Source organism: Notamacropus eugenii, chromosome X (assembly GCF_028372415.1).
Source record: "Notamacropus eugenii isolate mMacEug1 chromosome X, mMacEug1.pri_v2, whole genome shotgun sequence".
NCBI lineage: Eukaryota > Metazoa > Chordata > Mammalia > Diprotodontia > Macropodidae > Notamacropus > Notamacropus eugenii.
The window spans coordinates 30961419-31033507 of record NC_092879.1 but is presented as its reverse complement, the minus strand read 5'-3'; the positions used below and the strand labels follow the sequence as shown (position 1 = coordinate 31033507).

General features: G+C 39.3%; 1 protein-coding gene across 2 annotated transcripts; it reads right to left on the bottom strand.

Moving 5' to 3' along the window:
- Nucleotides 1-31408: 31408 nt before the first annotated feature.
- LOC140516476 (lipoprotein lipase-like) lies at nucleotides 31409-62852 on the bottom strand. Of its 2 annotated transcripts, XM_072627452.1 has the most exons (10): nucleotides 62626-62852; nucleotides 49740-49909; nucleotides 45132-45311; nucleotides 43681-43792; nucleotides 42275-42508; nucleotides 40489-40731; nucleotides 39448-39568; nucleotides 38704-38886; nucleotides 36788-36892; nucleotides 31409-33506 (listed from the first exon to the last, which is right to left on the bottom strand). In XM_072627452.1, coding segments are annotated over exons 1-10 (1443 nt in total). In that variant the 5' UTR covers nucleotides 62720-62852; the 3' UTR covers nucleotides 31409-33505. The 2 variants fall into 2 exon arrangements, with proteins under 2 accessions (XP_072483553.1, XP_072483552.1); XM_072627451.1 differs by lacking the exon at nucleotides 31409-33506 and having other exon boundaries at nucleotides 36784-36892; nucleotides 62626-62810.
- Between the last annotated feature and the right edge of the window lie 9237 nt (nucleotides 62853-72089).

Sequence of the window (72089 nt, the reverse complement as noted above, 5' to 3'; positions counted from 1 at the left end):
TAATATGCTCTTACCTTCTGCGGGAAGAAATGCCTCAGTTCCCTCAGTTCTTTCAAGGTTGTCAATGGGCACACCTATGTATACCATTAGAAAAATGCAATTAAAATCCTCGACAAAAGACCATCACTTGTAAGTCAGCTCAGCAAGTTGATGTAATAACTCCCATGATCCACCTCCTATATTTACCTATATGTCCATTTTTCCTTCCCCTCCAAGTAGTATGCAAGTTTCTTGAAGGCAGGGACAGTTTTATTCTTTTTTTGTATTTATATCACTAGTATCTGGCACAATGCCTTGCATAGTTGCTGGTTAATAAATATATGTTGAATTTTTAAATAAGTAGCCTGGATTATATTTCACCTAAGTGATTTTAGGCAGAATTCCATTTCTGGGCCTCAATTTTTCATTTGTATATAAAGAGAGAGACAGAAACAGAGACAGTTACAGAGAGATTAAGAGACAGAGAGAATGAGAGAACATGAGAGAGACAGAGAAAATGAGACAGATCGAAACAGAGAGAGAAAATGGGCTGTGTGGTATGTTGCTTGAGAAAGGTGAGAGTTCTCTAGTTGACGTGGATGTTGCATTTTGCATAAAAACGAAGGGCCAACTGCCAAAAGATTAAAAGCCTCCCTACCACTGTATCTTTCAATGTCTTTTTAAGCCTTTAGGAGATTTATCCTAGCCAAGGAGTCATTAGATAAGGCCAAAAAATTAAAATGGATTTTTGATCATAAACTTTGGCAGTACCAAACCAGAAAAGATTAAGGGAAAAGAATAAAGCAGTTTAAAGAAGCCTGTAGGAGCAGTTAACAGATGAGTTTTAGGAGTTCAAATAACTTATCTGAACATAGGCTCTTATCCTTTTGGTGTAGCCTAGCTCAGGAAAAAAATGCCTTGTAGTCACCAGATCTGAAGTATAGCTGATATATGGCACATTGTCTTTTCAAGCTATTTTTTATTTAGTTCAGGGATGGAGAACATGTGGCCTCAAGGCTACATGTGGCCCTCTAGGTCCTCAAGTGTGGAGTTTTGACTGAATCTAAACTTCATAGAACAGATCCCCTTAATAAAAGGATTTGTTCTGTAAAACTTGGACTCAGTCAAGGGGCTGCACCTGAGGACCTAGAAGATCATGTGTGACCTTGAGGCTGCAGGTTCCCTGCCTCTGAACTAGAGTGAAGAGGGGTCAACTGAAAGACCATTTCAACAGCCTAGGCATGAAGTAATGAAAGTTTCTACTAGGATGTTGACAACATCAGAGGAGAGAAGGAGGTTGTAGATTCTCCACCCCTATCTTAGTTTTCACTTGGACATACACAGGTCCTTCACCATTATCAACTCTAATTGATCGATCTTCTGAGTGTTTGTTACATAGAACATCACATAAAATGATAAACACTTCTTATAGAATTATTGTTGTTTAATCTTATATTTTGTTTAATCTTATATTTTAATCTAATAAAATAAAATATTTTATATTTTGCTGATTTCCTTTTCCCCTCCCCTTTGCATCAGTAAAAGGTCCATTTGGGATCATAAAAAAACATATAATCATGGTAACTTCAGCAATATTCCACACAAACACTATGTGAATCTGAGTTTCTCATCTCCATTCCCAAATGTTTCATGCCTGGAAGTGATTGTTCAAGCAGGAAAAGAATAGTGGACAAGGAGTAAGGAGACCTAAATCCATGTTATGTTTGTTTGCCTCATCTTTTGGCAGAATCCAAATACAAACTCCAGTTTTCTATGGCTCTGATATAAAACCGACCCATTCTTGCTCAGATATAAACTAATTCAGACTCCCCAAGTAGGGTCTCTTCTAAGGTTTGTTTAGACTCCTGAGTTCAATCCTTTCTTTACTTTCAGCTCTCCTTTCCAGAGTAGCCCATGATTAGTCTAACACCAACCTGTACCTAACGACTGTCTTATTATCAGATTGACATTATTTAGGTGAGAAGCAACATAGAGTAGTGGATAAAAAGCTGGCCTCAGAGTCAGGAAAATCTGGGTTCACCTCCTGTTTCTGATGTATACTGGTTATCTGACATTGGGCTAGATAGATAAGTAGATAAAGCACGTGCTAAGCATTTTCTGTGTGCCAGTACTTCTGCTATGACTGGGGACACAAATGGAAACAAAACAGTCCATGCTATCAAAGAGCCATGTTGACATTGCTCTTCCCCAAATGTCTTCCTCATGCTTAAATCTTGTTAATCTAATGTGTTTATATTATGATTAAATGTTATATTGCGCAATAAAAAAGAGCATATGGTCGGTGTTAAGTGAAAAACATAACAGTATAAAGATACAAAGACAGTCAGGTAGCCCAGTGAATAGAGTGCTGGACCTGGAGTCAGGAAGACTCATCTTCCTAAGTTCAAATCTGTGAAACCTTGGTTAAGTCACTTAAGCATGTTTGCATCACTTTCCTCTTCTGTAAGAAGAGCTGGAGAAGGAAATGGCAAATCACTCCAGTACCTTTGCCAAGGAAACCTTAAATGGGGTCACAAAGAGTTGGCCATGACTGAAACAACTGAACAATCACAACAGAATTTTGAGTAATGTGAATGTCATCTTGGAAAAGATTTGAGAAAGTAACTATATTAAAATACACTTAAGCAACAAGATATTTATGTACTTTTAATAATGTGGTTAAAAATTTCTTGAGAGACTTCTTCAAGATTTTCTTTTTCACTATGCCCTGGGACTATGGCAACGTACCATATGGTACTGGAAAACCTGTCTAATAGCTAGGCATTCCAAAGCTTCCTTTTGGATAAATTCTTGATAGAATACATTTGAAATTTTAGCTAACTAGATAAGACTTACTAATTTTTATTGAATGGACATGAATATTAATATATTACCCATTACTAATCCAAAACAAGGAACACAATCTCTCTGTGTGAAGCTATGTTCATTTCTTTCATATCTATAATGCTGTGAAGATTTAAAAATCCATAGTAGCTGCTAAGTGGCACAGTAGATAGAGGAGGAGGCCTGGAGTCAGAAAGACCTGAGTTCAACTCCAGTTTTTATTTCTTCTTCTGAAAACTATCTATTCATATCCTTTGGCCATTTATCAATTGAGAAATGGCCTTTATTTTTATAAATTTAACTCAGTCCCCTACATATTTGAGAAATGAGACCTTTATCAGAAAGACTTGCTGTAATTTTTTCCTCTAATTTCCTGTTTTCCTTCTAATTTTGGCTGCATTAGTTTTGTTTGTGCAAACCCTTTTTAATTCCATATATATTCGAAAGCATCCTTTTTACTTCCTGTGATCCTCTCTATCTCTTGTTTGACCATAAACTCTTCCTTTATCCATAGACCTGACAGGTGCATTTTCTGTTACTCTTCTAATTTACTTATTATATCATCCTTTATGAATAAATCATTCACCCCTTTTGACCTTATTTTGCTATATGGTATGAGATGCTGGTCTATGCCTAGTTTCATCCAAGCTACTTGCCAGTTTTCCCAGCAATTTTTTAATGGTGAATTCTTACCCCCAACACTTGGATCTTTAGATTTATAAAACACTAGATTACTATGGTCCTTTGCTGCTGTATATTGTGTACCAAATCTATTCCATTTATCCACGATTGTATTTCTTGGCTAGTACTAACTTGTTTAGATGCTTATGGCTTTTTAATGCAGTTTAAAATGTGGAACTGCTAGTCCACCTTCCTTCATATTTTTTTTCATTGATTCCCTTGATATTCTTGGCATTTTGTTCTTTCAGATGAATTTTTTCATTATTTTTTCTAACTCCATAAAATAAGTCTTTGGTAGATTGACTAGATGGCACTGAATGAGTAAATTAATTTATGTAGACTCGTCATTTTTATTGTATTGACTCACCTACCCACTAGCAATTAAGATTTCTTGTCTAGATTTGATTTTATTTGTATGAAGAATGTTTTGCGATTGTGTTTGCAAAGTCCCTTGGCAGATTCCAAGTAATTTACATTGTTGGCAGTTATTTTAAGTGGAATTTTTCTGTCTATATCCTCCAGCTGGGTTTTGTTAGTACTATATGAAAAGCTAAATTACATATTTGGATCACCCCTTCCTTTTCCAGATATTCACTAATCATCTTTTTAAACAAAAGCGTGGTCACTGAACTAGAATTTGCAGAGTTTGCCTTATTGTCTTTCTGAAAAATAGAACATTTGTTCCTCACAAATTTTCCATAATCATTCAAAGAATTACTGACAATGGCTCCACAAAGACATTTGCCAATTGTGACATTATCTTATGACATACTTCATCTGGATCAAGTGAATTGAATTCATTTGAGGCTTCTCCATGCTCTCTTATTACTTCCTTACTTATCTTAGTATCAGCTCCCTTTGGTTACTTTTGTTCTATCCTTTTCATCTACTTGACCTCTCTCTCTGTCTCTGTCTCTTTCTGTCTGTCTTTCTCTTCCCTAAAGTTGGACAGTTAATAATTTCTCTACTTGTCATAATAATTATTCAATTGTTCAAAAGGAAGAGGAACTAATGATGGTAAATCATATTCTAGACTCAATTGTCATGAACAAAGAAGACCTGGTTTGGGGGATGGAAATAATAGAAACCTTGGAAGTGAAATAAACACAAATCAGAATTTGTAATACAGAAAGAGAAGAAAGCTGAATATAGTCTGACACATATCCTAGACTTTTGCAGATCAGATTTCAAAAGTTTCAGGGAACTCATAGCAATATTTTATGAACTGAAATTATTTTTTCCAATTCCACTGGTTTTGTCTGATTAGGATTGGGCCCCATAACTCTGATCTCTCACCTAAACATTTGCTAATCCATGTTGTATGCTGCTACCACATGGATGGCTCAAACCTTTGGTTTTTATGTAGAGAATTAGGATGTGTCAGTGGAAGCAAAGTGGGTTGCAACGGTCCATGCTTCTTCATCATGATGAGAGCCTGTTGTAAGGCAGATTTCACCACCCAGTTTGCTTTTGTGTCCAATTTATGCTCACTCCTTTGGAAAACATCTTTGGTTGTGCCTTAAGAATGAATTTGCTGAGTTACGCAAGTCACAGGCCTTGCAGTAAGTTTAGGAACGACTGTCCCTGCTTGGGGTTCATGGAAGATTCTGAAGCACTTTCAAGGAAGCTAGGTGGTGAATGGACAGAGTGCTGGAATCAGGAAGAGCTGGGTTCAAATGTAATCTCATATACTTACTAGCTATGGGACCCTGGAAAAGTCACCTAACTTCTACTTCAGTTTGTTTGCTCTTCTGTAAAATACTGATAATAATTTTATTCTACCTTCCAGGGTTGATATGAAGATGAAATGAGATAATATTTTTAAATGCCTTAGTGTAGGGTCTGGCACATGGTAGATGCTTCATAAATAATTGTTCTCTTTCCCTTTCATATTCTCAGCTGTCACTATAAACTTGGATTTCACTTAAAAATGATGTCTTATTATTAAAAATATTTTGTGCCTTATACATTTCAAGCCCTTTCATGTAGATTATCTTATTTTAAACTGACACTACCTGGTGAGATAATTAAAGCTTAGTTTCTTATCCTTATTGGCAGTATGGTGTAATAGACTTAGAACTCAAGTAACAGGCTTTGTCTTCAAATCTCTGATCTCTTATTTCTTACCATTATCAACACTGTGAAAACCCCTTGTCTTCTCTTGGGCTCAATTTCTTTGTCTGTAAAATGTTGACGTTAACTTCTTTTTTTCTGTCATGGAACCCTTTCTCAGCCTGGGGAAGTCCATGACTCCCTTCTCAGAATAATGTTAAAATGCATAGCAAGAAATATATAGCATTAGAAAAAAAATCAACTATATTGAAAAACATACTAACAATTAAAAAAAACAAAAAAAATTCATGGACCCCAGGTTAAGAACATCTTGAAGATCATTCCTTTTTTGCAAATAATATTTTATTTTTATAGTGTTTTAATTTTATTTTTATAATAGTTTTCAAGATTCATTTTTATAAGATTTTGAGCTCCAAATTTTCTCCCTCCTTCTGCCACCTCCCAGTAAGGGGAAAAAATCTGATATTGGTTACGTATATGCAATCATATTAAATTTATTTCCACATTAGTGATGTTGGAAAAAAGAAATGGAGCAAAAGAAATGCCCCTGCCTCCCAAAATGAAGTGAAAATCGTATGCTTCTTTCATCCCCCTACTCAATAAACTTCAGTGGTTCCTCACTGACTCCAAGATCAAATACAAAATGCTGTTTGACTTTCAAAACAGTTTCCTCCTACCTTTCCAGTCTTCTTATTCCCTGTACCTTTCTACCTTTCTTCTGACCTCTCCACCATTCTTTGATGCAGTGACACTGGTCTCCTTACTGTTCCTCAAACAAGTCACTATATCTCCTGACTCCCACCATTTTCTCTAATTGTCTCCCATGCCTAGAATGCTCTCCCTTAGCATCTCAGCCTCCTTCCATCTAAAATTCTCACTTAGTACAAGAAGCCTTTAGATATCCCTCTTAATTCCAGTGCCTTTCCTCTCTTAATTACATCTTATTTATCCAGAATAGAACCTGTTTGTACATACAAACATACATGCATACATGCATGTTGTTTGCATGTTTTTCCCATTAGATTTTGAGGTCCTTGAGGGTGTTACTTTCTTTTTACCTTTCTTTGTGTCCCAATGCTTAGCACAGTGCCTGGTACACAATAGGTAATTAATACATGCTTATTGACTGACTCCTCATCATAATTAATCAGTCTCCTATCTTTGCTTTCTTACCTGGGCTAATGATTAAGAGCTTATCTGATCAAATAAGCCAATGACAGCAAAATATCTGCATTCTTATAGTGCTTTAGGTTTTACAAAGCATTTTCTTCATAACAGTCCTGTGAAACAGATAGTGAAAATACTGTTTTTCCTATTTTTTTCAGGCTACAACACACCTCTAAGGGAGTAGGGCTTTGCTGCTGACATGTACACATAATGAAGGTAGAAATTTGGGCTATATGGGTAAAGAAAAATGAACTTCCCTCATCTTTTGTTCTGTCTCAAATCTGCGTATTGATCCAGAGAGGATTTTTGGGAAGTCTAAGCAGAAGTTATGTGAAAGAGGTCTGTGATTTTTGCTCAGTGATACATGTCAAAAAGCAAAGACACTCTAATTCTGGGGACACTCTTCTTGGCTTGTGTTAGCTACATGTGCTGGTTATAACTAAAAGGTTGTCAGCTTATCCTGATCAGGAAGGATTTCTTACCACTGTTCCCTAGACTACTAGAGTTGGGATGGCAGGTCATGACCCTGAAAAGATCAATTAATCCATTAATAAACTTGTGTTAAGCACTTAATACATAATACACATTGCATTAGACCTTGAGAATACAAAGAAAAAAAATAACAGTCAGTGCCCTTATGGATTTTGTATTCTATCTGACAGCATGACCATATGTAAGTATATAAAAATAAATGTAAAGGACTGTCCCTTTAAGTAATGGGTTTTTTTTCAAATGTAACAATTTGGTGCTTTAAAAAAAAGCAGAAAAAATGCATTTGCATAAAGTAAAAAATTAAGTCGGATGGTAAAATATGTAAAGCAATGTAAGATGTTTCCTCTTTCACAGATCAACAGTTTGGTGACTGAAAAGAGTAGGAAAAGAACTTTGGTATAATAAAACTACTAAAATCCATATACAAGGAAAGAGAGTTTTCAGGTGAGTTGTAATTGGGGAAAGAAAATGAATTGTGGAATGAATGTAAAGGCTTAAATCACCTTGTAAAGGATGTAGTGTGCTACCTCTTTTGTGTGTAAACAATTTGATAGTTTAGAAAAGATAAAGTAAATAAGCTTTTGTTCACTAAAAAATAATTGACTTTTGTTTCTTAAGCCCATATAATATGAGTATAAATGAGAATTGTCAAAAAATAGAATCTGGAAGAGATACATTTTGAGAAATGATAAAGAACTGTAGCTGTAGGGAATTGTGGTTCCTTCCTTCCCCCTCCCATTTGCATTTTCAGTCAATTCTCAACATTTGTAAGTTTAATTTTCATTGGTAACCTCATTTTCACTTTGGGAATGGCAACCTATACATTAAAAAAAAGAGAAAGGTACCACATGCACGTTAATATCTGCAAAAAAGAGGAAAATATTCATAGAAGTTGAGAATCTCTTCCAGAAAGTGCTGAAGTAACCTAAGTGTGCCATGAGGGAACTGAAAAGTAGAAAAGCAGTTAAGTTTGTAGGTAAATGATACCTACACCACCCTACTCCCCACAACATGCTTGGCTCCAGGTTGGAGTTCCAAGCTTGGGATGGGAACTTACCTCAAAGCATGTGCTTTTCATAGGGGCACAGTTCAGCCAAATAACTGCAAAGGACTTTAGAGATGGCAAGTTTGCTCCTTTCCCTTTTTGACCTCAGGACTCTTCTGACATCACAGCCTCTTCCCCTTCCTATCTAGAGTTGCTTTTTCTCTTCTCTGCATTTTATGGATCATTACTGTGTTGTGTTGCTGTGTTGGGAAAAGTACATAATACCATAATTGATATTTTATTATAAAGATTTGGGTACAGAAAAGTGTATTTTCAGCAATCTAATGAAAGATTACAGTTTTTATGGCTGCAGCAACCTAAAAATCTATTTCCCTTAGGTTCAATGTATCAACATCTGTGTTTTTTTTTTTACTTTTGTGCTGTTTTCTAGGAATATTACCCTAATGAAAGTTGAAGATTGACTGTAACTATTCTAAAACTTTTTTTCTGTTTCTTTCTTTCACAATAACATTTTATCACTTGACTCTTTCTCACAATTCTCTCCTGGATCCTCTCTCCACTCTAGGTTTTCTTTTTTTAAAATCTATTTATTTATTTTATTTTGCAGCATTCATTTCCACAAGATTTTGAGTTCCAAATTTTCTCTCCATTTCTCCCCTCCCCCACCCCAAGACACCATGCATTCTGATTACCCCTTTCCCTCCATATTCCCTCCCTTCTATCACACCCCTCCTTTCCCTTATCCCCATCTTCTCTCTTTTCTTGTAGGGCAAGTTAGATTTCTATACCCCACTATCTGCATTTCTTATTTTCAGTTCCATGCAAAAATAATTCTCAACATTCATTCCTAAAACTTTGAGTTCCAGCTTCTCTCCTTTCCTCCCTCCCCACCCATCCCCACTGAGAAGACAGGCAATTCAATATAGGTTATACATGTGTAGGTATGCAAAAGACTTCCATAATAGTCATGTTGTGAAAGACTAATTATATTCCCTCTATCCTATCCTGCCCTCCATTTATTCTGTTCTCTCTTTTGACCTTGTCCCTCCCCAAAAGTGTTTATTTCTAATTACTCCCTCCTCTCATTTGTCCTCCCTTCTATCATCCCCCCATATCCCCTTCTCCCCTACTTTCCTGTAGTGTAAGATAGATTTTCATAACAAATTGAGTGTGAAATGCTATTCCCTCTTTAAGCCAAATATGATGAAAGTAAGCTTCACTTTTTCCCTCTCACTTCCTCCCTTTTCCCCTCCATTGAAAAAACTTTTTCTTGCCTCTTTTATGAGAGATAATTTGTTACACTCCCTTTCTCCCTTTCTTCTCCCTATGTATTCCTCTCTCACCCCTTAATTTTATGTTTTTAGATATCATCTCTTCCTATTCAACTCACCATGTGCCCTCTGCCTATATGTATACAATCCCTCCAACTACCCAAATATTGAGAAAAGTTTCAAGAGTTACAAATAATATCTTTGCATGTAGGAATGTAAACAGTTCAACTTTAGTAAGTCCCTTATGATTTCTCTTTCCTATTTACCTTTTCATGCTTCTCTTCATTCTTGTGTTTGAAAGTCAAATTTTCTACTCAGCTCTGGTCTCTTCATCAGGAGTGTTTGAAAGTCCTCTATGTCATTGAATGACCATTTTCCCCCTGAAGTATTATACTCAGTTTTGCTGGGCAGGTGATTCTTGGTTTTAATCCTAGTTTCTTTGACTTCTAGAATATCGTCTTCCAAGCCCTTTGATCTCTTAATGTAGAAACTGCTAGATCTTATATTATCCTGATTGTATTTCCGCAATACTCAAATCGTTTCTTTCTGGCTGCTTGCAATATTTCCTCCTTGACCTAGGAACTCTGGAATTTGGCTACGATATTCCTAGGAGTTTTTCTTTGTGGATCTCTTCCAGGAGGTGATCAGTGGATTCTTTCAATATTTATTTTGCCCCCTGGTTCCAGAATATCAGGGCAGTTTTCCTTGATAATTTCATGAAAGATGATGTCTAGGCTCTTTTTTTTGATCATGACTTTCAGGTAATCCCATAATTTTTAAATTGTCTCTCCTGGATCTAGTCTTCAGGTCGGTCATTTTTCCAGTGAAATATTTCACATTGTCTTCTATTTTTTATTCTTTTGGTTTTGTTTTGTAATTTCTTGGTTTCTCATAAAATCATTAGCTTCCATCTGCTCCATTCTAATTTTTAAAGAACTGCTTTCTTCAGTGAGCTTTTGAATCTCCTTTTCCACTTGACTAATTCTGCTTTTTAAAGCATTATCTCCTCATTGACTTTTTGAACCTATTGTTATTTGGGTTAGTCTATTTTTAAAGGTGTTATTCTCTTCAGCATTTTTGGGGGGTCTCCTTTAGCAAGTTGTCGACTTGCTTTTCATGATTTTCTTGCATTTCTCTTCCCAATTTTTCCCCCACCTCTCTTACTTGATTTTCAAAATCCTTTTTAAGCTCTTCCATGGCCTGAGACTATTGAATTTTTTTTGGAGGTTTTGGATGTAGAAGCCTTGACTTTTATGTCTTCCTCTGATGGTATGCTTTGTTCTTCCTCATCCAAAAGGATGTAAGAAAATACCTGTTCACCAAGAAAGTAACTTTCTATAGTCTTATTTTTTCCCCCTTTTTGGAGCATTTTCCCAGCCAGTCACTTGACTTTTGAGTCCTTTGTCAAGTGGAGGATATACTCTATCAACCTGTAAGTTCTCAGTTCCTCCAAGGTGGCACAATCAAGGGAGAGGAGTTTCTTCCTCTTCTGGCCTGTGCTGTAGTCTGGGTGCAAACACAAGCTTTTTTGCCCAGGATCTGAGAGTAGAGTTCCTTCTCTAGAGTCTCCACCAGCACATCAGTGCTTCTCCTCACTCCAGGGTTGACACTCAGAACTGAGCCTCAGATCAGTTGCTCAATTCCTCCAAGGTCTTTAGGTGGAGGGCTCCAAAAATGGACGCTGCCCTTGGAACAGAGCTAGGACCAGTCCCTTCTCACCCAGGTGATAGAGCTTTCTTACTGACCTTTGAAGCTGTCTTTGTTGTTTGTGGGTTGAGAAATCTGGGAACTGCAACTGCTACCCGCGATTATGCACCAAAATGTACAGATAGAGGTATTCAGCAGGAAAATAGTAGCGTGCCATCTCAGTGGGGGTGGTATAGGGGGTACAATGGGATTGAAAACATAGATTTGGGTGTCAGATGTAAAGAAACCGTGGAGTGTGTGTTATTGCAGGGGGTATGGAGAGGAAAAGAGAACAATGACAGAGCCTTGGTGGATGCTTATTGGTGTCAGGAAGGTAAAATGATGAAAGAACTTGAGAAAGAGAACCCAGAGACAGTAGTATTATGGAAGTTTACGGAGAAAAGAATTGGTGGTCAATAATCTCAAATGATGAAAAGTTATAGTGGATAATGACTTTGAAAAAGTCATTCTTTTGGAGATTGTAATGCCCATGATGATCTTGAAGAAAGCAAAATAAGTAGAGTGGTGGAATGAAAACCAAGGTGGAGAGGACTGAAGAGTGAGTGAGAGGAAGGAAAGTAGAGGCCTCCATTTTAGAATGTTATTTCTGGAAGTTTAGCAGGGAAAAGTAGGGGGAAGAGAAATAGGGAAATAGCTTGACTAAACCAAAGGAAGACTCTTTGGGAATAGGGGACCCTGAAAATGCCTCTAATGTGAAAGAAAGGAGATGACCAATGAAGAGAGATTAAAGTTGGGAGAGAGGGAGGAAAGAGATCATAGAAAGAACAAGAACTGAGACGGCAGAGAAGGAAGAGAGCAAGGGCATACGTGGAAAGGTTAGTCTTGGGAATGAAGAGGACCGCTTCATTATCTACCACAGGGAAAAGGGAGAAGAAAGAAGGAAGGAAGGAAGGAAGGGGAGGAAAGGAAGGGAAAGAAAGAGAAAGAAGGAAAGGGAAGGGAAAGGAAAAAGGATAATGTTGGGAATTCCTGAAATACAGAGGAGGAAAAATGGAAATTCATTTTTGGATGAACTTGATCTTCTCAGTGAGGTAGGTTCTAAGCTTATCTTTTTAGAATGAGGGCCAGAAGGTAAGCAGAATCCAGAATCCAGGATTGAAGCTCCAGGTGATGATGAGATCTAAAGTGTGACCACTGCTGTGAACAACCAAGGGAGAGATAGAGGCTATGAGAGCTGAACAATCTGGTGAACAGGGAGGCCAAGATGTTAGAAGGTTTGCCAGTGTGAATATTTAAAATTAATTTTCATCAATGTCTTCCCCCTACAAAGACAGGGCTTATTAGAACACTGATGAAAGGTGGGCATGATTCTGAAAACCCACCATATTGACCAGACTCAAGGAATTTGACCATTATCTTTTAATATTCCTTTCATTTTTCCATATATACCTCCTTACCCACATAGACAGCCCTACCTTAAGATAAAGAATAACAAAGAGGTAGGGCAGGGAAAGCATTTCAGCAAACCAAATCAACATGTCAGTGAAGTCTGGAAGTACATACAGTGTTCCCACATCTATAACTCACTCTCCCTGTCCCTTCCTTACCAAAAGTAAAGAGGGAGATATATTCTCATATTTATTCTTCAAAGTTAAGTTTGGTTATTATAATTATTCAAAATTCAATTTGATAGTTTTTGTTAATATAAAAGATAAAAAATATCTTTTTCTTTACATTATTGTAGATATTATCTCACTGATTCTGCTTACTTCCCTTTGCATCAGGCCATATAAGCCTTCCCATGACTATCTATAACTCTCAAATTCATTTTTTCTTATGTACCACAGTTCATTTAGCCATTCATTGATCAATGGGAATCTACTTTGCTTCTAGTTATTTTCTGTCAGGCAGCAAGCGTTTCTTCAGCTCTTATAATAGTTCAGGCACTGTGCTGGTAATACAGTGGGGATACAAATACAGTGAATGAAGCCATACTTACTTGCAAGCTTACATGATAATGAGGAAGATAACAAGTATATGTGCAAGTACATGCACAATAACTCCAAAATGGTTAAATACAAGTAGATGCAAAGTAGTTAAAAACAAAGTAGACTGGGCTGGAGGGAATCATTGGGAATGTAGAAATCATCAAGGAAGATGGCCACAGTTAGGGTGGAGGTAAAGGCTGTAAATCGGATACTAATGCATTGAGGTCAGATAGTGATGATAGCAAGAAGGTTTTTGTTTTGTTTTGTTTTAGCTGGATGCTATAATCAGATTGTACTAACTTCAAAGAAAGGAGATTGCTGAGTGAGTGGCAGGACAAGTGTCTTGAGGCTAGTGAAGATCCAGGAATATTCTGGCTGTTCTTTTGGGCTCCAGGAGCCAGAATACATTAAAGGAGTATCAGACAGAAGAGAAGGTAGGAAAGATATATCTCTTGGGGGAAGTCAATCAACTTTCCGTTAGGACTATGGGATGTTGAGTATAGGAAGACAAAAGGTCTAGGACAAAGGAGAGTTCTTTAACAACAGAGCAGGGATTGCCTAAGGCATAGTGAAGACTATCAGAGGACGTTAGGTGCTGGGGAGGGATATGGCTGAAGTTGAGTGATATGGAGGTAAGAGGAAAAGTCATTCGTTTGGCTTTATGCTAGGTGAAAGGGATGGTAAAATTATAAAAGAAATAACACATTTCCTGTTCTCAAGGAGCATGGGAAAGGAATGCTTGCCTAAACAGATGAATAATGGGAGCAGATGGTTGGATTTTGTTCATCATTGGGCATTCTATCTACTTTGTAGATGGAAGCTTGTACATATAGTGTCCCTAGGATGCTAGTTAGTTTTTATGTCATAGAACTTTTGTTGATATAGTATCCTGAGTGAAACTCTGCTCAGGTGATTGCAGCATGGAATGGCTAGAGATTGCAACAGCAGGAGAGGGTCATAGGATCACAAGCTTGTAGAATCACATTTAGAGTTGGAAGGAAATCAGTGACCAAGAAGTCCAAAGTTTCTTAATTTTTTATGTATGATGGACCCCTTTGCCAGGTAGATTGATGAACCCTATAACCCTCTTCTCAGAGTCATACTTTTAAATGTATCAGATAAAATATATAAGATTATAAAGGACACCAATTACAATGAAATCCATTTATCAAAATACTGCAAAACCAAGTTCACACATCTCAGATGAAGAATCCCTGATCTAGTCTAACTAGCCCTTTTATTTAAGTGATGCCCTAGGTCACATGATAGAAACTGTCAGGGACAGTATTTGAATCCATTATCATTTGGCAGTGCCAGAGTGAGATATAGTGAGAACATGAAAGAGTTCACAGAAAAGTTCTCTGAGGTATTGGGGTTCTATTATTTACATATGGGTTCTCTGAGACTCTCAGCCCTGTCTAAATAGTCCAAGAAGAGAAGAAGGAATAAATTATCCAATTACTTTCAAAATTATTATTTATTTACTTTAGAATTCTTTTCTTTTTCAATAAAGTTCTAAATTCTCTATCTCCTTCCCAACTCTCCTCCACTGATTGAAAAGGCAAACTAAATTATATAAATGGGGGAAACTGGGGGAAACTGTGATGACAGTGATGTTTGTCTTAACTGTCTGGGGTGTTACAGAAGTAGCTGGTGCCAAGATTAGAGTTGTGGAGGCAAAAAATCTATCAGGCAGTGGGTGATGAGGCAAGGGTCCTCAAACTCAAATGTATATGTAACGGAGGCCTTCTGTGTCTATCTGTGACTGTGCCTGCTCTGGAATACAGATGAAGTTGGCCCACCCGGAACAAAGTTGCCATCAGAGGATAAAGAAGGGAAAGTAGTCTTAGGAGAACTCCAATAGAATATAGCTCTTTGGGGCATAATGTTTCCTTTTATGTTCCCAAAGCTCAGCATAGTACTGGACACAAAGAGAACACTTAATAAATGGTCTTCAATTTAATTAAGCTTAACTCTAATGTTGTGATTGATAATTGTTTTTCAAAGGATGAGTTTGTCTTCTCAATGGAGGAAATGAATTCTTCACTGCCCTTTCCACCCTGCACCTAACCAACCAATTCTTTAAATCACATGTCGGTTGGTTGAGATATATATCCCCAGTTTAGTCACGCAAGTGACAAAATGGAACTGCTGGGCATGGTAGGTGGAAGTAAAAATGAAGCTTATAGTTAGCCCCAGAGAAGAAGACAGCTCAAAATAGATCACTGTTTCTTCTGGAGCTGCATAAATCAATCTACATAAATTTGTTTAGATTGATTTAAGTAGCAATCTAAATAAATTATATCTATTTGAACATATTCCCCTGAAGATGGTTAGAGAAATTAGAATCCTCTCCCCTTTTGTTCCCCCCTCCCAACAATTTTACCATGGAAAGAAGTTTTTTAAATTGACTCTTTATCTCTATTACCTTCAGTTCTTCAAAGGGCTTTTGTCCAACTTTGAATATATACTGAACTGAACTGAAATTGTTCTTGTTGACTTAAGTAAGGGAAAGGGGGAAAAGAGTAGAAATTTCTAGTATTCCAGTTTTGGAAGGGACTTTGCCAGCCCAATTCATTTATTTTATAGATGAGGAAACTGAATACCTCAAGGATTATATAAATTGTCTAATATCACATGGGTAGCTGGTGGCAAAGCCAGGATTAGAACCCAGGTCCTCTGACTCCAAATCCAGCACTCTTTCCATTGTACCATGTAGCCCCTTGAAGTAGATGTTCTTTCTACTTTTGTACTTCTCCAATTATTTGGAAATTTTTCTTTCCATTGAGCCAAAATTGATCTCTCTATAATGTACGCTCATTTCATTACTATACATTTCTGAAGCTAGTTTGAAACCACTGTTCTTTTTTTTAATTAAATCACTTTTCTTTTTTTAAGATATGCTTTATTTTATTTACTTTCAAAATGATTATTTACTTTGATATTCTTTTATTTTTCAATAAAGTTCCAAATCCAAGCAAAATGATATAAATTATGTATGTGAAATCATGCAAAACATATTTCTCAATTAGCCATATAATGAAAAAGCAAAATATTTAAGTGAGAAATTATACTTCAGTTTTCACTCAGAGTTCATCAGTTCTTTCTCTCTGGAGGTGGAGAGCATTTTTTCATTGAGAGTCCTTTGGAACTGTCTTGAATCATTGTATTGATAAGAATAGCCAAGCCTTTTACATTTGATGATCATTACAACATTACTGTAACTGTGCACAATGATCACCCAGTTCTCACTTCACTTTGCTTCAATTCATATAGGTCTTGCCATGTTTGCTTGTTTGTTTTTTGAAGTCACCTGCCTCATCATTTCTTATAGCACAATAGTATTCTATCAATCATATCACAACTTACTCAGCCATTCTCCATATGATGAGTATCTCTTCAAGTTTTAATTCTTTGTCACCACAAAAAGAGCTGCTAGTAATATTTTTCTACATATAGGTCTTTTACCTTTTTATTTAATCTCTTTGGGGGTACAGACCTAGTAGTGATTTGCTGGGTCAAAGGGTATGTACAGTTATACAGCTCTTTGGGCATAGTTCTAAATTGTTTTCCCGAGTGATTGAACCAGTTCATGATTTCCCCAATAATTCATTAGTGTACCTATTTTCCCTCATTTTCTCCAGCATTTGTCATTTCTAGTAGGTGTGAGGTGGTTTCTCAGAGTTGTTTCAACATACATTTCTCTAATTAATAATGATTTAGAATTACATTATAGTAAATGATCTTAGTAATCTTGTATTCCAAATAATATATGATAAACCCAAAGATTCAAGCTTTTGTAATAAAAATTCATTATTTGACCAAAATTGTTGAGAAAACTGGAAAACATCATGGTAGGAACTAGATATAGACCAACACTTTACACAATATAGCAAGATAAGGTCAAAATGGGTACAGAATTTACATATAAGGGTTGATATCATAAGTAAATTAAGAGAGCATGGAATCATTTATTTGCCAGGTCTATGGATAAGGGAAGAATCTAGGACCAAAGAAACTATAGAAACCATTACAAAATGAATTTTGATTATATCAAATTAAAGTTTTTGCATAAACAAAATAAATGTGACCAAAATCAAAAGGAAGGTAGAAAGCTGAAGGAAGATTTTGCAACATGTCTCTGATAAAGGCTTTATTTCTCAAATGTGTAGAAAACGAAGTCAAATTTATAAAAATACAAGTCATTTCCCAATTGACAAATGATCAAAGGATATTAACAATCAGCTTTCAGACAAATCAAAACTATCTGTAGTCATATGAAAAAATGCTCTAAATCACTATTGATTAGAGAAATGCAAATTAAAACTACTCTGAGGTAGCACCTCACACCTACGATATTGGCTAATGTGACAAAAATGGAAAATGACAAATGTTGGAGGGAATGTGGGAAAAACTGGTACGCTAATACATTATCAGAGTTGTTTGGTTTCCAAAGTCCTTAGTAACCTTTCCAGTCTTCTTACATCTTATACTCCCCTCCACATACTCTGATTAAATTCAGCTTCCTTGCTTTTCCTCACATGAGACTATTCGGTTTTTTACTCTGGGTATTTTCATAAAGTCTCCCATGCTTAGAATTCTCTCTCTCTCCTTGTCTTTGCTGCTTGGCTTCCTGGGCTTCTTTCATGTCACCTAAAATCCTACCTTCTACAAGAAGCTTTTCCTGGACTTCCTTAATTCTAGTGTCTTTCCTATGAGATTGTCTCTAATTTTTCTGGCCTCTTTCTCAAAGCAGGAAAAACAGCTTCACCCAGAGACTTTTTGTCTGAAAACAGATAGACTTCTCCCTACACTTCAGAGCAGTGACACAAAGGTATTTTATGAGGTTATTGCTTCAGCTCTCTCAGTGAAGGACTAATAATTCCTGTGTCCTCTTAGATAGCTCGTGGATCAAGCAATTTATTCTTTTAGTAGTAAAAAATGTTGCAATGGAATTAATTGTCTCCTAGTAGATCCATGAAGAAAAGGCTTACTTCCAAAAGTTTATCACCACCTCCTCTCTGAGTTCTTTTATTGGAGAATTAGTCATAACAGACATGATGACATATTTCAGAAACTGGAATTTTCTAGTAGAAAGGGATTGAATGATACTAGACCAAGATTTAGCAAGAATTAGAGCTCCCAGTCAGGCCTAAGTAGTTACAGGAGATTTCCTCTAATAAGAGACCAACTAGGCTCAGAAATTGCATTCCACAAATTCAGTGAACATAGTTTGAATGCTGATAAGACATGACTTTGGTTTAGAGTCACCCTGGAAATGGTTATAAGAATAACTTGCTAAGTTCACGAAAGAGTTCATTTGTAATTTTCAAAAATTTCTTCCTAATAAAAAAGAGGGGAGTTGAATCTAGAGTAATCACTACCCACCTTGGTTTTGCAAACAAAAGAACAAAATCCTAAAATTTCTCTAAGTATCTTATGGGGAAATCATGAAATTCTTCAAACAAATAAATTTTACTTCCATATTATTTGAAGATACTTTAAAGATTCCATCCTAGGCACAGGGTAAAGAAGTTTTTAGCCAAAACAATTCTTAAATTGTTATAGAAGGGCTGCAATCTATCTTTGCAGAATGAGGGCTTACCCACAATGACAAAAGCATAGATGCTTAAAAAATTAAAGTAATTAGGAAAAGGAATGATAGACCATAGTCACCGAAGGAGTTTGCCTTTGTCATGGAGGATGTTCAGCATGGAGTCCAAATAGAAGAAGGTCTTCCTTCAAATGGTGAGGTCCTCCAGCTTATTCAGTTTATGATGACATTACACTAATTATATCAAGCCCAATAACAACAGAACCCTTACATGATATTCACAATCACACAAAATAGATTAGACTAACAATATAAATAGGAAAAAAACAGATAAAGTATATTTCTTGCCCAGACTCTTATATGCAATTGAATAGACAGCCAGTGGAGCCAGTCCATTTATATGTACCTTTGGCAGACATTTCAGTTCGACAGAGAGATGGGCAAAAAATTGAATAGAAGAAGAAGAGTAGGGTAGGTGACTTTTGGCAAATCAAAGTTTTGGTACCCATAGACTTCTAGAGACTCTGTATAGTTGTGAGATGAGAGTCACCCAAAGGTTAGGCATAAGTAGTCTATGATATAACACCAACAAATTAAAAATCATGTAGAAAAACGTGTGTAAAGGATACAATCAGGAGAGATGCGTAACAAGCAAAAAAAAAGTATACTAGCATAAAGCTAAAAAGAGGAAAAATCCTTCCATGTAGATTTATCATCTTGAAGGATCTCTTTGCCTCTTTCCCCCCTACCCTTCTATTGCTTAATTATTCCTTAGAACCTCCATTTTGAGGAAGACGCAGTTGTGCCATGCTGACCACACTCCTCTCCTAGCTCTCCTGACTTCTTTGGACTTCTCCATACTCCCCTCTTCCACTGATACTTTTCAGTTCCCTCATATGTTGTCTTCCCCTATTAGAACATGAATTCTCTCAGGGCAGGGACTTTTTAAGAAAGATTATATTTGTAGTTTCAGCACTAAGAACAATGTCTGGCACACAGTAAGTGCTCAATAAGTGCTTGTTGACTGTTAACCAATGAATAACCGATTTGTTCCATTGGTATCTACGCAGTATTAAAAGATCTAAAGAAAACCTTCCTATATGTTAAACAGCTCCTTTATATGAAGATGTAGACAGGGGTGACACTAGAAAAGATAGGCTAGGTTGCAATAAGCACTATTGGAGTGACTAACCACACTGATAAGCTCATAGATCCATCAAGGTATCCGCTGAAGTATTAACATAGTGCTTTTAACTTGGAAGGTGTATGTTAGGTGGGTACCTAATAAATCTCAGTTTATATAAAATAGCCATAATACCCATTTATACAAATCTTCAAAGTTTGTGGAGCACTTTCCATGATATATCATCTTCACTTCAATCCTATGTTGCTGTCATTCATTTATTTCCATCAGTCTTTGTGACCCCATTTGGAGTTTTCTTGGCAATGAAACTAGAGAAGTTTGCCATTTCTTTCTCCAGCTCATTTTACAGATAAGGAAACTGAGGCAAACAGGGTTAAGAGACTTGTCAAGGGTCACATAACAAGTGTCTGAACTCAATAGAATGAGTCTTCCTGACTTCAGATCTGGCACTCTATCCACTGTGCTATGCAGCTGCCCTAATAGACGCTTTTATTATCATCATTTTACAGATAAGGAAACTGAGACATAAGAGAGGTTATATGACCTGCCTTAGGTCATAAAGGTATATTTGAGATAGGATTCAAACTCAGCTCCTCTGGTCTCTAAGGCCAAATATTCTGGCCACTATTCCATCTAGGCGAAAGGAAGTAATAGGCTGTCCAAGTTCTCAGAAGGCTGGGAATCACTGGTCTCAGAACCAGAGTGGGGATGGCCAGCTGAGGAAGTGCATACCAAATATGGAAGATGAGATGATTTTTAATGGTATGATGGCTAATGTTGTGGAAAGAGGCACATGCATGGCACTGGGAGAGTGGAAAGGTTGAGGAGGGGAAGAGGTGGAAAACCTACTTGGCTCTCTCTTCCCTCTTTTCCTAACTGTTGATTCCATTCTAGGTTTCCTAAGAGCCTAGATTATCAGGAGCCCTAGGATCAGGGCAGGAGTGTAATGGAACCAATATGAATTTTCATTGTGAGCGTTTACATCTTGGAAATTAGCAGACTCATGGTTTGTTGAGTTATAGACTTCAGAAAACAATGGAAAAAATGTCACGCAGCTAGTGAAGTGAAGATTCAACTTTAATGTATGTCATGCATACTGTTCTTGAGATCTAGTTGTTAAACTTTTACCACTACATCCTTGGGACAGGGGGATAATGACTAGGGCTCAATCAAACCAGTTGGATAGGCTCAATGTGTGCATACAAGAAACTAAAGCTCATTTTCTCCTTACCCCTTCCCCCATTTAACGCCGCTTCCTCTTCTTTCTTTCACAACTTGAAAAGGCACCTTCTGTGAACTCAAGTGTAACCTTGTACATATCATTAACCTCTTAGACCTGTCACCCATTCTGTTTCCTTATCTCAACATTGAGGAAGTTGAATTACAGTGTTTTTAAGATTCCTTCTTTCTATGTCTTTTCCATTCTATGTTCTATAAGTTGACTGGTTCTTAGCTTCATACTTCATGGCAAGAAAACAGAGGTTCTCCACCAACCAGCACTACATCATCTGTACAAGGAACCATCAATTACAGAAGAGGAGAAATATTGAATGCTGTGAATAAGTATACTTACCTTGGCAGTGTACTTTCCAAGGATATATACATAGATGATGAGGTTGATGTACACATTGCCAAAGCTAACTTAGTGTTTGGGGGGCTCCAGAAAAAAGTGTGGGAGAGAAGAGATATTAGACTGCACACCAAACTGAAGGTCTGCAGAGTCATTGAGCTGACCTCATTGCTTTATGCCTATGCAAGCTGATCCGCACCATGCCAGGAAACTGAATCATTTCCATTTAAATTGTCTTAGGAAGATTCTGAAGATCACCTGGCAAGATAGGGTATCAGATATTGAGGTCTTTTCTCAATGTGAACTGCCAAGAATTCAAACTCTGCTACAGAGGGGGCTACTCTGATGGGCTGGTCACGTTGTTTGAATGCCAAATGTATATTTGCCTGCATAAAAGACTATTTTTATGGAGAACTCACACAAGGCAAGTACTTACATGAAGGTCAGTAGAAGCAATACAGGAGATTCAAAGTCTCTCTGAGGAATTTTGCTATTGATTGTGCAACATGGGAGACACTGGCACAGGACCACCCAGCATGGTGTGCTTACATCAAAGAAAGCACTGTGCTCTCTAAGCAAAGCAGAACTGCAATAGCTCAAAAGAACTGTGAGATGCATAAATTTAGATACATTTCCACTTCAAATGTTCATATGGACTATTTGTACCTGACCTGTGGAAGAACCTTCTGAGATCGTATTGGTCTGACAAGCCACAGTCAGACATGCTGTACCTTGATCCCAACATAGTGATGTCATTTTGGTCCTCTTCAAACGTGAAGGACAACAACCAACCAACCACTAGACATACGTCTCATTTTTTTAAGGTCTACTTGAAAATGCAGACTTGATATTAATTTGGGTTATAGGATGGTAATGACTGCATATTTTAATAAACAGATCATTGCACCTGAAGTCAGGAGACTCTAGATTTGATTCAAAGCTCTACTATTTACTTCTTGAGTGACCTTAGTTAAGTCCTTTCTTCTCTCTGGGTCTTAGCTTCTTCATTTGTAAGATGAGAATGGGGTGATGTATAATTACTAAGGTCCCTTCCATCTCTAAATCCTACAATCATTCATTTTACAAAAGCATTCTTCATTGGGAGAGAAGATTCATGACTCCAAAGCATTGCTTTGAAATGTGAACTTCCCTGATGGAGTGAAATGTGTTTAGAAAATGTGACATTGACTGCCTTTCAAGAAGAATGGGGGGGTGGGGGGGAAGCCAAGATGGCGGAGTAGAAAGACACACATATGCTAGCTCCAAACCCACAGCCCATAAAATACCTGTAAAGAGCTCCCAACAAATTCTGGAGCAGCAGAAGCCACGGAACAATGGAGCAGAGGAGATTTCTGTTCCAGAAAGCTCTGAAAAACTGACCCAACAGGTCTGTCGAGCACCAGACCAGGAGCAGAGCCCAGCCCTGCCTTGGCCGAGTGACACCGAGAGGAGCAGATCCGAGCAGGCTTCAGGGACGGAATCTCCAGTGACCGTGCAGGTCCCTCCACCCACAGGCACCAAAGGTCAGTGACAGGGTCTTTTCAGCACGCCAAGAGGGGAGTGGGGTGTCCCCATAACTCAGGCCCCCTTGAGAGGCAGCAGCAGAAAGGGGCTACCAAAGCAGGCAGGAGCTCAGATCCATTGTTGAAGGTCTCTGCACAAACCCCCTGAGGGAAGTGAGCCCTGTGAGGTGGCCCTGCCCCCACCTGAGCACCTGAACTTAATCTCACACTGAATAGCAGCCCCACCCCCGCCGAAAGCCCTGAGGCTGGGAAGCAGCATTTGAATCTCAGACCCCAAGCACTGGCTGGACGGATCTGGAGGCAAGGTGGGTGTGGAGAGGACATTCAGAAGTCAAGTAACTGGATGGGAAAATGCCCAGAAAAGGGGAAAAAATAAGACCATAGAAGGTTACTTTCTTGGTGAACAGGTATCTCCTCCCTTCCTTTCTGAAGAGGAAAAACAATGCTTACCATCAGGGAAAGACATAGAAATCAAGACTTATGTATCCCAAACATTCAAAAGAAATATTCCATAGACTCAGGCCATGGAAGAGCTCAAAAAGGATTTTGAAAATCAAGTTAGAGAGGTGGAGGAAAAACTGGGATGAGAAATGAGAGATGCAAGAAAAGCATGAAAAGCAGGTCAACACCTTGCTAAAGGAGACCCAGAAAAATACTGAAGAAAACAACACCTTGAAAAATAGGCTAACTCAATTAGCAAAAGAGGTTCAAAAAGCCAATGAGGAGAAGAATGCTTTCAAAAGCAGAATTAGCCAAATGGAAAAGGAGGTTCAAAAACTCACTGAAGAAAATAGTTCTTTCAAAACTAGAATGGAACAGATGGAGGCTAATGACTTTATGAGAAACCAAGAAATCACAAAACAAAACCAAAAGAATGAAAAAATGGAAGATAATGTGAAATATCTCATTGGAAAAACAACTGACCTGGAGAATAGATCCAGGAGAGACAATTTAAAAATTATGGGACTACCTGAAAGCCTTGATCAAAAAAAGAGCCTAGACATCATCTTTCATGAAATTATCAAGGAAAACTGCCTTGAGATTCTAGAACCAGAGGGCAAAATAAGTATTCAAGGAATCTACAGACCACCACCTGAAAGAGATCCCAAAAGAGAAACTCCTAGGAACATTGTGGCCAAATTCCAGAGTTCCCAGGTCAAGGAGAAAATATTGCAAGCAGCTAGAAAGAAACAATTCAAGTATTGTGGAAATACAATCAGGATAGCAGAAGATCTAACAGCTTCTACATTAAGGGATCAAAGGGCATGGAATATGATATTCCAGAAGTCAAAGGAACTAGGACTAAAACCAAGAATCACTGCCAAGCCTAGAGGCCTGTATTGGGCTACCCGAGTCTTTCTTACCTGTCCAGGTCTTCGGCTGGCCACGCCGGATGCACGTATGAGAGAAAGGACGTTCCAGAGTCAAACAGGGGTTGAGCTTTATTACAGGGTTTCGGTTACAAGTGCAGGGGGTCTTCTTTCTTAGGACGAAGAGGGGGAGATTTCCTAAGAAGGCTAAGCTTAAGGGAATGGAAGTAGAAGTACAAGCGGGGAGAGAGGGGGAGGGGAGAGAGGAAAGAAAAGAAGCGGAGCCCTACTTTTCTCTTTGGCTCCACACGTGCTAAGAGAGCTTTTAGGCTTCCTCAGTCCTACTTAATCTTCAGCCACACAGTTTGCATCTCAATACCGTGCTGTTAGGTAACTAGGTGTGCTCCAATCCGGGACGACCTCGAGGGCAGGGAGACTCCACCCATCAGGTATCTCCGGGGGAGAGGCGGAAATACCCGAGCTAGCCGAGCTAGCTCGGTCTGACCTTCTCGAACCCCCGCTGTTCATGGAGGGCCTCGTAAGACTCTAAGATTTAGAAGTCCCACTTTTACCTGCCCGAGACTGTCCACACGGAATTGAGCTTCCAGTCCCAACAAATCACCTACCCAGGAAAACTGAGTATAATATTTCAGGGGAAAAATGGTCTTTCAGTGAAATAGAGGACTCTCAAGCATTCTTGATGAAAAGACCAGAGTTGAAAAGAAAATTTGACTTTCAAACACAAGAATGAAGAGAAGCATGAAAAGATAAACAACAAAGAGAAGTCATAAGGGACTTACTAAAGTTGAACTGTTTACATTCCTACATGGAAAGACAATATTTGTAACTCTTGAAACTTTTCAGCATCTGGGTAGTTGGTGGGATTACACACACACACACACACACACACACACACACAGAGCACAGAGTGAATTGAAGAGGATGGGATCGTATCTTAAAAAAATGAAATTAAGCAGTGAGAGAGAAATATATTGGGAGGAGAAAGGGAGAAATGGAATGGGACAAATTATCTCTCATAAAAGAGGCAAGTAAAAGACTTTTCAGTGGAGGGAAAAAGAGGGGAGGTGAGAGAAAAACATGAAGTTTACTCTCATCATATTCGACTAAAGGAAGGAATAAAATGCACACTCATTTTGGTATGAAAACCCATCTTACAATACATCAAAGTGGGGGGGATGATGGAAGGGAGGGCAATGGGAGGAGGGAGCAATTTGAAGTCAACACTCTTGGGGAGGGACAGCATCAAAAGAGAGAATAGAAGCAATGGGGGGCAGGATAGGATGGAGGGAATTATAGTTAATCTTACACAACACGACTATTATGGAAGTCATTTGCAAAACTACACAGATATGGCCTATATTGAATTGCTTGCCTTCCAAAGGGAAGGGGTGGGGAGGGAGGGAGGAAGTGAAGTTGGAACTCAAAGTTTTAAGAAAAACTCTCGAGTACTGTTCTTGCCACTAGGAAATAAGAAATACAGGTAATGGGGTATAGCAAGTTATCTGGCCCTATAGGACAAAAGAGAAGATGGGGACAAGGAAAGGGAGGGATGATAGAAGAGAGGGCAGATTGATGATGGGGCAATCAGAATGCTCGGTGGTTTGGGGTGGGGGGAGGGGACAAATGGGGAGAAAATTTGCAACCCAAAATTTTGTGAAAATAAATGTTGAAAGTTAAATAAATGAATTTAAAAAATAAAAAAATAATAAGAAAAATGTGACATTTAATTCTTCAAAAGTACATCTATCACATAAAATAAGTCATGCTAAATCCTTTTTAAAGATATGTTTCTTGTGTCTAATTAATTCATATAGTCTTGGAGCACAACACTAATTAAAACAAAACTTAGGGCTTGAACCCCTCTAAGAAGCAATGAACTTCAGATAACAGAATAATTCACTCTTAAGCTTCCTCTAGGTCATGAGGGAGGTCAGACAATGAATAAAAATTCATTAACATTACTGTAAAAACTGCAAAGATGTTCTCTTCTGATGGTGGATTGGTGGTGTCAAAGATGTATAGAGAAGTGGGCTGGGAGTCAGAAAATCTAGGTTTTGGTTCTGGTTCTGCCACTAACTAGCTATATAACTTTGAACAAGTCTCTTTGGGACATGGTTTCCTCATCTGTTAAATGACTAGATTGTGCCAGGTCTTCTATGAGGTTGCTTCCAGTTCTAAAACTCTGTTATCTGATATAGGTATGCATGTGTATGTATACATGCATACATTTGTACCAATATATAGTCACATATACATACAATATATGCATATACATACATATTACGCACATACATATATCTATTAAGGTGGCAAAATGATGCAGTGGAACGAAGACTTGACTTGGAGTTAAAAAGCTTGTTACTTCTAGTCCAAGCTTTGTCAGTTAATTTGTTTTCTTGGGAAGATCACTTCATCTCTCGGGGCCTCAGTTTCTTCCTCAGTAAATGAAGGGTTTGCATTAGATCAGGGTTTTTTAAACTTTTTTTCTTTCATATATGCCAAAGATATAATCTAGTGAAACCTATGGACTCATTCTCAGAACAATTTCTTTTTTTTTAATTGAAAGAAATGCTAGATTTCAATTAGATGTTAGTGAAAATAAATGTGGATTTTTTCCCCATTCAAGTTCGTGAATCCCAGGTAATATGGTAGACTGGATGACATCAGAAATTTTTCCCGTTTATAATATTCTAAGAGTCTTTGAATCTGTCTTATTTTGCTTGTGGTAGAAACATTTGAAAATGTGTGTATCAGTGGATAAGGACAACACTTTATCTATAGACTCCCTGGATTATAACAAGAGAAATGATGCAGAGACGTAAACATTGGAGTTCTACTGCATCCACAAACTTTTTGCTGTTTTCTGTTTGAACCTGTTAATTAGGTAAGGATTTGATTGCTGCTCCACGGTCCATGGTAATTTGGGGAGACCATAATTACTCTAACTACTTCTGGTAATTAGGTGGTCTTGATTAGTGTCCTGCAGTAATTAGTGGGGTCACAATTAATGGCCCACAGTAATTTGAGGAGGTCTAGATTAGTGCCCATCATGATTTCTGGGGCCTCAAATAGTGCCCATGGTTATTAGGTGGTCTCAATTAGTTCCCCATGGTAATTAAGGGGACCTCTATTAGTGCCCCACGATAATTATTGAGACTGTATTAGTGCTCCGTGGTAATTAGTGGGGCCTCCATTAGTGTCCCATGGTAACTTGCTAAGGCTTTGATTACTACCCAGTAGTAATTAGGTAAGGATTTGATTACTGCCAAGTGGGAATTGGCTAAGAATTTGATCACTACCAAGTACCAACCAAGTGCCAAGTCTATAGCAATTGCTCCCTAAAGTTATTTGTAGCTTTCATAAGTTAATATTTCCCTGAAACTTGTGGCTGTGACTTTCCACAAAGGGCCACTGTAAGCACTGCTGTGCATTAGACAAATTTAATTCAACAAGTATTGGTTAAGTGAGGTAACATGGTCCTGGATTTAGAGTCAGAGGAATTGTGTTCAAATTCCAAATCTGCTACTTGTTACCTGGGTAACTTTGGTCGTCATTTAGCCTTTATGGGCCTCAGTTTCCTCATCTACAAAATGGAAGAGTTAGACTAGAAGGCTTCTGAAGTCTCCTTCGGTTCTCCATCTATGACTTACTATGTGAAAGGCACTGTGCGATGCTATAGGGATACAAGAACCAAAACAGACAAATAGTCCCTACTCTCAGGAAACTTGCAGTCTACAAGATTTACCCATAGCCAAGAATAAGATAATTTGAAGGAGAGCGTGCTAACAAGTAAGAGGAATCAGGAAAGGTTTCCCATGCGAAGTGACCCCATCACTCACTGCTATATCTCTGTTGTACAAGGACATCAAGTGTTTTCTGACTGAAGAAGTTTTGATCTCCTATAATTATAAAATTATGCTGCTCAAATTTCCATAAGAGATGGTGAGAGTCTATTTTAATATCTGTTCTTTTATCTGTTTCTCTTTTTTGTATGTACATATGAGGTCTAAAATTAGGGTGGTCTTTCTAACTGATCTTCTGAACACATTCATTTAACAAGGTTTCCTGACATTGATGGGTGTGATAGAGGGAGAGATAGAAGTGTTCTGAGCTCATGGCACTGTATGAAAGATTATCATATGAGGAAACACAAGCTGGTTTTACGTTTCCATTAAGGACAGGTCAATGCCAGCATTTTAGCAGGAAGAATTTGGGTTAAACACTAATATTAAAACAATGGGATTTGTTGTTATTCAGTCATGTTTAAATCTTCATAATCCCTTTTGGGGTTTTCTTGGCAAAGGTACTGGAGTGGTTTGCCATTTCCTTCTCCAGCTCATTTAACAGATGAAGAAACTGATGCAAACCGGGTTAAGTGACTTGCCCAGGGTCACACAACTAATAACTGTCTAAGGTTCAATTTGAACTCACGCTCAGCACTCTATTCACTGCATCACCAAGTTGTCCAAAAAACCAATAAAGTACCTGTTCTAATTATGGTGGTAAAATAACATCATCTTTATTTAAGAATGGCCTTGATTTTAGGATTGCATAAGAAGGCAAGAGATTGTGGTTTGATGAGTTTCCTGTATTTATGAAAAGGCAAGTTCCTGTCCAATTTTGTAACATGGCTTTGAAACAGCTCTTTTCTGGGTGGAGGTGGGAGGAACATTTCCTGGATACTTTAAAAACTAACTTCTATACAACTGGACACGTGGTCTATGTATTTATCAATACAATTTCAGATGTCAATGTGGCCTATTGCATTGACTTTTTAAAAATTAGTTTTAAAGATTTGATTGTTTTCATGGCAATAGAAATAACAACATTACAGGTAAGATATTGGTCAAAGAGAAGGGATCTGAGGAAGCAGAGACAATGTATTTCAGAGAGTGATACATTAACATACACCATTTCTTCCTTCATAGTCATTCTTGCCTCTGAACTCCTCATTGCATTCCCCCACTCTTTTATGTTATCAATTATCAAATCTTGTTACTTCTACTTCGACAGTATTTACATGTTACATCTCTTACATCTGCTCCATCTCTTTATCCACACAACCTCTACCCCAGGTCAGTTTATTGTCACCTTTTCTGCCTGGACTGTTGAGCCTCTCAGTTGTTCTCTAAACATACCTAAAGCACCATGTCACTCCCCTGCTCTGAAATTTTCAGTGGCTCCCTATTACCTCTGGAGTAAAAGACACAATCCTTGTTAGGGGTGTAAGCTCAGTTTTCACGTGGACAGTCTCAGGCAGGTAAAGGTGAGGACTTCTAAACCTCAGAGTTCTCATGAGGCCCCCCCAAGGAACAACTGGGAATTGAGGCATGAAACACGGGCTATCTCGTGCATTTCCACCTCTTCTCAGTGGGAAACTTGCTGGGGAGAGCATCCCACCCTTGAGATTGGCCCGGGATCTGAGCACACCTGTTGTTGACTAGCTAAGGGCTGAAAGCATGCACGGTATTCACGTGCAAACTATGCTGCGGGAGAGCTTAAGTAGGGTCAGGAAAGCCTGAAAGCGCTCTTCTCGCTGAGGGGCCCTTGGAGGGAAGAGGGTCTCCCCCTCTCCCACTCCCATCCTCTTGCTGTATGATCCTTGCCCCCTTGGGAGGAGGAGGATTCCTCTCTCCTGAGGAAGAATTCACCCTGCACATGTAAGTAAGACCCTGAATAAAGCCTAACCCTTGTTCGACTCTGGAAAGTCTCTTCTCTCAACACGTTTATCCGGCTGATCTCTGAAGACCTGCAACAGGTAAGAAAGGCTCAGGTAGCCCTTCGGCCTCTAAGCCAAACAAATCCTGAGCATGGAAGTTAAAGCTAGGAATAGGGACTGGATCTGTAAGTTGAATGATACAGGGAATTCCTGGATGATAAAACTCTTTCAGTGCAGATTGGCATCTTCTCTGCCATTTACAGTCTTTGGGTTGCTTAGACTCTGTCTACAGTATGATTCCTTCCTCTAGACCCTTGCAGTCCTGTCTCATATGAGTTGTCTTCATGTACTCATTATCTGGTTGGATGGATTTGCTACATACCATTTCGTCTTCTACCTCCCTACTTTTATACATATGGGTAGTCTCTCATATTTGTAATGCAAAGCTTGCCCACCTCTAACTTATAGAATTCCTAGACACAGCCCAAGTACCACCTCCCATGATTGTTTCTCCTAATTGCTAATCCCTTTCTCAATGAAATTGCTTGTTATTCACTTAATTGTGCATATGTTGTATCCCTCAGTAGAATATAAGCTTCTCAAGGGCTGGCACTTCTTAGTTTTTAATCTACGTTTTCATAGCAACTTATATATATGTATACACACACGTGTGTATGTATATATGTATGTACATACACATATATGTATATATGTATGTGTGTGTGTATATATATATATGAATACTTGTACATTATTGTCAGTCAGTTGTTCAATCAGGTCTGACTGTTCTTGGGAAAGATACTGGAATGGTTTGCCATTTCCTTCTCCAGCGGATTATGGCAAACAGAGGTTAACCGACTTGTCCAGGGTCACACAGCTAGTAAGTTTCTGAATTCAGATTTGAACTAGGTCTTCCTGACTCCAGGCCCAGCCTCTATCTACTGAGCCACCTAGCTGCCTCCAAGGCAAATGAGGTTAAGTGACTTGCCCAGCTAATAATTGTCTGAGGTTGCATTTGAATTCAGGTCTTCATGGCTGCAGGTTCACCACTCTGTCCATTGACCTATCTAGCTACCTCTGCCTTACACACAGTAGGTACTTAATAGACTTTTGTCAGATTGAGTGGGCTGTAACTTTATATGCATGAGGGTCACTGTGCCAGAAACCTCTTTTCTGAGATTGCATTTCTTTTATTTCAGAGGAACATTATACTAATTTAAAACATTTTTTTCTAACTAAATGAAAGTCTGGGCTTAGGTTTCATGATAACGTAAAGGTTTTTCTAAGTAGTTTTGAGAAGCATGTGTTAGAGAAGGCTTTGTGTAGGTATCACTGTGGCACGTTTTTGGAAGGGAAGTTTCGTAATATATCTGAGTACAGAGAAGGTTCCAGGCAAATGAGGTTGAGTGAAATCAGTTCTACAAATCAACCAATCCTCCACCGGTAGAATAACATTAAGGAAAATGACTTGCACCGTGGTAGAATTTTCTCCATTTTTATTAAAAGCAGGATTTACTTTTTCACAGAGTTAAGAAGGTCTCTTTAATGAAAAACTCAGTCTACGGCGTTATTCTATAAGGCTAAATTTGCTTCAGTGAGACAATGTCACTATTAAAAAGTATTTACAAAGTTAGCACCTCGCATATATAAATGCAGATAACCTTGATATTCTTGTCAAAATATACAAACTACCTTTACACGCACGTACACACACACTCACATATTTACAGCTAATAAATACCAATTAAAGCCAAACCATGCCTTGCATGAATAGACATTCTTAGAAGCTGGAGTTCTAGGTGCTGTAGACTAGCTCAGTATAGGTTCTAACTTAAATTTACTTGTCTTTGCTAAAAAGTAGACTTTGTTCCAATTAATCTGTTGGCAGCAAAGGGAGATGCCAGTAGCAAACAACTCCACTCTCTTATTTGTGAAGAACTCATCCTAAACCAATTCTTAACAACTTCAGCCTCAACCTATATTACTGAGTCCTGACTGTGTTTCTGAATGGAGACCTATGACCCTGCAACTTTCAAAAGCATCTCTTTTATAAGACATTCAATACATCAGCTTCTTTTTAATCTGCCATACCATAAGAATGGTAAACATAAACTCCTATGGAGAGATCTATCTAGGTGAAAGGGAGAGATTCATAAGATGAATCTCCCAGCAGCCATTTCTACCTTTGACCCTTCTCTCTTGTACACAAAAGCCTTTTTAGAAAAAAAGATCTAGTTTATTAATAATTGTTTATTAACTCTCTGCTGATGATTTAAAAACCTTTGATGGTATTCATAGGTGGCTATAGTGATACAGAAGCATCATTTTCTCATACAGAGCATTTTTCCTTTAAAAAAACCAAGCACTTTTTTAATAGTTTTACTCACTGTAATTAGAAATGAACAATTTAGGGAAAATGACTTTTCAGAGATTTGTGTGAGTGCAGACCACAGAGACAATTTGAGGTCCATCATCAGAACCAAGGAACAAAGAGTGATTCATCTTTATTAAGGTTCTTATTTGTTTCCAAAATGCTGATTGACATGCGCTTGACCCAATGCATTTTTGGAAAATAGCTCTTATCTAATGCTCTCTAATCAGCAGCAGAATGGACAAACGAATAATTTCACTTTTGTAAAAAAAAAAAATGGTAGTAACACAATTATCTTGCCATCTTCCTTCTACACTCAAGTTTTGGTTGATGTCATCAGAGGCTTCATGGACTATTTTCAAAAATTACTCAGTTTATAATCTAATGATGAAATATAAAATTTGTACAAATATATCCGTGGAGATATATATATGTGTGTGTGTGTGTGTGTGTGTGTGTGTGTGTTTGTGTGTGTATATATGCATACATAGGCACAATATATATTTTGTTTAAGAAAAATCAGGTAGCTCAATAGAAAATAAGCTAATCAGACTTTTTAAGATGTCATTTGAGCGTAGGCTGACGATGGATATATGAGAAATTTCCAAAGGTCCAGTGCTCTCTTAATTAACATTCTTAGTCATTCTCTTTCTATGTTCACTTCGTTCTGGTTGTCTCATAAGCCATGTCCCTTCAAGAATTTTTCAAATGGGGGTTGGGGACTTTCAGTCGGCAAACAAATCGGTCTGAACTGGCTGTGAACAAACCACAGGAAACCCTTGGTTCTACTGTATGCAAATGTTAGAAAACTGCAAAATACATCACATAAGGAAAATTTACAACAGACTAGTACCATAGGGTATAATTCATGTTTTATCTCAGTGGTCCAGATTTCATGTCTTTCACAGTATGGGCTGTCTTTTCAGCTAAAATCGAGTACTACTTGGACACTGCTTTCCTCAAATTAAGCATATTGGTTTTGGTTTTTGTTTGGGGGTGGATGTTTTTTGGATGCTCTGAGACTGTCTCCTCTAATAACCACCAAGGAGCTAATGATAATAATACAGCGCTGGTATCATAAATACTTGGATGAATTCACTTCCAAACACCCAAAGCATTAGGACTTAGTTTACAATCCGACTTTCTTCATTTGCTTCATTCCTTGCAGAATAAGTACAGTTCTTTTTCTTCAGACCATTACTGTTTCTGAAAAACAAAAGAAGGGGAAATATTTAGTTATATTCAGTGGTATATCCATAAATTTACATTTGGAACCAGCATTAGAGATGATCTAATCCTATTCTCTTATTTTACCAATGACAAAAACTGAAGCTCAGACAGAGATGGGGAGTTTAAGGTTACCAAGCAGTGACCTGTTTGCTATTCCACTATGGAAATATTTATTAAGTGAGTACAAACTAGACAAGAAAGACAGTGTGATGTGGTGGATAGAATGATACAACCTTGGAGTCATAGAAACCTGAGTTCAGATCCTGCCTCTGACACCTACTGGTTGTGTGACCTTTGGCTAGTCATTTAACCTCTAGGTACCTCCAGCAAGTGTCAATCTGTATTTTTAGAGAGAGTGCTTCACTGAAAGCTCTTAACCCGGAAAAATCACAAGTACGGGTCTAAAAAGAGATGTTAATGCTTTGCAATGGTCAGTATTGGGATAAAACAATATGCATCTCAAAGGCTGTATGGGAGATGGCTCCCACCTGCCTTTCAAGGCTTATTCATACTTTTACACATGTTCTATTCCTGTCAAACTGATCTACTCTCTATTCACCGGCTATACATCAATACATTTCCACCTCTATGTTTTTGCATTGATGGTCCCCCATGTCTAGAATCTTCTCTCTCCTCCCCACTGCCTCTTAGGGTCCCTGGCTTCTTTCAAAGCAAGCTGTGGTGCTACCCATTCTGATCCATGCCTAATAAAATGCCTTGTGCATAGCAAGTCCTCAAAAAAATGAACTTAATGAACTTAAGGGAGAAGGGTATAATTAATGAGTGATGAGTCCAGAGCACAATAAAGAAAAAAGCTTACAGCCCTTCAGCTAAATTCCTACTAGCAAAGAACTCTTCCTACAGAATAATATCATGTAAATTTATGCAAAAATTTAGGAAGCTCCTTTCATATTTATGCAGGAACTAATGATTAGTGTCCAATTCTCTGTCTAAGCTGGAAGACAAGACTTGTGGTGAGGCTTTGTGGTGAGATGAGTCAGTTAGTAGAAAACTAGAAATTTAAAATGCAAGATAATTTTACTTTGGTTTTTTGGGGGGAGGGGTAGTTTGATTCAATTACTTTCTAGTTCACATTCAGATGCATCAGTGGAAGTGCCTTAACGTATCTAAAGCTCAATGATCTAGAAATGAGATAGGAATTTTTATGAACATCAAACTCTCCAGAGTGCCCACAATGCTTGGGCTCAGCATGGCAATTCCTGATACTCTGCAAATAACTAGAAAATAGCATCAATCTCACTCTTGAATTTAGTTAGATTATGAGAGAAAATTTCATTTGACCCATTCCTTTTTACAGAAAAGGAAACTAATTTCAGGAAGTTAAGGGACCTGCCCAAGGTTATATGGGTAATAGTCTAAAGCAGATAGACATAGTAGAAAGCTTGCTGGCTCTGGAGCCAGACAACCAAGGTTTAAATCTCAGCTCTTTGAGTTATTACCTAGAAGACCTGGGAAAAGTCATGCAAATTCTCTGAGTCTCAGTTTCTTCATCTGTAAGATTAGAGGGTTTTAGACTAGATGCTCTACAAAATCCCAACTCTCTATCTATAATCCTATGATGAGAACTTTTGTCCTTTGATTCCAAAGCCCAATGGTTCTTTCTGATACACTATATAGCCTTTTCAACTAACATTTATTCACCCCCTACTTATTTTTCATCAAGCATCTATAGATGTCTATGCTTATGGCCATATGTATTCTTGAGAGAAAATGTAAATGTGTATATCATGGCTCATTCAAAGAAACATACAGATGGGTGAATCTTTCTATAAATGACCATGTGGCTGATGACAAGTTTGAAGAACCATCAAGGGCTGTTTAAAAGCAAACATCAAATTACCTCTGACTGTGATAAGCAGAATAAACAAGACAATGAACTCATATGTGTTGAGTGAATAAATAAATCAATCAGTGATGTAGTACTAGTGGCACATTCCCACTTTGAAAAAGAATGTAATTTATCTATCCAATTCAACAAGGTCACTGGCGTTACTATTAATCCCTATTGACATATTAGTTGTTTTGAAAGGTCTTACATGGGGCTCTTTGACTCAGATGATTCTCCCCCATCAAAGTTAGATATGCCTATCTGCATACGAGATAGCCATAACAACATATTTAACCTGCATGCAATTCTCATTCTCTGTATAAATGTAGGAGAAGGAAGGCAGGTGAATAGTGATAATTTTAGGGAGGGGCTGATATTTCCCATTGTTAGGTTACGTTTTCTATATTCTCTCCCTTCTAAACCTGTGCCAAGAGTGTTCTAGAGTCAACTCATACTGGCTTGTGAGAGCTGATTGTTAAATTTTCGGTGTGAACATTTGCACATCAGAAATTGGAAAACCCTACAAATTAGGGCTTCATTTATTTTTGTTGTTGTTGTTGATTGTCTAGACTTAAGAAAGTGATTGGGAAAAAATGCTAATAATTCAGACTAAACTTAAAAGTGTGTGGACTATATTCCCCCATTTACCAGAATACTTCTGCCTGGAAGGAGTATATGTAGGAAAAAGAAAATAGTCTATGTCAGCAATTCAATAGCATTGTTGGGGTAGGTCATGTATTTGATCTATAACTAAAATGGAAAGTTCTTTCTGGAAAGATTCTGTTGATGACTCTTATGTAGATTTTACTTGGAGACAAATAAGAGGATAGACCAAAAAATTAATTTGGAAAGGAAGGAAACGAGAAAACAAAGAACACTTCCACCATCTCTGGACGTCTAAGAGACTGGACTTGATGGCTATTACTCTGTTTCTTTCACTGTGACTTAGGGCAAGAGCATCAAGTTTGATGCTGCTCGTGAGATGTAGTGCTGTGGTCCTCTTTAAGAGGCTATTTGAAGACCAGCCATTCACATTCACAAAGGAAGCTAGCTGGGGCTTGCTACCCACCCAAGGGTATTCTAAGGTACCTTGGAATTGGTAGAGTAAAAGACATTAGTATTTTTTTTCTTAAAGACATCTATGAAAATGGTCCTAGAGAAGGAAGGTAGAATAAGAAAGGAATTGGCTGGAGTGCAGTACAGTAAAGAAGGAAATATTAAATACTCATAAGAATATTTTAGAACATGAGCAAATTAACAAACCATTGCCACTACTGAAAAGCTATGGTGTCCTTGAGAGGTCAAATGAAGAAAATTCCAGAGGGAGGTTGGGTCAGGGAAATGGCTAATTTTCTTACAGATTACAAAAGGTAAGGAAATTCTCAGCAATATATTTTGTGGAACTTACCAGACGGTCTTTTTGCTCAGTGATTTGTCATAGCATTTCACAAATACCACGGGTTCTTTTCCTTTCTTCAGAAGGGAAATTTTTTCTCTGGAACAGAAGACAACCCTATGAAAGAAAAAAGAGGTAAGGATATGCTGCCCACGGGACTCCCATAAATTGAAATCAGCCAAAACCAGTCAAGGAAGTTTCTGTAACCATCACAATAATCAACAATCATCCAGGTCTTTTTTGTTTTTTCTCATTCAAGTTGGGTCATCTCAACAAATGAAACAGATCACAGAATTACCAAATTCCAACATGGAGAAGTTCAGGTCTTTGAATATAGCCTATGGCTAAACAAGAACATTTGATAATTATCCAACCTTTGTTTAGAGACTTCTAGTAAGGGGAAGGGAGGAGACACCTCCCAACTCCCAAAATGGGTCATTCTATTTTTAGATAAATGTAATTATTATTGAGGGTTTCTTCCACCTTGGCATACAACATTTGTTTCTTTGCAATTTCTACCCACTATTTTTAGTTCAATGCTTTCAGGCCAAGAAGAACAAATCTTTTCCCTCGCCTGTGTGACAGTCCTTCAAATATCCAAATACGGTCTTCTCTTCTCTAGGCTAAATATTGGCAATTGCTTCTACTGATGCTTATGTGGCAAGAACTGGGGGCCCCTAGTTATCTTGGTTGAGAGTTGAGTTTAAGTCCTACCTCAGATGCATTCTGGCTATGTGACCTTGAGCAAGTGACCTTTGATTGTTTCCTTCGAGATTACTACCTCCTGGTTTCCATATCTTCCTTCATGTCTCAGCTAAAACTCTACCATCTACAAGAAGCCTTTCCTGATCCCTCTTCATTCTAGTGTCTTTCCTCTGTCGATTACCTCCAATTGATCCTGTGTATCTTTTTTGTAAAGTCATTTATATGGTGTCTCTTCCATTTAAACTATGAGCTCCTTGACATCAGGGACTTTTTTTTTTGGTCTTTTGTTATATCTCTTCTGTTTTAATACCTGGTATATATATAGTAGGCATTTAATAAATGCTTGTTGACTGACTTAATCACTCAGTAACCCATATAATTCTTGAAGACCACGAGTTGTAGAATGGGTACTGATTCATATTGAAGAGGGAATTACCTCACCAGAAATTCTCTCCTCTAATGAAATCACAGGTGTTAACTATTTTTATTAAATCAAAACATTAAAATCCTACCACAAGTTCATCTGAATGTGAAATTGTTAGGGATAATTATGCTACCCTAAAGTTTTCAAAAGTTTTATGGAAAAAGTTTGCTAACTAGATGAAATCTTGTAAAATAGTTTAGCTTCCTACTCTAGCCATTGCAGATACAGGGGAAAATCACTGGATTCCATCTTTTCCATGCATGGTATCTACAATGAATCATGTGCCAGAAAAAGTAGGACCATTGAGCAGGGAATCAGGGCTTCTGGATTTCTAAATACAACTCTGCTATTGATTTGCTATACCAAACTCATAGGATGGAATTGGGAAATACAATTCCTTTCCCAGCATGTTTGTGAAGGAATTGTTCTAAGAATGATTTCTAAGGTAAACAGCCCCATTTATAGTAATACTGAATGCCTAGGCTCTAAGATCATAGAGTACAAGTCAGAAGAATTCTTAGGTGTCTCACCCAACACCCTCATTTTGCAAATGAAGAATGGAGACCCAGAAAGTTTAGATAACCTGCCCAAGGTCACATGGCTAGTGGATGACAAAGCCAGGATTCAAAAGCAAGTCTCTTAACCATAAAATCACTGTCCCAGGTCACCTTCAGGATCAACTGCCTATATGCCTAGAATGAATGCACATAATGGAGTAGATAATCCTTAAACACCTTCCCCTTCATAATAAAGTTAAAGGGAACCTGAAATGAAGTCTGATAAGATTAAATATAGTTACCTTTTCTGAGTTTCTCCTGCTTTGACTCTGATTTTCTGGATTCCAAAGCCAGTGCTGTTCCACCAGTCAGACCAACTGAAGAAAGAATCACTTTTCCACTGCAGTTTCGCCATGAGCAGTTCTCCAAGGTCTATCTCCGTGTAAATCAGGAAAGAGTAAGTCTGGTTGGTGGACATTTCAGGCCTTAGTAAAAATTCAGCACATATTGGATTAACACATACTTTGAAATTAAACTTCAAAGATAGGGACATCTGACCTACTAAACTCAGGGGGAACACTCAGTACATTTGGTGTATCTTGGGCAACATATTTAAAGGTTTTATATTTATATAGATTTTTATATTTCAACTACATAAGCCTTAGTTTGTTCATCAGTAAAATGGAAATAATAGTACCAGAAATAATAACTTTACAAGATTGTCTCATATGTGATAATATATGCAAAATATTTTATACACTTTAAAATGATAAATGTCAATTATTATATTATTGTATAAAGGCAAGACATATATTTAAAGTAACAAAGAGAAAACAGTTCCTAGTTATTTGAAAAAAGTACTCTATAAAAGTGAGAAAAAAATTTAACTTCACTCAGCACAGAACAGAGACTACAGTTCTAGTTTCTTGAACCAGAACAAAAATTATATTTTTGTTTCTCAGGCCTGTGGTTACACAAGGGAGCTCTGTGGGATTATTTGTTCATATATGAAAGAAGTTTAAATGAAAAAAAGATTTGCTACTTACAGAGTGATAGAGATTTCCTCACTCTCAGCTACAGTGCCATATAGAGAAAGCAACAAGATCTGATTTGTCCGTGTCACACTTTCAGTCCCAAGAAAATGTAACTTCACCTGATAGTGGAAGACTGGATGGGAAGAAAACAGAGAAGAATAGATTAGACACCTTGGAATTAGACCAAACATACCACTGATAATGAAATAGGAAAGATTTATTAGCACATACATGGAATTCACATCCATCTGAATTATCAGTGGTATGTTAAGGAAAATATAAAGAAGAGGTAGGGGAAGAGTGTTGGATTTAGAGTCAGATGACCTGAGTTGGAATTCTAGCTTGAACATTTACTACCTATGTGACTTTGAGCTAGACATTTATCCTCATTTGTGCAATTAGTGGACTGAATTAGATGATTCTCAGGTCCCTTCCAGCTTTAAATCTATGATCCTTGTAGGCACAGAGGCAAATTTTTGAGAGGAAATTCCCCAATAAGGGGAAAGGTTTTCAAAATGGGTTTAAGGGAATAAACTAAAATAAAACAAATATTTGTTAAGTTCCACATGAGTTGTGTGTAGGGTATTGCACTAAATGAGAGAGGGAGGGAGGAAAGGGGAGAAGGGAGAAGGTGAGGGAGAGGGAAAGAGAGAGGGGAGAGGGAGGGGGGGAGGGGGGGAATGAGAATATACTTAATGGTTATCAAGTATAGGAAGGAATGACAAATGAAAGCAAGCTGGATTTGTGTCTCCATTGAGGAAGGCTCAATGCTAAAATTTTGGTGAGAATTCATGTTATACCAGTGGAAGGATGACACAGGATGTATGTATGTCCTATTGATGGGGTTCGATATATATGTGTGCATATATATATATATATATATATATATATATATATATATATATATATATATATATATATATATATATATATATATATATATGTATATGTATGTATATATAAAATGTATGTATGTATGTAGGACAATTCAGTAAGAGGGCAAGAGATGATGATGACTCCATGCTATCCTTTCTTAGGAAGGATATAACCTACCTTTGTAGGGCATCTGAGACCGGGTCTTCAGGTACATTTTGCTGCTTCTCTTGGCTTTCACTTTATTGATCTCATAACCCATGTTGTTGCAACGGCTCTTTCTACAGCTCAGGCAGAGTCCCTTATCAAAGGTTTCCTTTGAGTTGCAGCGGTAGGCCCTACTTGGGTTTTCCTCATTCAGCAGGGAGTCAATGAAGAGATGAATGGACCGTTCATGAGAGCATTTCACCAGCTGATCCATATCTTGAAAAGAAAAGAACATCATGAAGAAAAAAAATATTCTTTGAAAAGAAAATCTCACTCTCTAAAAAGTCTATGCATCATGTGATCCATTTGGGTGTCTAAATTTATGTGTGGTGCTGGGTAAGATAACCTCAGGGTTCCTCCCATAATTACATGATTACCTCTATCAATTTTCAGTACCCAACTGAGATTTCAATTTAGGAAGGAAGAGTAACATTCATACAAGGATGGAGCTAAGTTTTACAGAATTTACCAGGGAGAATTCCACCATTTTTTTCTTCAATACATTGCTAACAGTAGATGCAATATGTGGTAGTGGATAGAGTGCTGAGCTTGGCATCAGAAAGACCTGTATTCAAATCTTGCCTCTGAAACTTTCAATCTGTATGACCCTGAGAAAGGCAATCCTCTACTCAGGTAAAGACTGAGGTACAGCAATAGAAAGAAGGCTGGATTGGAGTCAGTGAACATGGGTTTGAATCCTGGCTTTGCTCTCTATTACCTGTGTGACCTCAGACAAGTTACTTAACCTCCCTGGGTCTCAGTTGGTCTCACAATCCTCTGTACTACAATCCACTCAGAATCCGAATTTTAGAGGTTAAAAGAAACCTGAGAGGTCATCTAGCCCAACCTGTGCAATTGAACAATGACCAGTAGGACTAATCTACTCAATAACAGTTAGACTATAATCTGTGCTGGCAGTGTCTCCATACTGGGAATTCCCTACACCATAGATACCATAGATCCTTCATGTTTATTCACAGAAGGTTTAACAGAACATAGTCCATTTATATGACTCCATGCAGAGGTGTCAAATTCGGTCTACTTCTTCTGCCAAAACTCCTGAGTGTGGCAGAACCAGACTGAAGAGTAATTGGGAGATGTTTAACAAAATAAATTTTAAAAATACAATACAATATAGATAATGTTAATCTATGATTCTCTAAGTCAATGTGCAGCCAGCAAGGAAGTATTTCTATTTGAGTCTGACATCATCATTCCAGAGGTAACAACAGCTTTTCCATGTAGCAACAGCCCTCAAGGAGGCAATTTCAGATATTATTAATTTCACTTTACAGGGGAGTAAATTGAGATTCAGGTCAGTTAAGTGATTTGTCTGCGGGCGTATGATCAGTAATTGTTGCAGGTTGAGAGAGCCCATGAGGTAGGAGTCCAGAAAAAGGAGATTGTTATGAATTCTGCCAGTGAATGGCTATTACACTCAACTACTGAAGTGGGGCGGAAAACCAGAATTCTATTTCCTGCTTTGTCACTGTGATCTCTGTTAGTTTATCATCCCATGATTGCACACTGTGCACAATCCAGTTAAGACACTCATTTGACCACGTTAAGTATAAGGGTTGGTAGATGGTACAAGAAACTGGTAGGACCAAGCATTCTTCAAGAAGCTATCTCATCCTACTTGGGTTGGCCCTGGATAACAACAGAACTCACTTTCTAGGGGATATGGAGGATATTGTTGTCACCAAGGTGAAAAATAAGAATAAAAGATAGGTTTAACCTGCTTCTGGTTGACATTTACCTCCCAGGCCTTTTGTTGCAATTTGGTTAATAGCATCAAAAAGATTACACCCTGGTTGAAAGAAGCCTCCATTAGGATAAATGTCAACATGCCCCACTGGCTTCTGGATTCCAATACTTCGGCCAGGCGATCCTCGAGTGAAGGTGTGCAATACATCTACAAAATTGGCGTCATCTGGAGAAAGGCGACTGGTAGCTTCAGCATATTCAAAATTAGGTCCGGCAGGATCTAAGCCTACATGAGATAAAACCAAGAGTCACCAACTACTCAAATCTGTTTTGTTTTCCCCCAATATTGCTTTATTTTGCAATTAAAGTTCATGGTAAATCTGAGAATTAAATTTAAATGGCAGCAGTGTTGAGGGCATTAGTTATATAGTCAAAGAATCTAGACTGGAACCCCGGCTGTCACTGGGATCTCAGATAAATCAATGAACCTCACTGGGCCTCAGTTTTCTTATTTAGAGGCAGCTGGTTGCACAGCAGATAGAGTTCTGGGCCTAGAATGAGGAAGACCTAAGTTCAGATCTGGTCTTAGATATCTACTACCTGTGTAACTCTGGACAAACCACGTAACTCCTGTTTGCCTCAGTTTTCTCAACTGTAAAATGGGGATATTAACTGCACCTTCCTTAGAAGGTTGTTGTGAGGATCAAATGAGATAATGTTTGTGAAAATTGCTTAGTACAGTGTCTGGAACATAGTAGGTGCTAAATAAACACTTATTCCCTCTATGCTTTCCCTCTGCCATTAGCCATGCCCCAAATCTGATTGTACGTCTTCCATCTCTGTGCTTTTGCACAGATGGCTTCTTCCCCTCCCCCTCTCACCTCCCTTGCCTGGGAACACATTTCCCTCCTCACTTCTCCCTTCCAGAAATTATGACCTTCTTCAAGCCTCTACTTGGGTCCTACCTGCTTTTCAAATATTTTCTTAATCCTTGTAGTTGCTAATACTTCCTTTTCTGTGCACGTTGCTTCACTCAAGCAAAGTGTCCATTTTAAGTGCTTACTAAATGTTTGCTGAATTGAATCATACAGACTCAACTTCCATTTAAAAACAGAATCTATCTATCATTTGTCCCTATAGTAGGATGACAAATGTCTCTTCCAATCTTCTCCCCTCCCCTGGTAAAAAACCTTTGTTTTCATTCCTCCTTTGATGTTTTGGTTAATTTTTGTTTTCTCGTTTCAGATCACGGTCCTCCACAACAGAAGATAAGCCAGGCATGGCAAACCACACTCCACAGCATTGCTATAATGGAGTATTTCTGCCCAACCCTTAACATGCCCTCCCCATCTCAACTCCCCAAATACACATGATTATGGCCTCTATTATTCTGACTCTCTTAGGGAATGACTCCCATCCCTGAACTTGGGGCTCGATCAGAAAGGGGTATCAAGTTACCAGTAATTCTGTTAACTTTCTTATTTGTCAGACTCCCTGCGATGCCAGCAACATGGGCACCAAGACTGTAGCCCAAGAGATGAATGTTGTCCAGTGGGTAGCTGAACTGTTCCTTTAGAAAAAGAAGAAAGGAAAGATATGAATTCCCAGAGTTCTTGATAAAATCACAAAGCCAAATGAAACATGGCATGAACAACCATGGCAATGAGGAAAATAAATGAGAATAACTCCCAAATGAATTCTTTTTAATTTTATACGTCACAGATGAAAGAGATAAAAACTGCTCTTATTAGGTAGAACTTAATTCTTTCCCCCTGTGTTGTCCAAATTTGAGGAGCATTGGTTGGTATCTACTTTGATCTTTCCTTTTTTTTTTTTTCTTTAACTGGCTTCCTTCTAAAACCCCTTTTCCTCTCTTCATTTCTCTTGTTTAGATCAATTACTTGTCATTTCCAACAATGGTCTAACCTTTCATTTTTACAGGGATAGAAACTGAGGCCTAGGGAGGGAAAATGTCTGGCCTAAGAGCACATAGCTAGTTAGTTGCAGGGCTAGAACTCAAGCACCCAAGTGACCTGACCCCCAACCTTTCACTCTCCTCCATGCTTCATGGCCTCTCCTGACTCCAACTGTCCACTCTAACTGATCCTTTCCAGAGTGTTCTCATGGTGTTGACCCCAAGGTGCTGAGGACAGAAAGGCTGCAAAGACCAGTATAAAGTTAAATTTGTGAAGGAAAACAAAACGGCACTCTTGCCTTTCCAAAGGAAATTTGAAATTTAACTATAGAATTTTAAGCATTAAGTCAATAAATAGGGTGTAGGTTGAGGTCAGTAGTGGGGAAGTTCTTTCTTATGCCCCTGAAAGGACTCTGTGTAGCAGGCGCTGCCTATTCTATCTATTTGATCTCAACAAATCTGTGTGTGTTCGTCCTTCGTTGCCAAAGAAGACCATGCCATCATAAATAATGACATGACTTGACTTTTTGAGTGAGAGAGGGTTGTACAGGTCACCAGCCTTACTTCTCCTCCAGACCATATGAATCCAGTGACCAGGTATTCATCAGGGTGACTGGAGATGACCCAGGATGAGGCAATTGGGGTTAAGTGGACTTGCCCAAGGTCACATAGCTAGTGAGTGTCAAATGTCTGAGGTGAGATTTGAACTCAGGTCCTCCTGACTCCTGCACTGGTGCTCTATCCACTGCACCACCTAGCTGCCCCTCAACAAATCTGTACATGGGGCAGGGAAGAACAGGACAGAACTACATTTTTATCAGATAGTTTCACAAGGCTGAAAGATGACAGAAAACTTGAACTTTTAGAGAGATTTAAATTGCTCTTAAGGGATATACATACAACGGAAAAAGAAGGAACACTGACCAGGGATCAGCTCTGGCACCCACAGTCAAGAGAGTTCGACGCCATATCATATTCTTTTACATGTGCTTACCGCCAGCCAGTTGATAAATTTAGCAACATCTTGTCCCACCAGCTTTGTGTAGCCAGCAGATATTGGATAATGCTGCTGGGCTCTTGTCAGCCAATTGACTACAATGACATTGGAGTCTGGTTCCCTCTTGAACAGAGCCCCCACAAGTTTGGGCACCCAGCTCTCATACATGCCTGTCACCTAGAAAAGAAAACAAAGGTTACCTGTTAATAGGTTATTTTTTTTTTAAAAAATCAACAAAAAGGGTGATTCAAACTACTCATGCTCTGAGGGGTACACTGGTATTTACCCAGTGTCAAAAGATGTCAAAGATGATCCCTATCACATTGAGAAGGCTCCCTGTGGAAGATTTCTGGAAAGATGAGGACACCAGTGCCACAGGACAAGTAGATCTGGGTGGTCTGCAATCTGTATCACCGGAGGGAGTACTGAAATCAAGGAATCTTAGAGCTCCAGGAAGCTGTAGCATGCACAGCAGCCACACCCCAGTAAACTGTCTTGGCAGACTGGCTAAACCAGGTTAAGTGTAACTGACCAATAGACCTCAAACACCTCAATGAGTTAAGAGAATGTGAACCTCAAGCATGTGAAGACTTCCCCCAGTGTAATGGATGGATAAGAAGTTTGTTCCAATGGTCATAAAAGTGGCTGAAGCAGGAGCTATGGAGTGCTTAGAGCTTGGTCAGACATCAAAGATACCAAGGTCATCCACTGTATCCTGGATCACTGCCACTCGTTCTGACTTTTGTCATGCCACTGGACTCCTATGACTCTGGAGGAGAAAGTGAGGCTGTTGACTTTGTGCAACTCTGCCTCACTTAAATCCAATTCATGTGCAAGTCAAGACATTACTCTGTAATTCCACTGGTCCTCTTCGAAAACAAAGGACAAACAATGACAACCAAAATCGATGAGATAATGGCTCCATCATAGTGTAGTAGAAGGAAAAGAGAGAATCAGTAATAGGGAAACCCAGTCTCTTAATAAACAGATGTGACCGTGCTCTTCAGTTCAGTCCAACAAAGATTTATTAAAGTGCCTAGTATGAGCAAGACACTGGAGTATTGGGGATGCAAAAACAAATACACAATGGGGAGGGGGAAAGGAATATGTATTTATCTATCACCTACTATGTGCTAAGCACAATGATGAGCACTTTTTACCAATATTATCTCATTTTGATCCTCACAACAACTCTACTAAGTAGATTACTGTTATTATTTCCATTTTACAGTTGAAGAAACTAAGGCAAATTGAGGTTAAGTGACTCACCTAGGGTTACACAGCTAGCAAATACCTGAGGAAAGACTTGAGTCTATCTGACTCCAGGCCTAGAACTCTATCCACTTCACCACCTACCTGCCTTATGAGGCTTATATTCTATTGGAGAATTAAGACATCTACCTGAATGAGTATCATAGGAAGAGAATCTAGAAGGGAGGGAACAGGAGGATCTTGGCAAAGCAGGGCATTTTCAGAGTTGATGGCACCTGTATTGTAACTCAAAGGAAGAAAAACATTCTGAAAGGTAGGGATGAGGAGACAGGATATTCCAGATTTGTGCAGACACAGAGAGAGCCGGAGAATGGTGTTTCTAATCTAGCTGGAATCTACTTGTTTGGGAAGAAGACAAAAATGAAATAAGACTAGAAATGTATGTGGGAGCCTATTAGGGTGGGGGCCTGAAGTTCCTGACAAAGGCAGATAGACAATGGCATTGTGCCAAGCACACTGTGCTCTCCTATTTTGTTTAACAAGTCTTTTTTGCCCCAGGGAAATCTTTACCCAGTCTTAATTAGAATGATCATCCTGAGACCAAATTAATGGGGTCTGATTGCATTCTATTGTCCTCAAAATTGATTTAATACACTTTGTATAATCAATAACCTTGCCAATTGGAAATACTTCATTAGACTGTTATTTATTTCTGTAATTTTTCGTACGATTATCTAATAATTCCCTATTCTTCTTCCCCATCCCACCCCACACACAGCCCGGACTAGGTTAATCTATCATGTACCAAATTCAGTTCAATTCAACATTACTGAACACCTATTAAGTATGAGGTGGGAATCACCTTTAAAGGCCATTTTAAAAGTTACTCCCTAAACATAAGCAGATGCTTGTCAGTAAATAATGTCAGGTATAATAATGATCTCCAACTCCTGAACAAAGGGAATCCATTGGTATCGGTTCATAGCTCATGTGACTGGTTTGTATCATGCAAAAATGGCTTTCTTTTTTTCCTGTAATGCAACAAATTCTTAAAAGAATCAAGAAAGCTGGGTTCTAGAATTATTTCTGCCACTAAATGGATCCATGTAACCTGAAGCAAGCGCCTTCTCTCTGGGTCTCAATTTTCTCATCTGTAAAATGGAGGCGATAAAACATGTCACACCTAACTCACGGGATTGTTAGCACCATAATATCCTAGATTTTGAGGTGGAAGAGACATTACAGATGATTTAATATGGGCCCCTTTATTTTACAGACGAGGAAACTGAGGTCCAAAAGAGATAAAGAACCGGGAGTAGTGGTATAATCTGGGGACCAATAGAAATCTAATTGAATCCTCTCTTCCCAATCTGCTGCTTAATTTTCTTTGCATTCTCTCTGAGTGAGCACATCAGGCTTCTTAAACTTAGTTTAATAGGCTTGTCCTCAGAGTCTTCCTTTCAGATGGTGCAGTGGTACCCTCAGCAGCAAAGCTGCCATTCAAGAGGGGATGATGTCAGACTTGCAGAATGCAAGGTTAATCACTCCCGAAGGGGGATGAGACCCTCATCCTTCACAAAGAGGTGCCTGTACTTTGATGCTTGTCAGGCAGAATCCAGGCAAGTGGCCAGGCTCCAACACAGCTGCTTCTAAAGGGCTTTCTGTGCTTGGTTGTGTGTGTATGCTACATACTAAGTATTCTTTCAGCTTCTGCATGATAGGGCTGACAAGATCCTGGGCTGACAATTCCCTGCTTTGCACAGAAAGCAGCTTCCCTTTGCCAAGTGTCAAGTCTGGCAGGAGAATCCTGTGTATGCTTGACCCCGGGTGCAAGAGGTTCCTTGAAACAATCAACCTTTTCAGATCTGTAAATAGGACCCCAGAAATCCCCCATGCCCAAGGTGTCTGATATAGATACTCTTATCAATGGAATAAGCAGTGAGGTCACAAAAAGTGGATAGAGAAATAGGTCTGGCATAAGGAAGACCTGAGTTTAAATCCAACCTCAGTCATTTATTAGCTGTGTGACCCTGGACAAGTCACTTAACTCCATTTACAATTCCAATATCTATCTTTGCCAAAGAAAACTCCAAAAGGGGTCATGAAGAGTTGGATATGACTGAAAAATATTAGCTTGTTAAATATGTACCTTGAAATAGTTTTAGGTAGAAGGTGAATCTCTGATGCATAGGAATTCATTCCATTGAATTGACAGAAACTGCTTTTAACATGTATCCAAATAAGTGAGCTCTGGCAGAGGCTCACTGTTGTTGTTCAGTCACATCTGACCCCATTTGGCATTTTCTTGCCAAAGATACTGGAGTGGTTTGCCATTTCCTTCTCCAGCTCATTTTACAGATGAGGAAACTGAGGTAAATAGGATTAAGTGACTTGCCCAGGGTCACAGCTAGTAAGGGTCTAAGGTCAGATTTGAACTTGGGAAGATGAATCTTTATGACTCCAGGCTTAGTACTATCCACTATGCCACCTAACGTATAGGAAACATTTAATAAATGTTTGTTGATTGACTAACTTCTGTTTTCCTTAAGCCACTGAAGAAGGAAATTGCAAACCATTAGGCAAACAAGTCCCCATGGACAATATGGTCCATAGGGTCACAGAGTCTGACATGACTGAACAACAGACAATCCCGATATTATTTTTGCAACCTTTTGTTTTACAGATGAGGGAGTCTAGGGACAGCAAGATATGTGGTTCCTGACTCAAAGGCCAGAGCTCACTTATTTGGATAAATGTTAAAAGCAGTTTCTGTCAATTCAATGGAATGAATTCCTATACATCAGAGATTCATCTTCCACCTAAAACTATTTCAAGGTACATATTTAACAAGCTAATATTTTATAATAAAATATAGTTTATCTTGTTAACAAGATGTTTTAAGATATTTGTGGACTGTGTTGACCATCCTCTCTTGCTCATGCAAAAATTATTACGCTAACTTTCAATTTGTGCTTATAGGAAAGGTTCTGAAGTTCTGTAGTGAAAGAAAAGGTGACTAGACCCACATTTGTTTATTCTTCTGACTCTATTTTCCTCATAACCTTTGAGTATCAATTTCAAGGACCATAATCCTTGAAATTATGGAAGGATTGCCTCATAACTTAAAAAAAAGATCATGTAAAAATCTTTTCGAAATGCGCAATGAAATGACCAGGTGTCTTGAATTAGCAACAAACAAAAATCAGTGTCTGGCAAATGAAAGTGCTTATTCCCTTTTTTGGAGCAAATGTATGAGCATGTGAAAATTGCAGTTAGTACATACCTGGAACATGTCACAGTGTGCACAACACAGCATGCTTTTCTGGTTATTTACTTTTGACCCTGGGGTTGTAGCAGCTCAGGAGAGCCCCTTCCCTGGACATGCTCTCTTACCGTCCATCCATGAATCACCACAAAGGTTTTACTGCTATGGTTGAAGTTACAGTCAGCCACAGATTTGATGTCCCCAGGAACAAGGCGGCACCTATCCTCAGTGATTTCCTCCGGGGTCCTCAGTGCAAACTTGCTTTCAATGTCTCCAAAATCATGATTTCGTCTTCTTCCTGTCAGAGAGAAAAAAAAGCATTAGCATTGTGTTTGAAAGGACCATGACATGAGCCTAAGGACAAAGAAATGATTTTTAATGGTGTCACTCCTCTGCTCAGAATAGCCATGGTGGCTCTACTGTCTCCCCAGAGGAAGGTGGTGGAGTAATGGATAGAGCAGTAAGCCTAGAGTCAGGAAAGTCAGAGTTCAAATTCAGCCTAAGACAAGTTACTAATTGTATGACCCTGGGCAAGTCACTTAAAAGAGTAAATGAGATAATGTTTGTAAAGTGCTTAGCATAAAGTCTGGATATAGTAGGTGTTATATAAATGTGTATTCCCTTCCCTACAAGATAAAGAATTAAACTCCTTTGAATGATATTTAAGATCCTCCAAAGTCTAGCCACAGATGAACTTTATTGGAACAACTTTAGCAGGGCACTCCACCCTGTTTCTGAGGCTCTAAGATCTAGAGGCTGCAAGTAAATATCAGCTCTAAAGTTCAACAAGCAGACTGTAGGTTCAAATCCCAGCTCTGTTGCTTCTAATATATGTGAACTTAGCCATGCCCTGTTCCCAATATGTACCTTGGATTCCTGGACTAAAGGATCTTTAAAGTCTGATCAGATAATAGTTCTTTTAACTCTTATCCAAATTCTAACAGCTATCGTGAAGCTGAGCTACTATTAAAATCCCCTAATTCTCTGACTCAAAAGCCAGTGCCCTTTCCATCACCATTATCACTTTAATTATAATAGCTAGCATTTATACAGTACCCGAAAGTTTACAAACCACTTTACAAATATCATCTCATTTAATCCTCACAACAACCCTGGGAGGTAGGATCAATATCCCCGTTTTACAGTTGAGGAAACTGAGGCAGATAGCGATTAAATTACTTGCCCAGCATCACACATATAGCAAGTGTCTGAGGCTGTATTTAAACTCAGGTCTTCCTGATTCCAGGTCGAGTGCTCTATCCTCTTAGAGTATCAGGGCAAGTCAGAATGGGAGAAGGTGAAATCCATTCACAGGAAGTTTCTTTGTAGAATCTACCAATTTGAAAACAATGCTTTGAAAAGAAGGAAAATAATTATTTTATTAATTCAATTCAATTAAAAACATTTATGAAGCACAAGGCATGAAAAAAATCAATGCCTTTAAGGGTCAGAGGAATCATTTCATAGGGTGGTACAGGATCCTTTTCTCAAAAATTAATAATTATACCTTTATCCTTAAATGTTCTTTCCCATTTTTACCTATGCAGCCTTCCACAGGAGGTCAAAATTAAGGCAAAAGAATTTTTTTTATCAGTTCTTAGTAGTTAATACAAAATGGAGAGAGACTGTTGGATGAGTCTTCTGACATGGGTGGACAATCGAACTGAATGTCAAGAGAGCTTCCCTTGGTATCATATAGGAGAGACAACATGGCTTAGTGGACAAACAGAGAAACTTGGAGCCAGCATGACCCAGTTCAAGTCTCACATCTTATATTTATTGTCTGCATAACCCTAGATAAGTCAATCTCTTGGCAGTTCTCCAATTAATCAAATAACATTTACTAAGGACCTACTTTGTACCAAGCACTGTGCTAAGACTAAGGCGCAGAGAAGGTGCTGGCTGAAATCAGCAAAGTTCCCTATGCTAATGAAATGGCAGGTCCAATTTCTCTCCCTAATATAGACATAGACAAAAATATACCAAAGTGAAGATTCTGAACAGGAGAAGTCAAACTCAAGGCCAGGTAGACAGAACCAATCATATCTATAGGGGAAATGACAGACCTTTCTGTCATCTGTTGGCAAACTATTCTTTTCAATTTATTGCTAAGCTGCTCTCCAAGAAGCTAACAATAACTATATTATCAAATTCTACTACCATTCCTGAGCTTTAGCAGGAAGAGTGACTTTGGAATTCAAGTAAGGACTATGATAATTCCCATTTATTTTTCTAACAGGAAAATAGAATACTTGTTAATTTAGGACATTGTGTGTGTGTGTGTGTGTGTGTGTGTGTGTGTTTGTCCTTCGTTGCCAAAGAAGACCATGCCATCGGAGAAATAATGACATAACTTGCACTTGACTTTGTTTTGAGTGAGGGAGAGCTGTGCAGGTCCCCAGCCTCGCTTCTCCTCCACAGTCATCTGAATCCAGTGACCAGATATTCATCAGGATGAATGGAGATGACTCAGGATGAGACAATTGGGATTAAGTGACTTGCCCAAGGTCACACAGCCAGTGAGTGTCAAGTGTCTGAGGTGAGACTTGAACTCAGGTGCTCCTGACTCCTGCACTGGTGCTCTATCCACTGCATCACCTAGCATCACCCTAATTTAAGACATAATTAGACTTGTAAAGAGAGAGATGACCAAGATCAATAATCACACTGATAATAGAAACCCAAAGACTGCCAAGGGATCTCAACAAATTTTTCTTAATGTTATCTTAGGAATATCCAGTGTTTTCAGTTGTAATAATCTATTACCCAAGTCTAATATTCTAATAAGTGATTCATGATTAGTATCAACTTTCCACTTGAAAACCAAAAGCAGCATTTAGTATTCATTCAAAAATCATTCTTGGCAAAAGAGATACTCACATGGCAAGATCTAGACTTTAAAGAGGAGTCTGTTCTAAACCATGGTGAAAAACCAGTCTTTAGCACAATCTTCATTCTAATTAAGACCCCAACAATATACTTGAAATAGCTGCATTCAAATTCAGCAAACATTTATTAACCTCCTCCTGCCTATCCTCCATTGTTGTTTGTAAGAAAACTTCTTTTCCAAGCCTCATGTAAATAAGAGTGTCCGGCAAAGAGTGGATCAGGGCTGACCTTGAGTTAGGAAGACTTGGTTCAAGGTAGGGTTCTGAAACCTACCAGGTGTTTCTAAGGGCAAATCATTTAACATCTTAGAGCTCCCAGATAACTCTGTAAGGCTGTTACTTACAGGAGTGTGGAAGTTGTGCTGGAGTGAGGAGGAGAGCTCCCACCGAACCAAAGTATTTGTTTAACTGAATTCAGGCATCAGGAAAATAATGAGCACTGCCAGAATATATTTTGGTGTGGAGAGAATTCAGTAATCTCCCTAAACAACTTATTAACATCCAAATGAAGGGCATGTTCCTATAACATAGTGCCTTCTACTACTGTGCTCTCTGAGCACCGGGGTCATGGGTTATTTCACCTTTGTACCTTCCCAACATTGTGAGCTATGAACACTGTGCTCTGCAGAAAAAAATAGTTCCTAGTTTTCTATGTTAGAAGAACATTTTCTGCATTCTTTATCTAATGATTTAGACTTAGGCTCCCTTTCCTCGAACCAAAATAGATCCTAGCCACTTGCTTTCCTGAATTCAGGTGGTTGTTTGGTTGGTTGTTCTTGAAGACGACCAATGACTCACCATGAGGGTGAGTCTGACTTTATAGTGAGTTTGATTTAAGTGCACAACAACTTATTAGGTGCAAGGCTAAGGTTCTATGTTAAATTACTGGGATATGATACCTATACCAGTAGGAAGCTTACAGACTTTTGCTTGGCAGGGTTTAAATCTGTAATAAACATTACATTCTCTGGTAATCTGTGATTAAAGTCCCTTTAAGTAGAACAGGTATATTTAGTGAAGAGCCCTCAGGGAGTAGAACAGGTACATTTAGTGAAGACCTCTCAAGGGCCCCTTATGTCAGCCCCATTTGTCTCATCCAGCCCTGAGAAAACAAACAACAAAGATACTGTTTTTCTTAAAATTGTTTTTGTGTTATGAGATAGTCCTTGACAGAGACTGCTTTTGCTTACTCCCAGACTGCCTTTATTCACTCCCTTACCTCCTTTCCCAGACATTACTCTAGGTTACATGATAATCCTTGAAAGAAGTTGCTTACTCTCTTACCCGCCCCCCCCCCATTCTAAAAATTGCCCTTGTAGATTTATTGCTTGTTGCTAGGATAGATTTTCAATGGATATATTGTACCCTCAAGGCTCAACCAATGGACTAAGAGGAAGGGTGTTAGGGTGGGGGTATTGTGGTCAGGGTCTATAAAAACTGCTGTGTACTGCACACCCTCACCCTCCTCAGCCATTGCCATCTTGAGTGCAGGTGGGAGTGCCGTATTTTGAGAAAGCTGAATAAATATCTTTCCTTTTTACTCCTTTGGTCAAGACTCTAATTTTGTTACGGGGCGGGGGGGGGGGGGGTCATCCCACACAGTTGTGCATTGTCTGGGAAGCTTCCCTTTTCCTTGGAATTTCTCCAGTACCAACTCGGGGGCAGGTGTCACACCAGCTTTCCTGGTGGCTTTCGAGTCTGGTGCCCAGGGAATCCTCCTTGAGAAGGGAAAGTCCCGAAGAGACTTCTTGACCCAGTAATACCAAAACAGTGGAGCTCCAGAAGTAATGAAGAAGTCATCAAGGCCACCAGATCAAAGTGAAACCAACTCAGTTATGTGAGTTTGTGTGCACGACCCCCCCCTCCCCCCAAGCAAGACCTGTGAGACTTGGCAACCCTAAGTGGCTAGAGTCCATAAAGTTTGCCTAGCCAAGACCAGTGAGTTCCTGGATTTGCCTCCCACCTAAGCAGTTAAAGAGTCTGTAAGGTTTGGGTAGGTGTAGCCCTAAGCAGTTAGAGTCTGTAAGGGCTGTTTAATCTCCCACTTAAGTGGTTAGAGTCCGTAAATACGGGGAAGACTAATTCTAAGGAAAGTGGTGACAAGTTACCTAATGTGTCAACTGATAGTCCTCTTGGGTCCTGACTTAGTAATTGGAATGAGCTACCAAAGTACAAGGGAAAAGATAAGAAGAAAATTATTAAGTATTGCTGTTTAGTTTTGACAAGCACTCAGCTCGGAGGAAATGTCTTCTGGCCAAAGTATGGATCCTCCGAGGACTGGGTTTGCCAAAAATTTAAACCTATATGTACACTCCTATTTTGTTAAATGTTTTGTCTGTATATGTCGTGTTGATATTTCTGTGCGAATGAAAGTCTGTGTCGCTGTTTCATCTGACACTTTGTAAGGTTGTAAATTTAGCCAGTCAGCCAGCCAGCAAGAGCAGAAAGGTTGAGTTGGACTGTCCTTGAAACTCCTGTTCCTTTTCTTCTTCAGCCCTCTCAGAGCTGAGGAACAGGGAGGGAGGGAATTTATCATTTTCTCTCAGACCAAAGAAAGGCAGGCTAACCAGCATTTAAGTGTTTCCTGCCCCATCCAATGGAAAAAGTTTTTTGTAATGAGACAAGAAAAAGGTAACTGAATTCATTCTAGTCGTATTTGGAATTGTGAATAGGTGAAATGTGTCACTCTTAATTTAATGTTTAAGACAGGTTAGAATTTATTGATGTATGGTGGAAGTAAGTGGAAGATTAGCAAAAAAATCTCAAGCAGACAACTTAGAAGGGCTGAGAGTTTTGAATTTAGGTTTAATTAGGTCTTGAAGCTAACGTTGGTACTTTATGTTCAAATTAAGTCAATATATCTGATACCAGACAATGTGTTTAAGGTGGCAAAAAATAAATCAATAATAAGAAGAGATTTTTCAGTGGTTTTTTTAGTGATCACTTTAGGATAAAGGAAAAATGTTTTATTTTATTTTATTTTGCAGAGGAGTAGGGAGAAAAATGTGGCTTTCTTGGTATGTGAATTGTTAGACATTTAACTCCCTCTAGTTTTTAAGGTTTGGGTTAGGACAAAAATAGGCATTTTATTTTTATTTGGAATATAAAGGAGAATAAAGGTAGTCTGAGTAAAAGGTAAAAAAGAAAAAAGGAATGGTGTAAAGAAAAACGGGAGATGGGCTCACGTGCTTTCAGCAACTCCCTTCCCCACATCAGTTCAGAAGATTTGGGTATGTTGAGAAAACAAAAATTTGTAACTTAATTGGAAAACCGATGGATAATTATTGTGATTGGTAATTGTTACAATTCAATGAATTATTAAGTTCCCAAGTTCCCTGCTTGGAGGGTAAGTCAAGCCCACCTAGTTAACATTGGTTCAGAATCAATAAGATCTCTTTTACCGAGGCTAAAGACAGTTAACTTAAGCACATTTTAAACTAACATAAGTTAAAACCTTTTCAGAAAAGAAGGAGAAAGGTTATTTAGGTTGAATTTAAATAAAAAGTAATAACTTATGAGCTATCTTTTCTTATTATTAAAATGTAAAGGAAAGCTGAATAAATTGAGTAATGGAATTGAGAGATTTGGAAAGATGAATAAAGATTTAATTGAAAATACGGAAGGCAGATAAGGTTTGGGAACAAATGGGAGTTATTCAAACCCCTCTTGTCCCTAGATAGTTGTTCTGGACCTTTGTGTCAGTTTCAGATGATATCATCAAGTGGTGAGAGTGTGAGGAAGTATTTTAAGAAGACAGAAAAATCATGTAACTTGATTTGATAAGTAATAGTTCAATCAAATTAGAGAGGACTCCATCTGATCAGGTGATAGAGTGTGCCCACATGGTGTTAAAGAGATAAATTACTGTGCAAGGTAATGTGGAAATGCATTCACCTGAATGAGTTAATGGCTTTTTAAAGTTTTAAGTAAACTTAAATAGTTTTAAATTTTTAGGTAAATCTAAATGTTGTTATATTAGGAAGTGTAATGTTAAATTAATGATGAATTGGTTAAAAGAAACTGTTATTAGTTCTGTGTGAGTTTCTGTGTTGTAGAATTCCTACTGAGTAAATGAGAATCCTTGAACAAAAATATATATGCATATATGTGTGTGTGACTTTCAAGCTTGTTCCACCTAAGAATGTATTAAGTATGTTAAAAAGTTTATTTCTGCTGTTAAGAAGGAAATTTTAACTAAAATTGTTTTTGCTATGAATCAAGCATTTACAAAAGTATGTTTGTAAAAGGAAGCTTATGGGCAAATGGGAAAAGACCTGGTTTTAGATCTTTTGTAATTTTTGTCAATTAGGTTCATGAGGGTCTTGTGATAAATTGTAAACTGTTCTTAAAAGAGGAAGATTTATTTTGTATGAAGAAATGCTTTCTAAAATCTTTTGTATGATTTCTGGAAGGCCTATCCAATTTATTTCTGTGAGTTCATTTATTCAGTTTCCAAAAGTTCGTCTTTTACACAACTGGGAAAAATTTAGTTTCTCTAAAGAACTTAAAAAGAAAAAAATCATGTTCTTTTGCAACACTCTTAGGCCTCAGTATCGCCTAAAGGGCCACGAAGCATGGTCCATTTTTGGGACTTTAAAAATAAATACTCTCTTACATTTAGAATTGTACTGTGAGCCTAGAGGAAACATGGGTAGAAATTTCGTTCATGATGGCCCATGTTGAGCTCTCAGAACACTGTTCTCAGGAAAGATTGCAAGATGCTTATAGTTAGAACTTCCCCTCAAAGGAGAAATGAGGGTCAACCAGCTTTGGCCCTCTCCCCCTCCCCTGGCCCAGCCACGGGTCTTGCTGAGGTGTGACCCTCTGCAACCCCTCCTTCTGAGGCAACACCCATTTAGGCGTCAGGGCCAGCTCCCACAGCACTCTCTGGAGAATCTCCCCTTTGACCCCTACTCTTCCTCAGCATATCTTTCCCCCTGCCACCCCGATCCCTTGACCTTGCAGCCTAATTGGTCCATGCAGCATTCCCCAGCCCCTCCTTCACAAGGGTGGGACTTCCTATTCCTACACGACCCTCAGGGCTTTTTCCTCTGAGGGAAGTGCCTGCTTCTAGCAGAAAAATTACAGCCTGAAAGTATCTAGGTTCAGCACATAGCCACAGCCATGGATAGAGGGTGAAGCGGGATGGGCCAGGATGGAGAAGTCATCCAGTCACTGTCTGCACTTGGTAAGACAGCCCATCCTGACATGAAAATGCAGTTGATGTCATCTGAAGTTTATTGTTTGTGTTCACAACAAAAACAATTTGGTTATCACTTATGAAAATTGTAAGTTTGTTGTTTATAATTCTAATGCTAAAACCTAAAGCTAGTATGCTGTGTGTGTGTGTGTGTGTGTGTGTGTGTGTGTGTGTGTGTGTGTGTGTGTGTGTGTGTGTGTGTGTGTGTAAAGGAGCAGTCCTCAGGCTAGTTAAAAAGTACAGCCCCAGCAGCTGAGAAGATTATAGAAAGAACTTGCTTTGGAGAGAATTTGAAAATGTATAGAAATGATCTCTAGTGATTGGCTTTTAGGACAAATTTAAGATTTAAGATGTGAGTCCTGGTAAAATTTTTGATTAGTGAAACTTCTCATTTAATGTATCAGCTTCTGGGACCATACTCAGAGAGGAATGTGACTGTTACAGGCAGAAGTTTGCCTCAGAAGACAATCCTGTCCTTAGCCGGGGATAGGATCCTTCTGTTTCCCCTCAGTTTCCCCATTGTATTTCTCTGAAAAGAAATGTTTTCCCACTTGACTATTTCTGAGTCTGGTTATAAACTGGAGTTGATATCCAATTGGGTTCTTGCTTTTCATCTTTATGGTATGTTTCTATAATCAAAGCAGACAGTTTAAAGACATAAGCACAATGCAAGTGGTGGAAGCTTGCTGTTTTCAATTAATTGGGTAGATGTGTAAAAGCTTATGAGCCCCTAGAAAGCCATATTAAGTAGAGAAATCTAAGGAGCTTTCAATTTGAGGTTTTTCCAGGGCCCTTTTAGACAAATGGGACTAAAACTCCTTTGGAGTAAGGGACAAAGGTCCAAACTTGGAAAGCAATTTGTATTAAAATAATTGACTGAATCAAATTACTGAGACTAAATCAGAGACACCTTTAATTAGGGGAAAAGAATTTGTGTAGTTTCTTAGAGGCAGATAACCTCTGGTAATATTTGGCATTAATGGAAAATTAAATGTTTCTGTTTTGATTTGAATTAATTTCATGAACATAAGTTGAAATCAGTGTTTGAACTTATCATCTGTGTAGCTGATTCTTTTAGACTGAGCAGGGTTACAAAGGTATAGAGAAGCTTGGGAAACAAATGTAAATTTAGAGCAATAACCTGGTTTTAATGGTTAATTTGATTTTGATTGTTATTTAATCAGGAATTAGAACATATATAGAAAGGCATGCAAGCTACTTAAGACTTGCTTCAAAAGATGTTCCTTAGCCAATGTGAAATTATAGTCATATCTGAAACTGATTATTGGAGCTTGCTATGTTAAGATTTTATGGGACTATGAACTGACTGTTCTGAGTCTAACTCCAGGTGTAGATAGCAAAAAAGACTGTCTGAATCATTGCTCCAGGATGCCAGTGAGCCTGTGAGATGCTGGTATGAACTGCAAAGGTGATCTCATGGGAAGATTGGGAAAACGACTATTCAGCCTGGGCTGAGGTAGGATTTTTCTGACTCAGTTTCCCCACTGACACCTGGCAGACTTTAAGCCTGGTTGGATGCCAGTTGATAATCCACTCCTGCCTAGAACTGACATGAAGTTAGGGAGATGTTCACCTGAAATGTCCCTACTCTTAATGGCAATTTCCTATAATCAAAAATTTTGTAAGCATAATACCAGATCTATTAAATAATAAATTCTTGGTAGGAGAACATCTGAGGTTAAGTCCAAAAATTAAGCTATTAGGCTTAGAATTTTAGACCTACAAAAATAATTTATAGTCCTTTAATTCTTAGTAATAGTATGGAGAGATTAACATACATAGTTATTATTTTGTCTCAGTTGATTAATGTGAATTTCTTAAACATGACAATTGGCCAAAGTTCCAATTTTGATTTTGTAAGGGTGATAAGTGTATAAAGCTCAAGAATGGTCATCTAAAACTGTATTATATTAAGGTCAGTCTTGTAGGAGGGTGGACATCTGGATTTCTACAAGAAAGCAAAGGAAAGAAGATGCTAAGATGCTGTGCTGAAGATGGCTTGAAGAAGCATCACATGACTGGAAGTTGGAATTATTTTATCATGTGATATGTACTGTGTTAACAATGATTATTTAGTGCATATATGTAAATATTGAAGCTTGTTATTGACTCGCTAGTGAAATCTCATGAAGGGGGCTGCCCCCTCCCGTTGTAATTTGTCAATGCATCAATCAGCCTCATACCTGCGTGAAGGGACAAAAAAAGAGGGACTGAGTGGAACAGGTATATTTAGTGAAGACCCCTCAGGGGCCCCTTGCGTTAGCCCTGCTTGTCTCACCTAGCCCTGAGAAAACAAACAACAGAGATACTGTTTTTCTTAAAATTCTTTTTGTGTTATTAGATAGTCCTTGACAGAGACTACTTTTGCTTACTCCCAGACTGCCTTTACTCATTCCCTTATCTCCTTTCCCAGACGTTATTCTATTATACATGATAATCTTTGATAGAAGTTGCTTACTCCCTTACCCTCTTTTTTCTAAAAATTACTCTTATAGACTTATTCCCTGTTGCTGGGGTAGAATTTCTGTGGATAGATTGTACCCTCAAGGCTCAGATAATGGGCTAAGAAGAAGGGGGTTGGGGTGGGGGTATTGTGGTCAGGGTTTATAAAAACTGTTGTGCAAGGCACGCCCCCCCCCCCCCCCCCCCCCCGCCCTCATCAGCCATCGCTATCTGGAGCACAGGCGGGAGTGCTGTATCTCCAGAAAGCTGAATAAATATCTTTCCTTTTTACTCCTTTGGTCAAGACTCTAATTTTATTAAGGTGGGGTCGTCCACACACCTTTTAGAAGCCTGAAATTCAATTGCAATACACAACTGCCCCACCTTTGCTTGGCAGAAAGAAGGGAATGGATTTCCTTTGGTGACAGAACAAAAGCCAAAGGGTTCTGTTTAATCCATCACCTTATGGAAGAGATCTGTTACTTGATGTTGTGTAGCCATTAGAATAAGGACACAAACTTAAGCAATGTACACTAAATCATTCTCCTTCTCTGTACCTCAGTTTCCTCCTCTGTCTAAAAAAGAGTAAGTTGGACTGCCTGACATTTAAGATCTTTTCTACCTCTAAAATCTATACTATGATAGTCATCTACAACAGGATAATTAAAGGAATACTTGCTACAATACGAGATCTCCAGAAGTTGAATGACCCCCTCAGAAGAGAATTCAACCCAGTTGGCCCCCGGTACCTTTTCTTACTGTTTTTCGTGAGGCAAGGAATCCAAAAAGTCACAGACACGAGGCTCGAGATCTTTCACATACTGTATTACTTTTTGAACACAGCCTCCCATTGTTTTAAACAATCAAATGATAGTGGATGTGAACTCTTCTCCCAAAGTCTAATCGTTCCCCACCTCATTAACTAGAATAACTTTCTCCAGTCTCAAAATAAGTCAAACTTTCTCTCTAGCCCTGTTTCTGTCTGTCTCAGAGAGAGAGAGAGAGAGAGAGAGAGAGAGAGAGAGAGAGAGAGAGAGAGAGAGAGAGAGAGAGAGATACAGACAGACAGACAGACAGACCACATTCTAAGGCCAGAGTAGCTAAACTGGATGTCAGAACTCTTCATTGCAGCACGTGGTCTCGCAGGGCGGGGAAACAGTATGAGAGCTAAGGAATTGGGAAGCCTGATACCCGCCTCCTCTTCCTCCCCCCCCCCCCCCCCAGAATGACGCTTCAGTTACCCAACTTGTGTGACTTTATTGTGGGCAAAGCCTTGGACCTGGAAGGAACACTCCCCGCCTGTATTCAGTTAAAGGCAGACGCTCAGTGTCTAGCCCCGGACACCTTAAAACTTGCAATCCTGACGCTCTAGAGAGCATCTAGAGGATGAGGAAAAAGCGCTCCGACTTGGCCGCGTCCACACTCGAGCTCTGAAACGACTCTCAAGGACCAAAGAGCCAACAGGAGCCCATGTGGCACGGGGCCCGTAGCTCACTGGGGTAGCCCCGTGCGCAGAGCTAGTGGGCACCTTGGTTTAGGAAGCCTGGCCGCCTGGTCCCCTGGTCCCCTCTACATCTCTAAGCTGAGGCGCCAGGCGCCCCTGTGATCGTGCCTTTCCTGGGCTGCTGTTAAGTTCTCCTATCAGCAGCGTAAGATTTTGGGTTTGGGGACACCTGTAGGAAAGCTCCCCGTGCCCCATCTCTATCTGCAACCCAAAGCCAGTGTAGGATTTCCTGCACATTCTTCCCTTCCCCCCAGCTCACATGGACTTTGGAGAGCACGCGAGTGCCAACTTCTCCTAGAAATGCAGGCATCCTTTCCTGATTCGCCGCCCAGAAACCCCTCGTTTTTCCCCGGCCCCTCGGCTCTTTTGGGAAGACAGCCCTTCCCTCTTGCCCCGAGGCCAGAGCTGGGCTGTGCGGAACTGAGCAGCTGTCGCCAGCCACCACTAGGGTCACCTTGGCGGGCGTTCCTTTCATTGTGGGACTCTCGGAGCTGCGGGGTTAACGCCAGTCACCACCATCCCGGGCCCTTCCCCTCCCACATCCCGCCCCTCACACTCCCCCAGACCATCTCTGGCCCCGGCTCATCCCGAGTGGCTGCTGTGGAGTTCGGCCAAGGCGGCTGACCCTTAAGCACCAGAAGCTGCGGAAGCCGGGGTGCGGCGGCCGCCCGGAAACCCGGAGCGTCGGTGATAAGAGCAAACCGTCTAGTGCCTCAACTGCCAGAGAAAAATAGTGTGCACTCCCCACCCCTGCTCCAGGCGCCCGTCTCCCTAAGGGGCTGCTCGTCAGTGCCCTAGCAAGTCCTGTTCTATCCCATACCCTCTTCCTTTACGTCATCCTGTTGTGCATCAGGCTCGTCCTTCCATCCTCCTCCTGTCTCTCACTCCCGCAGCCCGGCAAAGTTGCAAGCGAAGTTGTGTCTGCCCGGGAAGGGGCCCGGACTGAAGATGAAACTTACTGTTTGAGGCGGCAGCGACCACCCCTGCGCTGGATGTGGCCAGACTCTGGAACCACAAACCCAGGACGACCAGGAGAATCGCTTTGCCCTCCATCTCTGCACGTCTCCTTCTCAGCTGGCGCTGGACTGACTGCACAGGCTGGGCTGGGGGAAGGCTGGGGAAGCCTCAGTGCTGGGCAGAAAAAAGTTGCCCTTTAAAGTAGGGAAGGGCTCCCGAGTCAGGAGTCTGACACTTGCTACTCCGGGGCTTCTTATGTGACTGGAAATATGCAAATAAACCTCATCACCTATTGGTTATAAAATCATAAGTTGGGGGGAGGGCTCTAAATTCACTTCCAAATATTTGAGCAAACTGTAATACGAATCAACCCTGCCAGCAAGAGGGGGAAAGGGCAGGAAGCGACATTTGTTTTTTGTGAGCATTTGCCTCTTACTTTTCCTCAGGTGGCTGATTCCCGAGGGAATAATTACATAATTACTAGTAAAAGAGGATATATATATATATATATATATATATATATATATATATATATATATATATATATATATATATATGATGAATTGGTTTCATAAACGTTTTTATTAATTGCTATTGTTTTTGAAGACTGTACCGTTAAGCTGTGGTCAGTGGCTTTTGTCCTAAGCAGAGGGAATCTATGACAAATTATCGACTTTTTAACATTCATTCTACCTCCCTCCCCCCAATTCTCTGGGATTCAGAAGTGATTGTGAAGGGGGTACAAGTTGGCTTGCAGGAGGAATTTAGGCATGTTAATGGGAAGGGAACATCCAGTTCCAGCTGCACAAGACTGCTCATTTCTGTTTCTCTTTTGTCCTCTTAAAATTCCAGGCCATCAGAGAACCCTGCAAGGTACCCAAGAATTAGACCATCAAAAGCCTAAATGTGGATGTCACGTAACTCCAATTCACAGAATTTGCAGATGGAAAGTACCTTAAAATTCATTCTGTACAAACGCCTCATTTTATAAATGGGGGAACCTGAATACAGAAATGAGAAGTGATTTGCCCCAGGTCACATACAGAGAAAACAGCAGAGTCAGGATCGGAACCCAGGCTCTTTGACTTTTTCCAGTATTTTCTCCACTGGTTCACACTGTTAAAATTGCTGTTAAAATTTAGAAGAATAAACTCATCCTGTACTTAATATTTTGCCGAATTTTCCCCAGAGCTCAGTGATTTAAATTTTCGTATTGTTTTCTTAATCTTAAAGGATTTTGGTGTTTTAAAAATGTTGAGGGTAGTTATCAACTTAGACAAGAAAAAAGCACCAATTCCTTTTCAGTTTTAGAAAATAACCCACAATCTGAAACTTTTCAATCCCTGTAACCCAGTCATCTGTTCACTAGAACTTCTGGTTGTAAACCAGAACTCCCTCATTCTTTATACAAATGCTACTGTATGCACTTGTAAGTTATCATAATGAAATGTCCATTCTAAAAAGTGTATACTGTACTTTTGAAAAAGTTCATACTGCTAGTTGTTATTCAACAAATGATTGACTAACTGCACTGATACTATCTAAATATCAGCCTTTCTTTAGATTTTCTAACTATGAATATCAAGCATAAATTATTTTTAGCTAAACTACATACATTCAATGTATGCAATTCATTTATTGGACATGAACCTTGAAATGTATTCAGCAGTAAATATCTCACTACAAAACTCCAACACCAATCTCAATTTGGGACATGGGGGTGGTGAGGGGAGAAGGAATCAGAGATGGAGGAGATTGCCTGAGATTGATGAAAGTTAGCTTTAACGCTTAATCTTTCATTTCTTAGTAAAGCAGGAATAATGTATTTATTGTCTCCAATGATATTGTTTGTAAAGCATTCTACTGATCTTACAGCCTTTTCTAAATGCCAGCTATTATTATTACATAAAACAGTACTAAAACTCATTATTACTCAATTTTTAAAGTATAAACAGTTTTTAATGTCACTTGGCTTGCTGATTTTGTGTGTTGATTAATTGGTATAATTTTTCCTGGAAGAATGAAGTCATACCAACTTCTATCTGCTTGAGATTAAAAATAAAGGAAAAAGAACATGACTAACTCTCTCTTCTCCAGGGCATAAGTAGTTGACAGGTGGGTGTGGAGGCTAAAGCTCTTCTCCAATTGGCTGTTTTCTCTATGCCCACCAGGTGCCTAAATGCGAATGCCTTGGCTCACATGATAGCCAAGCTGTTCCTGCAGTGGGTTAAAGATGGGTCTGTCCCAAACTTTTGCAAGGTTATTTGGAGGATGATGGCAAGAGAGGCTTGGTTTTTTGTAAAAAGGCATTTCATTTGTGGCAATGTCCTCTTTCAAGTGAAAGACACCCTCAGGCTAGAGACCCAGGTTTTTATGATGTCTCAATATTATCCTGGAGTTAGTCCTGCTTTCTCATAGGACAGAATAAAATAAAATTTACATGCTCTATGAAACATATCAATGACTTTTAGGACTTTAATTGTGGAGAAGTTTTTATGACCCATAGTATCATAAAGATAGCAAGTGAGGGTCTCTAGAGCATTCTGTGAGAAGAGAACAGGGTATATCACACATTAATCATTTTTTGTAAGGGCATTTGCAAGCTGGAGGAAGATAAGTAGGTCGCTAAATGGATGTTTTCCTCATATGTATATTTTAGGGCTACGAGACGACACTGTTGTAATGTATTGCAGGCTGGATCTACCCCACTCAGGTCTCTAAGATGCCCTGAGAGTTTGTGGGGGTATCTTCTTCACTGACATGGCTGGAGCCCCCACTAGCTGCATTCCTTTCACTGTCAGGAACCAGTTACCAATAGCTCAGTTCCACTTAACCATTGACAATCAATTAGCCTTTACATAGGGATATTGACATCGAAGATACAGCAAACAAAATACAAACATTTCCCCCAATACCTGGGAGACATATTCTCCACATCACTCTCACCAAGCTCGTGTCCAAAGGTGGAAGACCTCCTAGATGAGTCCTACTTTCAACTACTACAGGGTATGAATCCTGAAGGTACCTCCTGAAGGTTTACTCCTTACTCCACTGGCTATGAAACCCACACTCTGGAATGCCAGGACACCAGAGCATTCTCTTGACCTTTAAAACTCATGAGGTCAAGTCTCTGATCTCCTTCACCTACAATAGAAAAAGACAAATGCAGAGACCAAGGACCAAGGCCATTTCAAGCTTAGAGGGGGTCAAGATTCCAAGGTCTCTCTTACCAGACTCCAAAAGTGAAGGCTAAAGAAATGAAAATAATAATAGTTAATGTTTAAATAGCATCTACTATATATGCCAGACAAGGCACCAAGCACTTCTTACAAATATCATCACATTTGATCTTTACAACAATCCTGGGAGGAAAATGCTAATATTATTCCTATTTTACAGATTAGGAAGCTGAGGCAAAGAGAGCTTAAATCATTTTCCCAGGGTCACACAGCTAGCAAACATCTGAGACCACATTTGAACTTAGGTCTTCCTGTGTGTGTTAGTCCTTCATTGCTGAAGAAGACCATGCCATCAGAGAACTAACGACATGACTTGCACTTGACTTTGTTTTGAGTGAGGGAGGGCTGTGCAGGTCCCCAGCCTCACTTCTCCTCCAGAGCCATCTGAATCCAGTGACAAGATATTCATCAGGATGACTGGAGATGATCCAGGATGAGGCATTTAGGGTTAAGTGACTTGCCCAAGGTCACACAGCTAGTGAGTGTCAAGTGTCCAAGGTGAGATTTGAACTCAGGTCCTTCTGACTTCTGCACTGGTGCTCTATCCATTGCACTACCTAGCTGCCCTAGGTCTTCCTAACACTATGCCCAATGTTCTATCCATTATGCCACCTAACTAGGCCAAGTCTGGAAGGTCTTTCTGAATAACTCAAATCAAAGAGTTTCTTCTTTACCATGTTCAGCTATCTGGGACTGGTTTCATATTATCCATGCATCCTACACAGTTTGTACAAGGTACATCAACAAGGCTTTCCTGAAAGCAAGGTCTCTAAACTCCTTCACTTGGAGAGAGATGTCATCTAAGGCACTCTGTTCATGTGCTAGACCTCTTTTACACTATCATACAATTTCTAAATAAAAACATAGTAAAAATTTTTAAATGGATCTCAAAGTTTCAAAAGATTGAGAGCTGGGAAAAAACCTCTCTAGATGATAAATTTAGCAGGACAAGAGTCCTTAGAGTTCACCTAGTTCAAATTCTTTTATTTCAAAATGAGGAAAACAGACCTCAGATAAGTTAGGTGATTTACCTAACACAGGTAAGGGGCATATCGGGTATTCAGGGAGGACTAGGATTTCTGGTGTGAAGACTTGCTGACCCCTTTTCAGGACTATTTATATGACTTTGATGTCCACTTGATTCACTCAGCTCTCACCTGTGGCCATAAGAAACTGTAGCATGCACTGCCCCCATATCCCGATAAAACCATCACGGTAGATAGGGCTAAACTTAATTGAGGGTAACTGACAGGCCTCAAACCTGTGGGTGAGTTAAGGGGATGAATACTTCCAAACATATGAAAACTTTCCCTGAGGAATAGGCAGATGAATAAGGCAGCTGAAGCAAGCAGTGGCGTGCTGAAAGCTTGGTCAGGCATCAAAGACCCCAAGGTCATCCACTGCATTCCAAGCTCTCACCAGTCATCCCAACTTTTGCCTTGCCACTGGACTTAGATGACTCTGGAAGGAAGAATGAAGCTGACAACCTTGTGCAGCTCTGTCTCACTTAGATCCAATTCACCCAAGAGTCAAGACATCATCCTGTGAAGTCATTGGTCCTCTTCCAAAATGAAGGAGGAAAAACACCACATAGGAAATAAATGGCAATGCAAGTATTTGAACTCCAAGGCCCCTAAATCTGGTTCCATGACCCAACATCATCCTACTCTAACAGCTCATTCGGAAAGAAATAGCTTTAACTGTTTAATATCTAAGAGATAGATGGCGAAGTAGAAAGACGCACATACACATAGCTCCGAACCCACAAACCACAGAACCGCAGAGGGGACTAACCCAGGGCGAATTCTGCACCCAGAGACCATGGAATATTGGAGCGAGGGAGATTTCTGTTCCGGAGAGACCTGCAAACCTCTCGGGGGCACCTTCACGCCAGGGACTGGGCGCCAGGGGCAGGAAGAGGAGAGCAGCCCTGCCGCGGCAGCGACACCGTGGGAAAGAGATCCAGTGGCCACGCGAGTCCCCCCACCCACAGAGGGACCTGCAAATCTCTCGCAAAAGATCCGTTGCGCTGCAGACACGGTGCCCAGCCCGGACCTGCGGCAGCGACGGCGGCCGCGGCTCCGAGAGACAAAGTTCTGAGAGGGATCCGGAGGCGGGATCTTCAGCAGCTGCACGGGCCCCCCACCAACAGGTGACTGACGGGGGTAGGTGAGAGAGTCTCTTTGGCGGGTTGAGAGGGGAGTGAGGTGCCCCCATAGCTCGGGCCCCCCCGGGAGGTGGGGGCTGAGAGGTGGCTACGGACGGGGGCTCCCCAAACGGAGGGGAGCCTGGATCCATTGTGGAAGGTCTGTGCATAAACCTCCTGAGGGAATTGAGCCAGAGAGGCGGCCCTGCCCCTGACCACCTGAACTTAATTCTCACACTGAATAGCAGCCCTGCCCGCGCCAAAAATCCTAAGGCAGGAAGCAGCATTTGAATATCAGTCCCCAAACGCTGGCTGGGAGGACCAGGAGGCGAGGTGGGTGTGAGGAGAACATTCAGAGGTCAGGCCACTAGGTGGAGACAATGCCAAGAAAAGGGAAAAGAAATAAAACTATTGAAGGGTACTTTATCAGAGAAAAAAAACTTCCTCCCTTCCTTTCTGATGGGGAGGAACAATGCTTGCCATCAGGCAAAGACACAGAAATCGAGGATCCTGTGTCCCAGCCCACCCAATGGGCTCGGGCCAGGGATGAGCTCAAGAGGAATTTTGAAAATCAAGTTAGAGAGATGGAGGAAAGACTGGGAAGGGAAATGAGAGGGATAAGGGAGAAGCATGAAAAACAGATCAGCTCCCTGTTAAAGGAGAACCAAAAAAATCTTGAAGAAATTGGCACCTTGAGAACTAGCCTAACTCAGCTGGCAAGGGAGGTGCAAGGGGCCAATGAGGAGAAGAATGCTTTCAAAAGCAGAATTAACCAAATGGAAAAGGAGATTCAAAAGCTTACTGAAGAAAATAGATCTCTCAAATCTGGAATGGTACAGATGGAAGCTTCGGACTTTTCGAGAAAGACAGATATCTCAGAACATACCGCGCAGATTCGAAAAATGGAAGATAATGTGAAATATCTTATTGGAAAAACAACTGACCTGGAAAATAGAATCAGGAGAGACAATGTAAAAATTCTGGGTCTACCTGAAAACCATGATTAAAAGAAGAGCCTAGACATCATCCTCCACGAAATTATCAAGGAAAACTGCCCTGAGATTCTAGAACCAGAAGGCAAAATAAATATTCAAGGAATCTGCAGAACACCGCATGAAAGAGATCCAAAAAGAGAAACTCCTAGGAACATTGTGGCCAAATTCCAGAATTTCCAGGTGAAGGAGAAAATATTGCAAGCAGCTAGAAAGAAACAATTCAAGTATTGTGGAAATACAATCAGGATAGTACAAGATCTGGCACCTTCTACATTGAGGGATAGAAGGGAATGGAATAAGATATTCCAGAAGTCAAAGGAACTAGGACTGAAGCCAAGAATCACCTACCCAGCAAAACTGAGTATAATACTTCAGGAGAAAAAATGGTCTTTCAATGAAATAGAAGACTTTCAAATTTTCCTGATGAAAACACCAGAGCTGGAAAGAAAATTTGACTTTCTAACACAAGAATGAAGAGAACCATAAAAAGGCGAACAGCAAAGAGAAATCATAAGGGACTTACTAAAGTTGAACTGTTTACATTCCTACATGGAAAGACAATATTTATAACTCTTGAAACATTTCAGTATCTGAGCACTGGGTGGGAGTACACACACACACACATGCACACATGCACACATACATAGAGACAGAGTGCACAGAGTGAATTGAAGAGGATGGGATCATATACTAAAAAAAAAAATGAAATCAAGCAGTGAGAGAGAAATATTGGGAGGAGAAAGGGAGAAGTTATATGGGGCAAATTATCTCTCATAAAAGAGGCAAGCAAAAGACTTATTAGCGGTGGGATAAAGAGGGGAGGCAAGAGAAAAACATGAGATCTACTCTCATCACATTCCACTAAAGGAAAGAATATAATGCACACTCATTCTGATAGGAAAACCTATCTCATAATACAGGAGAGTGGGGGACAGGGGCACAAGCAAGAAGGGGGGAGGATAGAGGGGAGGGCATGGGGAGGAGAATGCAATACGAGGTCGACACTCATGGGGAGGGAAAGGACCATAAGAAAATAGAAGTAATGGGGGACAGGACAGGATGGAGGGAAATATAGTTAGTCTTATACAATACAACTAGTATGGAAATCATTTGCAAAACTAAACAGATATGGCCTATATTGAACTGCCTGTCTTCCAAGGGGAAGGGGTAGAGAGGGAGGGAGCTAAAGAAGTTGGAACTGAAAGTGTTAGGACCAAATGTAATGTTCTTACCACTGGGTAACAAGAAACACAGGTTAAGGGGTCAAGAAAGCTATCCGGCCCTACAGGACAAAAGAGAAGACGGAGACAAGGGCAGGGAGGGAGGATAGAGGAGAGAGCAGATAGGTCACAGGGGCAATTAGAAAACTTGGGTCTGGGGGGGGGAGGAGGAAAAAAGGGGAGAAAATTTGTAACCCAAAATTAAAAGTTTAATAAAAAAATATATCTAAGAGATAAAATCTATGGCACACAAACATCAAGTGACTTGAGCAGGGCCAAGATCGGAGTAAATATCAGATGTCAGATCCCAAAATCAGGATGTTATCCCCTCTACCTTGAGGCCTCAAAAAAATCTAGGGAGCAGTATAGACCTGTGATTTGATTGGCATAGGGAACTTACAAGTAAGAAAACTTCCTCAACCAATACAGATGAGCACCTTCTCTGCAATTTATCTTCTGAGAGAGTTACCAAGAGATTGAGAAGATTGTCACTTACCCATGATAATACAATCTTCGTCAGAGGCAGGATTTTAACCCAGATCCTTCTCGCTGTCAGGCCAGTTCTCTATCCACTACAACTGCTCTCCAAAAAAACAGATAAGTAAGCAAAAATGTCTAAAGATAAAATCATAGTGGAAAAAAGTGTCCAAAATTTTTTTGAAGAAAAAATTTTTAAAAATTTATAAATAATAAAATACAGAAGATTGCTGAAAAAATATTTATGTGCTCCACTTTGTGCAGAAAATTTAAAAGACTGTGTAAGTGGCCATTCAAGTCAAGCCTGAAGGTAGACAATCATTTGAATAAAAGGGTAAGGGTCAGTATGTTTGGGTTGCCCTCAGAATACTCTGCAATTAGACCCTGTCTACTGGTGCATGAGATTGGAGCTACTAGATTGAAATACTGATGAATGGATTTGGCTATTCATTCAGGTCTCCTCCATGTTTCCTCAGTGGGGGCAGCTAGGTGGTGCAGTGGATAAAGCACCAGTGTAAGAGTCAGGAGGACCTGAGTTCAAATCTCACCTCAGACACTTGACACTCACTAGCTGTGTGACCTTGGGCAAGTCACTTAACCCTAAATGCCTCATCCTGGATCATCTCCCGTCATCCTGGTGAATATCTGGTCACTGGATTCAGATGACTCTGTAGGAGAAGTGAGGCTGGTGACCTGCACAGCCCTCCCTCACTCAAAACAAAGTCAAGTGCAAGTCATGTCATTATTTCTCCAATGGCATGGTCTTCTTCAGCAACGAAGGACGAATACACACGTTTCCTCAGTACCAATGTAGTTACAACAGCTAGGTCTGCCTGGAGATTTTAATATTCACAAAGAGCCGTTCTAGGGAAGTTCTAAGGAGCTGGGTTATGTGAAGATTTATCTGCAAGCACAAGCTGGATGCACTAGCCTTGAATAGTAATGTCTGATCATCGTTATAAGTGACTAAAATGCAATGAGAGAATGCTTGGGTAAGCAAGCAGGGATGGATTTGGGGAAGATTGTTTCAAACAAATGGTGGGAGTGGAGGAGAATTTTAAGAAAGTTATGTAGATAATCCAGACGAATTCTTAAGCTTTACTGCAATCTTGCTGAGGTTGGGGGCACTCAGGGGGGAAAACACCAACACTTTTTAAGCCAGTCACACGACCCACAGCCTGAATAATGAAAGTAGTGTTTAAAAGAAGAAAAAATATAGGGAAAATGACAAGAACGTTAAAAAAATAAGTCAATAGCAAATCATCAAGCTAGTTTATATATTCATATATACCTAATTAATGGACCAGGATGTGAGCAGAGAGATAAGCAAGGGTCACTTAGAAAATATATGCATACATTCAGCCACTTTGTGGGTGACTACATTCTGTG

Excerpts from the sequence above, each read along its gene's own strand:
- LOC140516476 (XM_072627451.1), bottom strand. The coding sequence starts at position 62,719 with ATGGAGGGCAAAGCGATTCTCCTGGTCGTCCTGGGTTTGTGGTTCCAG. Across the intron at positions 45,312-49,739 it reads TGGTGATTCATGGATGGACG|GTGACAGGCATGTATGAGAG; the intron begins GTAAGAGAGCAT and ends TTTCTTTTCTAG. Across the intron at positions 40,732-42,274 it reads TGCAACAAAAGGCCTGGGAG|ATATGGATCAGCTGGTGAAA; the intron begins GTAAATGTCAAC and ends TTTCTTTTCAAG.